The sequence below is a fragment of the Lemur catta genome, chromosome 3 (assembly GCF_020740605.2).
Source record: "Lemur catta isolate mLemCat1 chromosome 3, mLemCat1.pri, whole genome shotgun sequence".
Classification (NCBI taxonomy): Eukaryota; Metazoa; Chordata; class Mammalia; order Primates; family Lemuridae; genus Lemur; species Lemur catta.
Genome location: NC_059130.1, coordinates 104134285 through 104191110, shown reverse-complemented (window position 1 = coordinate 104191110; position 56826 = coordinate 104134285). Strand labels below are relative to the sequence as shown.

At 58.2% G+C, this 56826-nt stretch overlaps 1 protein-coding gene across 1 annotated transcript; it reads right to left on the bottom strand.

Moving 5' to 3' along the window:
- Positions 1-2750: 2750 nt before the first annotated feature.
- Positions 2751-51702, bottom strand: COL16A1 (collagen type XVI alpha 1 chain). Its single transcript, XM_045548430.1, has 72 exons — positions 51618-51702; positions 49964-50070; positions 47959-48033; positions 47734-47851; positions 46749-46872; positions 46181-46447; positions 45495-45575; positions 45217-45342; positions 44378-44431; positions 44082-44108; positions 43532-43567; positions 42465-42491; positions 41460-41522; positions 41146-41187; positions 40977-41021; positions 40843-40878; positions 40438-40500; positions 40074-40118; positions 39895-39990; positions 39694-39732; positions 39061-39105; positions 38890-38916; positions 38271-38381; positions 37842-37877; positions 37557-37592; positions 37369-37479; positions 36966-37010; positions 35190-35225; positions 35004-35048; positions 34557-34688; positions 33839-33874; positions 33536-33643; positions 33140-33262; positions 32981-33034; positions 32745-32786; positions 32399-32434; positions 32260-32313; positions 31998-32066; positions 30068-30121; positions 29950-29976; positions 29124-29183; positions 28883-28930; positions 28698-28751; positions 25431-25484; positions 25193-25225; positions 22917-23033; positions 22776-22817; positions 22597-22683; positions 21872-21916; positions 20879-20923; positions 19113-19166; positions 18557-18610; positions 18012-18065; positions 16460-16504; positions 16296-16349; positions 16025-16060; positions 15611-15673; positions 13131-13202; positions 12874-12927; positions 12178-12222; positions 11938-11982; positions 11582-11635; positions 11095-11148; positions 8999-9049; positions 8555-8644; positions 7059-7094; positions 6444-6488; positions 5359-5547; positions 4940-5006; positions 4048-4224; positions 3808-3885; positions 2751-3095 (listed from the first exon to the last, which is right to left on the bottom strand). The coding sequence occupies exons 2-72, from the start codon at positions 50034-50036 to the stop codon at positions 2893-2895; spliced, it is 4869 nt and encodes a 1622-aa protein (XP_045404386.1). The 5' UTR covers positions 50037-50070; positions 51618-51702; the 3' UTR covers positions 2751-2892.
- Positions 51703-56826: the final 5124 nt, after the last annotated feature.

Here is a 56826-nt window from a genome sequence, read left to right as displayed (position 1 = left end):
CACTACTCAGGACAGCCACAAAAAAGATCTAGTCTTGTAAGGGCTTAACAGACCCTATGTGAAGTCTAATTAGATTCTGTTGACAAAGGAAAACATTATGACAAAAGGAAGATTTAAATTCCAGAAGAATCAAATTTGGGATTTTTCCTTGCAGAATAAATATGCAGCAGCCTTTTCTCCATCTTACAGAGCAGAGAGTTTCTCAAATTAAGGGCCCTCCAGTCCATTCTTCACACTGCCATCAGTGAACTCCCCATTAGGCAAACCGGACACGACATACCTTTGCGTGAAACCTGTCAGTGACTTCCCGCCGTGTCTCCCCTGCGCGTGCTCTGCAGTCCAGCCACACTGACCTGTCTCCCGTCACTCAGCTTGCTACACCCAGTCATCGCTGGACCTTGGCACGTGCTGTTCCCTCTGCCTGCTCCATCTCTCTTTGCCTAGACACGGTTAGGTCCTCCGGTTGTGCAGTCCCCAGCACCTGGTCCTGCCCTGTCCTCCCCCTTCATTGCAATTGTGTAACTGTCTGCTCTCCCCACAGACACTGTGGGGGTAGGGACCGTATCTGTCTAGCTCGACTCGGGATCCACATAGTCCAGTACAGTTCCTGGCACAAAGTAGGAAGAGGAAATGGACTCAAGTTAGACTTTGGCAATCTGATCTGTGTGTTGCCTTAAAAGCCTGGAATAGACTAAGAACTGAAGACAGAAGAGTAACAGGGCTGGAATATGAAAAAGCTGCCTGGGAGGAATGGAAGGCATGTGCCCCTCCCTTCTTTCTCTTCAGCCTACCCAGCTCCTGAACGGATGAGGGAAAGCCGTGGATTTTTTGCTGACCACAGTAGCAGAAGAGACTATAAAATTCAGCTTTCCATCTGGTTCTTCATGGTCCAGGAAAATACAGCAATTTCAAACTCCAGGGAGACAGGCATTCAAATGATGAAAGCTTAAACCTAGCCTGTCGTAGAATCCCCTAAGAGTGGTGTGAATTTGACTCAGGAAGAAAAGTGAAGAAAGTGTCATTTACTCTGTAAGGACTGATTCTCTGGGGACCCTTATAGGGGATGAGTTTGATGTTTCCTCATGGCAGTTTTCCCCTCTGGCCCTCAAAGCCAATCCTGCTCAATTCCACAGCTGGTCCTTGCTTCTCTTTCTCTCTACTTGCGCCAACAAGCCCCTGGTCGTGAAGCCCATCATCGGTTAGTGCTCACAGGCTGGCCCGAAAGCGGGAGCTGGCCCTCCGACGGGAGCGCTTTAACATCTGTCCTCAGCCCCTGTCCAAAACCTGGCTGCTACTTCAATGCAGAGATGATGCATTTGCTTTTTAATGTTTTGTGTTAGCACCAGGGTTAACTGAGAATAGCTGGTGCGGGATGAAAAAGGAATAGACCCCTCCTTTATCTAAAACATCATGTGAGACACTCGGGCGCGCTCAGGAGCCTGCCTGATTCCATTCCTCTGGCCGCCAGCACACCTCTGCTCCTGGCAGGAAAAAAATAGGGCAAAGGTTCTGAAAAACCATCAATAGGCTGATCTCCTGGTATTTGGGGCCCAACCAGAGAAGGGAATTTTCAGAAATGTGCTGGAATGCCAGCTCAGAAGAGATTTGACAGCCGGTTTGAAGGCTTCAGGCAGTTTGGATAAGCATCTAGACTTTGGGTGCATTTCTGAGCCTGCTCTGTGATCCTTTGAAGTTTGTCCAACTTGAATAAACCTTCCAGAAAGCTGGGGCCAGTAAAAAGGCTTTCTTTGGAATTCCCCCTGGAAGTGCCCTGTTGCTCTCTCACAGGGCAGCCAGCCCATAAGGACAGGCGATCTGAAAAGTGGAGAAAGAAGCTTGAGACAGAATGGTTTTATAATGTTCAATTGGCTGCCTTTTTTTTAAATGTCTAGCCTTTATACATAGAAAGAAGGAGACAGCAGATAGATCACCAAACTCCCAGTGGACTTTAAGGACCATGAACTTAGATCTGATCTTGGTTTGCCTGCGACCCCTTTGCACTGATACGACCTGGCTGTTTCTGAAGGCCTAGGCTAGGATGTACAGGAAAAGTGCCATATACATTAGAATAACAAAGAATCACAGAGGATGCCATCTGCAATCCACAAAGTCATTACCCAAAGCACTTACGGAGAGCTGGTGACAGGGCCACACATTGGTACAGGCGGGAGGTTCCATCTCATTTCCCAGAGAAGCATTCCCTGGTCGCCTAGGCCAGGAGCCGGAGCCTATCTTTTCTCCTGTTTGCACAGGTTTTCTAATCACAGAATTACTGGAGCATCAACGTGAGCCTGCATGCTTGGAGGGGCTTCCAGGCAGATGAACACACCTCAGCACTGAGTGGCATTTCCCAAGGTGCAGCCTGGGTTGGCTTTGGGTCACACTCACGAAGTGAAGCAGGTGGGCAACAGGTGGGCAGGGTACCTAACACCGGTTTTTTAAGGGAAGCAAATAGGCAGGGGCCTTTATAACCGGAAAGTAGGGACTTCAAACCTGAGCAATGCCCCTTCTCTAGCTCAAGAGAAGCGTGCGTGAAGGACAGGCACAAGGTGCAGAGGACCACAGGATGAATCACGAGCACCAGGAGAGGAGCACTCCCTGCACAGCAGCACCCCACAGCTGCACTGGCTGGCCAACAGGCCGTGAGGGAAATGCCCTTTTTTGATCCTGGGACCAGTTGAGAAAAGGAGGATGACAGGGAGCTGGAGCTGCAGCACCAGAGGAGCCCCGCTGGAAGGGGAATGGCAGCGAGTTTTGTTTCCTTATTTTATTATTTAAAAAATATTAACAGCAATTAAAAACAACGAAAACATTCACAACCTGTCACAGAGTCCTGTGAGCTTTGGCCATTTATTCCCAATGGAGTCCTTCATCCGGTGGCAGGTGGGGATTTCAGCCGAAAGGCCCCTTCATGTTTTTCATGGGCGGGTACTGCTGCTCCATGGGCATGGCCCCGAAGCAGTCAGAGGGGGTACAGTGGCCAGCCTTGCCTGGCTGGCCCATGGGGCCCGGGGGGCCAGGGATGCCAGGGATGCCCTGCTGGCCCATGGGTCCCGTTGCTCCCATCTTGCCATACCCTGGAGGGCCTTGAGGACCTAGGGAGGGAAGAGCCACAGAAGGGAAATCAGGAGACCCAGATCATAAGAAAAAAAGCAGTAACAGGCATGGTAAACACTACCTGACATATGATGAGTAGTTCCCACGTCACCTCATGTTCTCATGAGGACCTGATCTGATCTTCAGGTTGATTTAACAATTACGATACCACTGGCTAACTTTACTGAGAGATTCTGGCACGGGGCTGAGTGCCTCTGATGTGCTATTCGTTGAATCTGCACAACAGTTCCCTGAGAAAGGAGCTATTATCTAATTTTGCAGATGAGGACACAGGCTCAGAGAGGTTGCACATCTGGTAAGTAGAGCAGCTGGGGCTCAGAGCCGGAACATCAGGCTTTGGCCATTCTCTTGCAGGCTCTCCAGCCAAGCATGCATCTTAGAGAGTGACTCCAAGGGCATAAATGACCTCTTCAAGGTTACACAGCAGATAAGATGCCGAGCAGGACTTGAACTCGAGTTCCCTGGCCCTGACCACGGGCAGCTTCCTCCCACTGCGTCACACTAGCCCAGCCTAGGACGCAGGAACAGGCACTGAGTCCTCCACTCCCCAACCCCCACCGTGGCATTACTATAAAAGGTGGTTGATTAGCCTATAGTCACTTGGAGTTCGACACAACTGTGTCACAGAAGGAACAGAAAGGGGGTGTCTGCTGCTCTGGCTTTGTGTTCTCGCATGCTGCTTTTTCTTACCTGGAGGGCCGGGAAGACCATTTTCTCCTGCAACACCGACACCAATGTCTCCCTTTTCACCTTTGGTACCAGGCAATCCTGGAACAAAACAAATAAAATAAGAAGTCCTATCCCTGAGTGGAAAAATGACACAGCCAGTTGGATTACTTGAAATACACAAATCCCACATTCACAACATGGAATGGTCAGGCCTGCCCCAGAGAGCTACGTGTGTCCCTGGGAACCAGAAGGCAGAGCTACCTCTCATTCCAGGCAAGCCCTGCCGTCCTTCTCTGCCAATCTGACCAGGGAGGCCAGGGGACCCCGGAGCGCCTGGCCGGCCCGGAGCACCGTCCTTTCCCGGAGGCCCTGGTCGTCCCGGGGCTGCTGCCATTTCCACGGGGAACTGCATCCTGGAGGTATAGTAAGCCATCCTCTCTGCAAGACAGGAAAAGGACGGGTCACAGGGCGCCCCAGGGACTCAGAATGACTGCAGATGCTGCAGCCAGGTTGCCAGCATGGAATCCAAAGCATCCTTTCTTCAGAGGGACATTTGGGCAAGGAATATGGGGATTGGTCCCCTAAGTGGGGTCCCATGCCCTGGCCTCCACAGAGACCCTTCTGAAGCACAGTTCTGACCATGGCATCTCTGCTCCATCACCCTTCGTGGGTTCACCACCGGCTTCAGAATAAAGTCCAGACTCCTTGCCTGGCGTTCAAGGTCTGCTTCCCAAGCAAGAAGTCCAGCCCCTTCCGGAAACTGGGTCTGTGTTTTCCCCAGTCCCTGGCACATCAATGTTGGATGAACAAATGAAAAGAAAAAAAGCTTCAAATAAACCCACACCACCCTCTTCCAGTGGCCGCTTGCCCCTCTATTTAGAGCTCACTTCATGCAGACTCGTTTGATATCAATTTTCTTGTCTGTCTCCTTTGCTCAAGTGGGGGCTCGGGGAGGGCAGGAGGGAACCATTTCATCTCTGAACAGAGCAGGTGACAAGGAAGGTCTGACGGATAATTGGACATGTGCCTGTCAACCCCAGGCCCAGAAGTGTGCGGGGGTGAGAGCAGGAGGACGCAGAGCTTTAAGGAAAAGGAGGCCAAGGCAGGGTGGAGAAGTGGCGAGGAAGGGCGAGTGGCACCCACTGCCAGTTACCATCAAACATTTTAATGATCTCTTGTCTGATGAACCTCTTGATTTCATCATAATTCACCATGTCTCCCTGAGGAAAGAGAAGAAAATGTGCCTCAATTATACTTCTAAGCCTGGTGCTTTCCCTCTGGGAGAGACTTTATGGGAATAAAGAGTGGGGAGGAGGGCAAAGGTCCCAGGAGCTTCCCACGGAGTCTTCATCCAAAGTCCTAAGCACCCCGAAATGGTACAAGACATTTTGTGCCTAAGTGCATTTTTCTGGGGAGAGGACCCCGTAAACACCCCCACAGTTAAGAACCACCTATATGGGAGTCATGCTGTCTCCCGTAGAATGTCAGCAGAAGCTTCTAACACGACCCATGCTCCACCCCACATGCCTGCTCTGTGGGACAGTGCCCACGGCCACCAGCCTCCCCGCTTACCATGGAGCCAGGAACACCGGGCAATCCAGGGCTCCCCGCGGGGCCCGGAGATCCAGGGTGGCCTCGCTCTCCTGCAGGACCTGGTGGCCCAACAGGCCCCATGGAGCCACTCTTGCCCGGCCCGCCAGGCATGCCGGATCTCCCCTTCTCTCCTGCCTGGCCCTTCTGTCCTGGAGATCCCGGATCCCCCTACAAGGACAGGACACCAAGTGCTGTCAGATCTGCGTCATGATGTCTCAGCAATCTGCCCCTTCCTCTCACCCTCCCCCAGGCCCTGGATCACCCTCGGGACTGTGGTCATAGCATCCTGACAGGTCATTCTGCCTCACTGCCCCCAGGGTGGTCCTTCTAGAAGACAGTTCTCATGGTGTCACTCCCTGCTTAGAGGTTCTGATGGCTCCCGACTCCCCTCAGGATAAAGTCCTAATTCTTAGGTCAGGCATTCAGGGCCCTTCACGCTGCGGTCCTGATCATCCCTTCCTTAGCCTCCTCTCCCTGTCCTCACCTCCTGGCAGCCCTCGCTGGTTATAATCCTCTGATTCGGCCATGCTGTCTTGGTCCTCCCTGCCTGCAATGCCCTCCCCTCATCCCTACCCAGCGCACGCCTCCTCCTCCTCCAGTAAATGTTCCAGTTCTTTTTGCAGCCTCCCTGGCACCCTGGGCCAACGGGGGTGCTCCCTTCCTCTGGCCCCACAGTGCTGTGTCTAATCTTCTTCTGTAAAAGTTGCTGCACGCTAGCGTGAATGTGACTAGACTACTGCCAGCATCTATTGTTCAGAGACCTCTGTTTACCCAAAGCCAGGACAGAGGGCCTGGAACACGAGCAAGTGGATGTTTGTGGAATGAAAAAAATGAATTAATCCATCGATCAACAAGCGAATGAACTGGAGATTTCCATTCCCTCAACCACAGTTAAGCCCCACAGGAGAAGTCTTCAGACACGAGGTTGCACCAAGTTCTGCCCACTTTTTTCCTGCCCACTGGCCTTCCCAAGTCTCCTCTCTGTGGCTAAAGTTGTAACTTGGAGCTGGGCTCAAACTGCTCATGAGCTTCTCCTCTTGAGCCCAGCCAGTGCCCACTCTCACCTTGAGACCAGGAGGCCCGTAGAGTCCCTGCTTCCCAGGGGGTCCCTAGAGGAAAGCGAAAGTGGGGGGTCAAGTCTGGGCAGCATCTTTGTAGTGTCCTGGGTGGGGGGAGGTGCCGTGAAAGACCACCTTAGCACCAGCTGCATCCAGCTGGGCTCTGTGTGAGGATGGACGACAGCTTCCCTGCCCACAGGGGCTGACAGCTGGCAGGGAGAATGATGTCCCCTGGGGCATGGCCTTGTTTGATCATATTGGCTGTCCCGGATCACAGATGAAGGGTGAGAAGAAATCAGAATGGGAGGGCCAGTCTGTGGCACATTGTAAGCCTGGCAAGAGCTGATGCCCAGGAAACGTTTGTTTGGAGTTTATTAATATTATTGTCTCTTTTTGACCAGGTACAGGGTAAAAAAAAAAAAAAGCAAAACAAGTCTCACTCCCATTCTTGTCCCCCAGTCTCCAGTTTCTCGCCCAGAGTGATTGTTAACAGTTTCCTGTCTATCTGCCCAGAGACAGTCTGGACAAACAGGGAAAGTAGCCGAGTGAAGGGAGAGGAGTCAGGGCAAGGGGAGGGCTAGAAGTGTCCCCAAGGAACAGGAGAAGAGCAGCACCATGTACCTCTTTGCCGGCTGCGCCATCTGCACCAGGCTCCCCCTGGGGAGTAGAGAACAGTGGAGACGTGATGAGCTCCAGCCCAGTTTGGGGTCACACGCCTCACTTTGGCTACTGGCTTCTGCCAAGAAGCCACGATCCTCCAGCCCTCACCCTCTGACACTCTGGGCACAGGCTGTGGAAACTCAGACCCCAGCCCATGCTGCAGCCTAGTCCCAGAGCCCCATCCTGACGGCTCCGGGCTGCACCCCTACTGAGCTCTCCAAGGGAAGGACAGACCGAGCCTGCCTTGCTCTGCGCTTGGGATCTAGCACCTTGCACACTCCCTGGCTCTGAGTACATGTTGCTGTTTGCTGAGTGAACACATGCACGCCAGTGGGGTCCCAGAGATTGACTGGGGCCGGCCTGAGCTGCTCCCTCCCCACGACAGGAGAGGCCGCCTCCTTGGGCCAGCCCCCATCTAAGGGATGCTGAGGAAGAGGAATCTGCAAGGCAAGGGGTAGACTTTTTCAGGGTCCCTGGAGGCTCCTGAGACTGCAGGCAGGGAGGGAGGCGGGGTCCTTGGCAGGAGGCAGAGTTAGCCCACATGGTGAGACCAGGCCCTCCTGGCAGATGGGCAGACTGGAGTCACAAACCCCCCGCCCCCCCAGCCCCCCGCTGGCCCACTGCAGGCCACAGGTCTGGGTCATCGCTCCTGCTCCCAGGAAAAAAGTCTGCCGTGACAAGGCTAGGAGACCTGGGTCCCTGAGGTTTTCCACAGGATTTTTCATCCCTGAGTCCGGCAAACCAGTTCCACCCGATGTCTGGAACTTTTGAAAGGGGTAGTTTTGCAGAGTGGCTAAGGACACAAGTTCTGGAATGGGGCAGGCTAGGGACCAAGTCCCAGCTCTCACTAGCTGTGGGACTCTGAGCAACCTCCTTAACCTTGCCAACCCTCGGCGTCCTCACCTGTGCAACGGGGACAATCGTATCTACTAAACGGGGCTGCAGTGCAGATTGAGACTAAGTACGCGTCAGGCACTTAGTTCGCCATGCAGCACACGGTCGGGGATCAATACATCATCGCTCTTAGTGTTAAACATTAGCTGAGACTAAGTCGTGGTTTCTGAAGAGCTCAGAAAGTTACAGCAACAGCACCACGTTTCTGGTTCCTGACATTTACAAAGATTTTCTGTGGTTACGGACAAGCTCCCTGGGGCAGAGGCAGGGGCAGACAGGGACAAGTCTCCCCTGTCTGACACCAGACGAGGGGTCTGCACGAGGCTGATGCTGGTGCACGGTCAGAGGCAGTGACCTTGTGTGCCGCTGGCACAGCCCTGGCGTACAGGGCCTGTCTTTCCAAGTATGACGTGATCCTCAGGCGCACGTGTTCATGCCCTGCCTCCTGCCATGCTAACAGCCTCTCCTTCCTTGGAGACCCCAGATGCACAGTGCTGCGCTCCGCTGCCCTTCAGCCAACTGACCCCTTCCCTGCTGGCCGTGCCATAGATGTGGGGTCTTACCGGGGGGCCGGGGTGTCCAGGAGGGCCAGGCTGGCCTGGGAGGCCTGCAAGGCCCCTTTCTCCGGTGGCTCCTCGGTCTCCTTTCAGGCCCTGGAGAACAGGAAGGCCGATGGTGAGGGGGCGGGAGGGGGGTAAAGTGGACCCCACACAGCCAGAGGCAGATACCCCATCCTGTGCCAGGGACCGTGTCCCCCACCTCCCAGGCCCCAGAGGGGGAGGTGGTGCTGCCTGAACTTGCGGCAGGACCCTGGGACGGCCTCCAGCCCTCTCAGCAGCCCTTCACCACCTCCTGGAAGGGGAGATATCTGGAGACAGGAGAGGCTGATGCCAGGGAAGGAGGGGGTGGGGTACACCGTCCTCCATCCCTCCAGCTTCCTCTGAAGGAGCCACCGCAGAGCAGGGGGAGCTCCTGGGAGGGAACAAGGAAGGGAGCGTGTCACTCACCATGGCTGAGATCCCAGCCGGTCCTGGCTGGCCTGGAGGCCCCGGGGGCCCCTAAAGAGAGAAGCATCAGTGGGATAGAAACTGGCTCTAATAACAAGCCCCAGAGGCGGAGGGCCTGGCAGCAGGAACAAGCCCTGAAGTCCAGCAGCTCTGTGCTCCTTCTGCCCTTCTGGCCCTAAACTTGGGCTCCTGCCAGAAGATTTGTGCCCAGAGCTGAGGCTGGGGACCCGCCTGCCTCCCCAGGCTGAGTGGTGCCATCTGGGGCTGTGCTGAGAGGGGCTGATGTGTGAGCCACCGCCAGAGGCCAAGTGCAGAGGGCAAAGGCCTGGGAGTTAACTGCCTGGCCTGGGGTGAGACCCCTTCTTCCCCAAAGGCAGCCCACTTCCTGCTGTTCTAGGGAGGAGGCAAGACCAGGCCTAGCAGGGTGAGGGCAGGGGCTCAGCACCCATCCCAACATCCACAGGGACAAGCTCCAGGGTGGCACTCGGGCCCACTGGCTTCCTGCTGCCACTGACACCAGAGAGCAGTGAGACTCCAACACGCGGCTGCTCCCTCCTGCCTGTGCTGTATCTAAAACACCCTCCCCGCCTTTAGGTTCACATCTTTGCCCCTGAGGCACAGCTCAAACCAGTCACCTCCCTGGCCAGAGTGACGCCTTCTCTGAATCCGGGGGCACTGGGGTTCTCTCTCAGAGCACTTCCCTCCACACTCGCAGACAGAAAGCTCCAGAGTGTACTCTATTGTACTCTATTGTACTCATCTCAGGTCTCCTGGGACAGAAATGCCCAGCACCAGGCCCATCACACAGCAGGGGGACCGGGCTGGACGGACAGAGGTGAGATGGGGAGGCCCGCACCCACCTCGTCCCCAGCCCCCACTGAGTCTGCAACGGGGCCACAACTCAGAGTATGCGACACTGTCTTTCATCCGTAGTGTGAGGGGGACCAGGACAGACCTGGTGTTCCCAATCCAGGGCTCTGGACCCCTTGAGATGCACGAAAATAGTATGGGGACATGAGAGTTCCTTTTTTTGGTCATGAACTATTTTTAACATTTCCAAAAGCCCCTGGAAGTTATACAGCCAGCCCCAACAGGGCTGCGACAACACACTAGCACATTTGCTTTCCTCAGAGCCTATCTGCTCGGTCTGTCACACTGATCAAAGGCACGCCTGGCAGTCGTCTGCGTTACTGATGAGGGAAGGAGATGGGAAATTCATTACTGCTTAATAAACATCCTCTCCAAGTCGCCCCATCTCAGTAAACACACCACCTACTCACCCAGTTGTCCAAGCCAAACGCAGCCGTCATCCCGATTCCCCTCTTTCTACCACTCTGCCGGCCCCCGACAGGTCATCGGCAAATCCTCAACCTCCAAACACATCCCAGCTCCGTCCACGCTGCCCCTCGCCCCCACAGCCACGTGGCCACTGCACCCACTGATGCACCCTCCCACACTCCTGGCCACGCCGCTGGGGGCCTCCCCCACCAGCACCAGGCCAGCTCTCCTTTCCCTCTCGCACCGTCCCCAAACCACACTCCAGCCACACTGACCTTCTTGGGGTTCCTCAAACACACCAAGCTCCTCCCGGCCTTAGGCCCCTTGTCCTAGCTGCCCCCTGCCTGGGAGCCCCCCATCCCATGGCTCACTAGCTGGCTCCTCCTTTTAGCCAGCTCAAGTGTCACTTCTCCAGTAAGGTTTCCTATGAAGTCCCCTCCCTGTCCCTCCCTATAACATCATATTAGTTTGCTTGTTGTGTCTGTCTGAAAGCCTTATTACATCAGGGGACCTTGTCTGTCTTGCTCACTGCTGTTGCCCAATGCTTGGAGCAGTGCCTGGTATGGGGCAGGTGCTCAGTAATTATTTGTTGACTAACTGAGTGACCTTCATCTGATACATGAACTTGAATGTGCCCAGAAAATAAGAAAATGGTGAAAAACCTGGGAATCAGGAACTGGGCGAGCCCAGGTCCCCTCCTGGCTCTCACAATTGGGGCAGCTCCTCGGGTCAGTGCTTTCAGGTCATCTCGGTCTGCCCCCCACCCCCAACGGAACCCCGACTCTCGCAGGGGCAGAGACAGAAACAGTTGAACTCACAACATGGCCGGGAGGGCCGGGTCTTCCCTGGGGTCCCATGGCACCAGGCTCACCCTGCAGGAGCCAGAAAAAGGAAGAGGTGACACGGAAATGGACTGACTTGTGCACGCGTGGCTGTGAGGTGGGAGAGGGCTGAGCAGGGCAGGTGGGAAGGCCAAGGGCTGGAGGAGCCGGGCCAAGTCCCAGCCTCCAGACCGGAGCCCTCCAGGGCTGGAGGGACCAGCCCTGCCCCGTGAGAACTGCTGGGTAGAGAAAGTGCAGCCCCCAGCCTGAGCAGGCCAGGCCCTGCCTTTTTAGGTTGGTGACCCAGCTAGGGAGCAGAACCAGTTACAACCCTTAAGAGAAAGCAGAAAGTTTAAGATGTGCAGGGGTGGGTGAAACCTCCCCCAGGGTGCCGAGCAGAGAAGGCAACCATGCTGCCAGTGAGCAGGAGACTCAGAAGAGTCCAAAGGCCAACCCAAGGCAATGTGAGGTCCCTGGATCTTACCTCCGCTCCGGGCCGGCCACTGCTGCCAGGGGGACCTGGTTTGCCACAGTCACCCTAGAAGAGAGAGGAGCAGCTGGAGCTCACCAGACCTTCACATGGCACCCCCACCCCAAGTCAGCCCCACAGCAGAGGGGCCCTGCCAGGGGCCATCTGATGCCCTCAGGCTGGTAGACAGCGAAGCCCTTGCCCAGTCTGCCAGGCACTGGTGGCCTCAGGAGGCTCCGATGTGGGGATGTCTTCTTAGCCAAGGGGCAGGTGGCACCTCCACCCCGACCCCTAGGCTGCCATGTCTGCCTGGGGTCAGGCCTTCAGGAGAACAGAGAAAAGCTGTGTGGCGGAGGCCACCAGACCCTTACCTTAGGTCCTGGGAGGCCGGGATGTCCTGTCTTCCCCTTAAAGCCCTGGAAGAAAAAGCAGGGAGCCCTCATGCCCCTCGCCAGGGGCCTCTTCCCACTCCTCCTCCCTCAGGTTAAACAAATCAAACCAATCCAACGTGAATACGTGGCCCACCAAGGACCTGGATTGGAGATGCCACATCCCGCCAGGCAGAGGCTGCAACTGCTCAGCTCCCAACTCCTTCCTGCAGCTCCACTTACCGGGGGTCCCATGAGTCCAGGGGGGCCAGCGGGACCAGGGTCCCCCTAGGGAAAGAGACCAGGGGTATGAGAAAAGAGCTTTGTACAGCTGGTACCCAAGTCCTTTGCCACATTCTGCCTCCCCCCCATGCCCTCCCCAGCTGTCCCAGGACAGAGGGATTGTCACATGCGGCAGAGGGAAGAACTCGAGCCTGGCCCGGCCTCTGACTGCCTGTGTGTCCTCAGCGAACCCCAGCCCCTCCCCAGGCCTTACTCTTCCTTCTTTTGGGTACAGAAGGGGGTTGACCTTGATGTTCTGCCCTTTGCCGTGGCCCCATCCCTTTCGGATTCCCCAGCAAACGAGACCCAAGGAGCCAGGGCTTGCTCAAGTCCCTCCATGTCTGCAGCCTGATTCTTCCTGAAACCCAGCCGAGCTCCCTCGGGTGCCTGAGCTTCTGGATATAAATTTATTCCCGTCACTTCTGCCTTTGATGAGGCCCAGCTCATCTAGGCTGGTTAAGGCCCCCAGGACGACTGGGAAACTGAGGGGCTCTGGTGCCATCGGGAGGTGGGTGCAGTGGGAGACAGGCCAAGAGAAGGCAGGGCCGCCCCTGACAAGGAGGGGACGCTCCAGTTCCTTTCTTCAGGGTTCCCTTGGCTGGCTCCTGGGGAAGGAGGGAGAGGAGGGGTGCCTGCCCTCCCGGCGCACCGTCTCACCCGCAGGCCGGGCTTGCCGTCCTTCCCATCCAGACCGTCCAGCCCGGCCGGGCCCTGCAAACAGGAAAAGGGCATTTCTGCATGCCTGTGCAGGAGCCTGGGAGACAGGAGACCTGACCAAGCCCCGCAACTCTCTCCACCCCCCACCAACTCCCACCCCTCCCACACAAACACTCATGTGCACACACACACATACATGTGCACACATGAACACACCCCCCCCACATGCCTGCCAGGCTAAGAGGGCACACACTCACCTGAATCCCAGGAGGTCCTGGTGGTCCAGGGGAACCAGGTACGCCTGCCGGGCCTCGGATCCCTTCGCTGCCCTGGAAACCAGCCCCCACGACACAGTCAGCAGGGCCTTGCCCTGCCCTTGGAGACTAGGCCTGGGCCAGGGCTTCGGTGACTACTGGACACCAGGACAGCTGGCTTCTGACCCAGCTTGGTCCTGGTCTAACTGGATGTATTCTGCCCCACCTCCCCAAGAGGCTCTGTCTTCATCGGCAAAGCATCCCCGTTTCCTCACTGCTCCATCAGGAAGGGACAGAGCAGCTTCAGGGCGCACCCAGGGCAGCGCGGTGGCTGCTCAGTGGCGTGTGCTGAGCTGAAAGCACACGTTCGGTGGGCCCCAACAGCACGCCAAGAGCCATGTGGGCTCTGATTCCCCAAGATGAAAAAAGTGGGTGACCCCTGTCCCCAAGGAGAACACAGTCCAGTGAGGGTCACAGGCCTGCCACAATCCAAGGCAAAGCAACAGTCCATGTGCTGTGTGTGGAAGGGCGGGGGGAGTTCAGAAGAGGGGGCAGCTCATTCTGGCGGGGGGTCAGGGAAAGTGCCACAGAGAGTCACCAGACGCTAGACTCTGAAGGACATTTGGGATTGGGCAGGTGGAGGAGAAAAGCGCATGCCAGAGGGAATCTAAGAAAAGGATAGAGATTTGGAAGTGGTCACATGCCTGGCCTGGCCAGGGTGTCTGGGGGAGCCTGGGGGCTGGGTGGGCAGGAGAAGAGAGTGGAGAAGTCCAAGCCTGGTTGGTGAGGGCCCTGAATGCTGTGCTCAACTTTATCACACAGCCCAGTCAGTGGTTTTCAAACTGTACTTCTCAGAGCCCTGGGGGCTCCTGGGGAGCCTCAAAGCTGGGGCCATGAAGTGGGGACCCAGAGGGTGGACTCCAGGACCCCTACCCGTGTTTTAGCTAGAGCAACTCCACTTGTATCTATTTTATAGATTGAGGCTTTGTATGAGCTTTTGTGTGATAAAAAGGCTCAAGGACTTTAAAATAAAGTCTGAGAACAACTGCTACAGGCACTAGGGAGCCATCGAAGGTTCAAAGCAGGGGAGTGATGAGAACAGATGCATGAATTGGAATGTTTACCAGAAAAGGAGGGGAGGCAAGATGCTTCATCTGCTTGGGGCTGGGAGGCTGCTGTATGCCCAGTGGGGACAGGGTGGCTGCCTGGATCAGTGGCTGTGGGGTGGTCTAGGGGAAGGGATCCTGCTAGAGACCCAGCAAAGGGGAAAAAGAGCTCAGGGGGCAATGCAATGCCACCAGCTACCAGGAGGGGTCAGCACAGCCCCAGCCAAAGTCAGCCCCCACTGGGAGTCTGGATGGAGAACCACTGGCCAGGGGTTTGGGACCAGCCTAAGGAGAGCAGGGGCTGCCACCTAGGTCCTTCACAGGGGAGGAGAGGAAGGAAGGGAGCTGGCAACCACCATCGCCCCAACCATGGCTGATGGACACTGGCTCCGAGGAGGTAGTGAGGGACCCAGGCCCTCCTGGAGCTGGGAGGGAAGTTAGCTCTGCTGCTAACACACTGTGTGCCCCTGGGCTGCCCCCAGCCTTGGAGACAGCCTCGCACTCTATTGCCCCAGGCTAGAGTGCAGCAGTAGGATCATAGCTCACTGCAACCTCAAACTCCTGGGCTCAAGCGATCCTCCTGCCTCAGTCTCCCCAGTAGCTGGGAATACAGGTGAGCATCACAATGCCCAGCTGATCTTTCTATTTTTAGTGGAGTCAGGGTCTTGCTCTTGCTCAGGCTGGTCATGAACTTATGAGCTCAGCCTCCCAGGGTGCTAGGATGACAGGCGTTAGCCACTGTGCCCGGCCTTTTGGACCTCAGTTTCCTCACCTGCACAGTGAGAAGTTATTGTGTGTGCTCTCAGAGGAAAGAGCCCCTCCCTCTGGGCCCCGATCCCTCCACCCCAAGCTCAGAAGTTAATCTTGGGGCCTTGTATACCACTACCCAGCACATACAGAGAGCCCAGAAGTTGGGCCAAGACAGGGACTTCAGCCCCCTCCACCAAGGCAGAGCTGCGTCTCTAGAGTTGGTCAAGCCAAACTCAAGGCAGCACGTGTGGGGGCTCCCCTGCCGTCTCTGGGCCCTTGGGAACAGCCTGAGCATGGCTGCCTGGGAGGGAGGCCACTCTCCCTCCAGGTTGGCGTCCTCCCTTGGGGGTTCCCAGTCTCAGCAGTGCTTCCCCGTTCCCTGAGCTCCCTGCTGCCCCGGGCTGCTAGGCATCCTGGGCCCAGCGGCTGTCCCCAGGAGCCCACTGGTCTGCCGCAGCCCCTGCTGCCATCCAGCAGTCACCGAGCACATCTAGAGGCCTCGTTCCCCAGCCCTGATGCAGCTGGGTCAGTCTTGGAATTTCCTGAAGGTCTGATGCTGGAGGGGTGCGGGGCATGGAGCTGCGTGGCTCAGATCCATGACGTGGGCCGACTTAGGGTCCTGCTCACCTTCTCTGCTTGGGGGCCAGGTGGGCCAGGTGCTCCAGCTTTGCCTGGGAATCCGGGGGGACCCTACACCAACAAAGAAGCAAGTGGGAATAAAAGCGGGGCTGGAGGAGGAGCTCCCCTTCCTCCTTCCTCCTTCCTCCTGTGCGTGTTGCACTGTTGTTGCAGTGATTCGTTTTGACTTCCTAGAAACACCACCCAGGAGCATTACGTCTGCCTGACCCGCTGGGCTGGGGCCCACGCAGGAGGCCCTGCTCTCCAGGTCGGGCTCCTGGAACCAGGCCTGGCCACCCAGGCTGTTCCTCCCCTGCCTCTTCCCCCTCCTCGCCAAGACCGTCCTCCCCCGGCCTGGCCTGGTCAGGCCACTGCTCCTGATGGGACCACATCACACAGAGGCGGCGTTGTGCCTTCACTCACCGGCGGGCCCGGAAAGCCTGGCTGGCCTTGAAATCCCTATAGGGGAAGAAGCAAGGGACAGAGCTCTGTGCCACCCCCTCTTTCCTGCCTGGCTGCCTAGGTGGAAAGAGTGACGGGGAGGCAGCCTCAAGCCCACGGGCCTTGCCCTCCGGTCTGCCTGAGACAGCCGGCAGGTGAGGCTCTGGGCACCAGGGGCGAGGTCACAACTCAAGGGGACACTAGAGCTGTCCCTTCCCTGCCTCCCCTCAGCCAGGTCCCAATTGTCACTTACCTGGTCGCCCTTCTCACCCGAGTTCCCTTGGGGTCCTCGCTCTCCTCGGGGACCCTGTCACCCAAAGAGAACAATGCAGCTGGAACCCAATCTTCCTGTCCTCAGAGCCCAGGGCAGGACCCAGGGGTCCATGTTTACATCTCCCTACCCCCTCCCTCACTCACCGCTGGGCCTGTGGGACCTGGGAGGCCTTCGGATCCTGGGGGCCCCTGGGGACACAAAGGAGCAGAATCAGTCACACTGCCTAGGGGAGAAGGGGGCAGGGGACGAGGCACAGAGCAGAGGCAGGGCATGCGGCGGGGGCTGCCTAAGCTGGCAAGAGTCCTCTGCCTGTTCCTTCGGGCTTCCCCTCTAGTGCCTGAGCTACTAGACCAGCCTCCTAACTAGTCCTGCCACCTCCTGGCTCACTCCAAGCCAGCCAGCGAAGGGCTGCCATCTTCTCTCTTCAAGCACAGCTCTGATGTGTCACTCTCTTGCTCAAACACCTTCCGTGGCTCCCTCTGCCAATTGAATGAGGTGCACACTTTCCACCAATGCTGGTCTTTGAGGCAGCCCGTGATCTGGCACCAGCCACCCTTTCCCACTTCATTCCCTGTCCCCTTCCTCTCTTCCGTCTTGCTCAGTGAGACCACCGTCCCCTGAACGTGCGCAGCCCCGGGCCTTTGCACGGCTGTCCTCTTTACCTGGGATGCCCTCCCTTCCCGACCCCTTCAAGGTGTCCTGGCTCCCGGCTGGTGCTGCAGTGCACACACCCTCCCACCCCCGGCCTCCCCCCCCGAGATTCCCCAGTGCAGACCACCACAGGGCCCCCTGCCTCCTGCCGTTCAGATCTCAGCTCAAAGGCCACCCCCTCCGAGTGGCCTTCCCTGATCTTCTGTCTAAAGGGCACCCTGCACCCCCCTCCAGCCTCTGACCCTGCCCTGCCTCCTCCATGGGTCCCCTCATTCACAGGTACTGGTTCATTCGTCTGCTGTCCACCTCCCCCACTGCAGGGCAAGGGGCGCATCTGCCTTCTCTGGTCGCCGCTGTCCTCAGGAGCCCGGCACCCACAGGCCCGGGACAAAGCGCACTTATTGAATAAACACGTGACCTGTCTGCTGCATCCCACTGAGGCCTCGCTGCACTTGGTGAATTTGTGAGACTCCAGTCCCAGTCTGGCTGATCCCAGGCCTGGGGTTTGTGAGGTTGGTCACCAGGACAGACCTGGGTTCAAGCCCAGGTTCTACCACTAACTCGCTAACTAGCTGGGGGCCCTAGGTGAGTCACGTCACTTCATCATTTTGTGGGGTTCAGAATCCTCTGGTAATAGCCCAGCTCCTGTGCTCAGCCTGGGGCCTGGCACACCCTGGCTCTGCGGAGAGTGGCTCTGCTGGGGACAGAGGCCATTGGTGGGGCTGGGGCTAGAGTCCCAGGCCCTCCTTTGCAGGAGGAGGAGGAGTTTTGCCAGCTGACTCCTGGCCCCTTCCCCCACAAACCACTGGGATTCTCCTCCTGCGGCCGCCTCCGCAGTGACCAGCCCCACCAGCCACGCTGGCTGCCGCAGACGCAGCTGGAGCGACTAGGCTGGCTCATGGGCAGGGGTAGCAGGGGTCACGTCTCCTCCTTCGCAGGCTGCTAGGAAATCTCCAGCCCACAGTGGTGGTGGCAGTGGCCGCGGCAGGCAGAGGCGGCTCTGTTTGAAGCCCTTCCTCCCGCCCCCGCAGAGCTGCGACTCACCGATTCCCCCTTCTCTCCCGCTGGCCCCGCGTAGCCGCGCTCCCCCTTGATGCCCTGACAAGCCGCAAAGAGAGAGCAGAATTAGCCCCGTGGCCAGCCAGTCACGGCGCTAATGCGAGGGGTGGAGACTGCAGCTGGCACCCACACTGGCTCTGAGGCAGATGGCACCGAGGAGGACGGCTGGGGAGGGGAGGCCTCCCACCCACCACGCCCCCACCGTGGCCCTCCGTGAAAAGTGGGGACATGCCCACCCAGCGGGCTCCTGTGGGGGGTGGCGCCTCCCCGCTGTCTCCCCAGCTGTCCCAACCCCCTAAGGAGACAGATCTCAGTTCGTGCCTGCGTGGGACTCGCAGGGTGCTCTGAGAGTCTGGCCGCCCTGAAGGCAGAGTCGTGGGGCCAAGCCGTGCTACCCAGGGGGCCTACAGTGCGGGCAGCACGGACTGCCGGCAGAGGCCAAGGCCGAAATGCCGGGGACGGGGAGCCTGCTGAGGGCCACCCAGCCCAGCCCTGTCCGGTGCCCCTAAAGCCAGGGACCCTTTACTCACAGGTAGTCCTGGGGGACCCATGGCACCTGGGTAACCAGGTTGCCCTGGAGGACCCTGCAAAGAAAGGCAGACATGGTAGACCATCCCCCGACATTTCTGTTCCCCCTCCCTGGGTGACATCTGGACCTGCCATCCAGCAGGCACCGGCCCCCCAGCACAGCCACCCTGGGCCATTTCCCCCAGCCCCAGGCTCCCTCCTCCCTCCTGTGGCCGTGACCACCGCCACAGACCTGGGACTGGAGAACGAGCCCCCTCGTGACCAGGACCCCGGGAGCTGAGCCGGTGGGGCCCAGGGAGGAGGGGGGAGGGGCATGCCCAGTGCTGTGGGCAGAGGGAAGAGGAGACCCCAGGGGTGCTGGTGAGGACGGAAGTCAGGACACGGATCGGCTCCTCTGATCCCGAGGGCGTGTGAAGACCCCACACTGAGGGAGTCAGGGCAGAGGGGCAGAGCGTTCCCAAAGGATCCACCTCCCAACCTCCACTGGGCAACTGCCCCTCGGGGCCCAGCCTCTGGCTCCCTGGGCTCTTCCTCTCCCTCCCCACCTCCTCCTCTTACCGGTTCCCCCTTGTCTCCCGTCAGGCCCGTGGGGCCTCGCTCTCCTTGAAGGCCCTTGGGAAGAACAATCATGAGAAACCGCCTGGGAGGGTAATCCCCACCCAGCCCCGACTCCCCCCTCCCACCTCCGGCCCTCTGTCCCCATTCTGGGCAAAGGGGGAGGTCACTAGTGACTCCCCTGGTGTCCCTAGCAAAGTGGCCATAGGGGGTGTGCTCCAAAGGGTGGCTGTGAGAGGTGGAAACCCCCACTATGCGTGCTTTGCAGGAGTGTACCCTCCAAGATAGGTAATTGCAGGTATACGCCCCCCAGGCAGGTGACTCTGAGAGGGGACCTGTCATCGGTGTCCCCTACCCTGGTAACTGTCTGGGTGCTGCTTTAGGAGGGTGACAGATGAGATGTGTGTCCTTTCTGAGGGGCAACTGTCAGGAGAGGTGCCCCAGCGTGATGTCCCCCACCAGAGTGTATCACCCGACACCCAACACTTACCTGTCCAAGTCCCCCCACCCCCAAGCCAAAAATCACCTTCTTTTCGGGATGCAGAGAGAGACACGAGAAGGCTCCCTCCAGAGCAGTCCCTGTCACTTTGTAGGGTGAAAGGGGATATCACTTGCAATCAGAGCCGGAGCCCCCACCCCTCACTGCTCACCCTGGCCTTCGAAGATGCATCACACCATAAGGACACCTCTTCTGCCCCTTCTCCCGCATGCCCTCAAGAGACGGCGCCCAAACCTTTCCACAACACAAGACAGATGGCTAGACGGACAGATGGCCCCTTCACCCAAGCAAGCAGAAACAGACAAGGCCCGGCCAGAGAGGAGGATGTGGGGGCAGATGGAGCTGCGACAAGGAGGGGCCCTGCTCCCTGAGCCTCCATCACCAGGCCTGGGAGGAGAGGAGCCGGGACCCGGGAACATGACATCTGACAAACAGGAGGTTAGTTTCTGTGACCCACGAGGGAGCAACAGTGAGGATGGGGGTGATTTAAACACACCTGTGACTATGACGAAGGCAGAGCAATTAACGACACCTGGCAGAAGGAGCAGGCCACGGTGCCAGGCACAGAGGGGCAGTGCCCCCCGACACCCAGAAACCCAACTGGCTGGTATCACATGCCAGCCCCAGAGCAGGCTGGGACTGGAGCCAGGGAAGAGGAAGGGGAGAGGAGGAAGTGGACAGTTCCCTCCAGCACGGTGGACAAGGTGTGGGCAGGGCTGCCTTTAAATCCCTGGGTGCCCCTCGACAGCCCTGCCAAGTAGCAGGGCAGCAAACCTGCAATGTGAAGCCCTAAAGCGTTGGCATCTCTGCCGGGCTCTGAGCCAGGTGCCTGGCAGGGCCCCAAGAACTACTTTCAGCGAATCTTTAGTCAACACCAAAGGTGGTGAGAAGCAGGAGGCAGAGTGAGAAGAGAGGAAAAAGGGGCCCTAGAGGCACAGCCTGACATAAGAAGGTACGAGAGCCCGATGGCTCCGGAGGACCTGGGGGTGGCGTGGACGGTGGGAGGAAAGGAACAGGAAGACGGGGGAGTGAGAGAGAAGACGAGAGAAAGAGAGGAGAGGAGAGAGAGGGGAATGGAAAAAGTCAGAGGCTGGGAGGATGTCCAAGCTGCCTGGACCTCAGGGAACCTGTGTCGTTAGCTACCGAGCCTGAAGGGGGACAACAAACACGGAGGACGGAGGTGAGGGCACGATGACGGAAGGGACACAAGCAAAAGCCACAGAGACCTGGCTGGCGGGGGAGGGGAGGTCGAGCAGCGCTAGGTTCTTACAGGCAATCCGGGGGAGCCAACAGCACCAGGAAAACCTGGGGGGCCCTGGGGGGAGAAACAGGCAGGTCACATCTCACAAACACGGTAACCCTGGGGCAGCCTGGGGGGCACAGTCCAGGCCCGGGGGGCCGTGGGGAGAGGAGGTCATGTGAGTATTGTCAAGGCAGCTAGAAGAGAGACTCATTGACAGTCTTGGCCCAGAAGACAACTGCCCCTGCCCTCGCTCCAGGAAGAAGGGCTCCTCCGCCGGCAGAGACGCAAAACAGCCCCCAGAGTCAGCGTCCTCCCCGAGTCTTCCGGCGTCTAACCGAGTGCCCGTGCTGGAGTGGAAGCCCCCTTCTTCCTGCTGGCCCATCACACCTGCCACCTGGTCTCCGTACACCCTCCGAGTGGCAGCTCCCTGTCTCTAAGGTGGCTTCCACCAGCCAGTTTTCCTCCAAAAAAGCCCTTTCAGTTCTTCCAGTCTTTCCTAGTCACGTCTATTTTCCTGCCGTAGCAACACCACAGAGGACTCCAGGACGGATGTCCCTGGCCTGGACTTTGTAGACTTGCCCAGAGATGGGCAATAGAGCAAGGGAGGGCAGCTCCACCATAGCCCCTGGCCCTTGTAGGGGCATGGAGAGATGTGGCCAGGATGCCCCACGCCACCCTGCCTGCCCAGACTGTGAGCCCCCTGCTTGGCCCCCTGCTCTGAGCGTCCAGGGTCACCGGAGTAAAATGCAGCAGGGAGGGGCACAGGGAAGCAAAGCTGCGCCCCTGAGGGCCGCCCCTAAGCAGGACCTCGGGCTGTGGGGCAGAGCAGGGCAGTTCCGGGATTCGGTGCTGGGACACCACAGTCCCCGCAGATGCCCTGCTGAGGGGCTGGGGAGGACACTGGAACTTCGTTCTTTCTGCCTTGCCCAGCTTCTTGGGGACAAGGCAGCCGAATGGTGTATGAGTGTCATGACCCCTTTGAGAGCTTTTCAAGCCGGCTGGGGAGGTACAGATACTTACAATAGGGCCAGGAGGACCCGGAGAGCCCCTCATGCCGGGTGGACCCTGCAAAGGAAGCCAAGGAACGAGGATGAAGAGCTCGGGCCCCACAAAGCCCAGGACCTCGGTGGCCTTCCTCCTGGCTGGCCACAGCCAGGGTCACCATTTAGCTGAGGTTAAAACCACCTTTCATTTGGTTCATTTGGTCATGCAACACACATTTATTGAGCAATTATTATGTACCAGGCACTGATCCAAGGGCTGGGAACACAGAATAAAGCAAACAGATAAAAATGCCTGCCTCACAGCACTTACGTTCTAGGGGGGGATGGACACAGTAACAAATAGAGCAGGGCTGGCACGTACTTGGTGCTTGACCAATTATGTGGAATGTTCCTGAATGAAGTAAGTACCCGGTATGTTGGAGGGTGATGAGTGGGATGCAGGCAAGCGGGGTGGAGGCCCTGAGGCTGGTGTGGGGGCTCAGTTATAAAGAGGGTGGTGAGGGGAAGTCTCACTGAGAAGGTGACATTTGAGCAGAGCTGCAGCAGTGCAGGAATGAGCCCTGGAGAAGGGTGTTGCAGGAGGAGGATGTGGCTGGGCCTGGGGCAGGGGAACATGTCCCGTGTACCCCAGAGGAGCCTGTGCTCCGGGAGTACAGATGAGGCCAGAGCAGCAAAGGGCTCCAGTCACGTGGGGCCTCGGAGGGTCCTGACAGACCTCAAAGGCAGACGGGGAGCTCTCACCTCTTCTCCTCTCTGGCCCGGCAGTCCCGGAGGACCAGGCAGGCCGGGGCTCCCAGGACAGTCGGGATCTCCGTCGATGTTGTCTCCCTAGGGAGCGATGGAGACGGTGAGAGTGAGCGGCCAGGGTCCTCCCTCCCCGTGGGTCATGGGCTGGGCTGAGGAGAGCGGGCCCCACTCACCCGGGCCTCCTCGGCTCTCGGGCGCTCCCGCTCTGAGAAGCACTGTGAAGGGAAGGGCAAGGAGAGGTCAGGCATCAGGCGAGGTGGACGGGGAGCCCCCCTTCCGCCCCCCACACCAGCTGCCCCGAGCCCAGTCCCTACCCGGGCACAGCTGTCGAGGCCTGGCACACCAGGGATGCCCTGGTCTCCCTTTTCGCCTTTCTGCAGGAGGGACGCTGGGTGGGCCATCTGCCCCTGGGCACAGTCCCCGCAGATGCTCTGAGGAGGGAACAGGGAGAGCAGTGGGGCATGGAGCAGAGACAGCGAGTGGGGCAGCCCCACTCAGAGCCCACAGCCGGGGCCCCTGCCCAGCAGCCCTCTGCCCACATTCTCTCCCTCCCCAGCCACGGCCCTGCTGCAACTTTGCTCCATCCCTGGTGGACCCACTCCCAACAATTGGCTTTGAGTTTCCTCCAGGAAGAAGCTCGGGTAGGGCTAAGCCAAAGCCACTTTCCAGACAGGCGTGTGGGAGGAGGCGGAGGGGCCCACGGAGGGACCATCTGTCCCGGCTGTTCCTGCAACCTGCACCCACTGCGAGGACAAGCCACGAGGAGTTAGGCTGAAGAGGCTGGCTCCAAACGCCAGCCTCTCTGCCCAGGGGAGCCAGGGCCCAGCTGCGGGAGGAGCCAGGCCCTTCACAGACACCCTCTGGGACGGGCCTGCCCTCCTTCCCCAGAGCAGGCCCGACTGCCCACGGGTTTCCCACGTCACCGCGCCTGACCGGCCTTCCCCCCAGTAAGGTCTTCCTCTTACCCGGGGGCTTAACATTCTTTGGATCACAGATCCCTCTGAGAGTTTGACGGAAGCTATGGGTACTCTTTCCAGAAAAACACACCCGCCGGTAAAAGCCAGCCTGCAATTTCGGAGGCCCTGGGGAGCCGGAGCCTATGCATGGCCCTCTGCGGTGTCCGTGGACGCCCAGGCAGGCGCCTCCGCACCCACCTTCACTGCTCACTGCCAAGCCCAATGACAATGGCCGTCATTTACTCAGCACCCAGATGCCACGTATCAGGATAAGCCTGTGCACATTATCACATCCAGTCCTGACGGTGCAGCGGGGCCAGTCATCTCATGCATTGTGGGGAGGAGGAAGCTGACACGCAGCGGCAGTGCAACTTGTCTAAGCTAAGTGCAAGCCCTGGGCCAGAGCCAGCGCTCCCTCCGCAGGCCCTCCCTCCTCTGTGCTGTGGCTGCGTGTGGTGGCCCGGCCTCCTGGTCAGCGCCCCCTGAGGTGCCATCTGGCCCCTTCTCCAGGCTCAGCTCCTACTTGGGCCCTCGGCGGAGCACTTGCTTACGAAGCCAACAGAGGAAACGTTATGGGGGAAATGGCGAGCCCCACAATCACGGCAGGACCTGGGGCCCCCAGGCTGACAAGCTTAGGGGAGAAGAGCTGGGGGTTTCATTGCCACAATCCCTCTGTGGCCCAACGTGTCACTGCTGCCAGGAGGTTCCCCTGCCCTCCTCTGGCTGCTTGCAGAGACATCTGCCGTTCAGAGCAAGGACAGGGCAGACAGGGCCCGCTGGGCAGTGTGGTGTCCAGGGCACTGACTAGCCCACGCCAGAAGAGCGTGGCTAGGACTGCAGGGAGGGGGGCTCTGGAAGCCAAGGCATGGGAGGGACCCCTGAGGACACTGAGCTGGAGGAGAATAAAGTCCAGCAACATGAGGGCCACCTTCAGAAACCTAAAGGCAGCCCAAGGAATTACTGCGCTTTTATCTCTAAGGTGACTGAGCAAGGAAGGGCTGTGTGACCCTTGGTTCCCCCCGGGGAAGCTCCGCCCAGCTTGGGTAAGCCAGGCCCGGCCACAGCCCTCTGGTGGGGTCTTCAGGCTGTTTGCAGGCCCTCTCTGACCAGGCCCCAGGCGCCCTTTCTCTCACCACTAGAGCAGCTTCTCAAACCCCATCTCCCCCCGGAATTCTTTCTAGATTGACCAGAGAACGGCTGAAGCCTTCTTCCAGGCCCCGCCCAGTCCCATTGGAGAACTTGACCTGCACGGCCCCTTCCCACTGCCCTTCACCCCCTCCGCTCTGCTCTGGAAGCTGCTGGGCCCTGCCCTGGTGTGACCTGGGTGCCACCTGGGTGCCACCGGGCCTCATCGCCAGCTGCTGCGGGCAGGCTTCGGGGCTGGGTTCTGCCGACAGCATGTGCCATGTGGGTGCCTTCACGGGACTCCTTTAAGCACTCATTCAGCAAATGCTGCCTGGGGGTCTGTCACAAGCCAGGCACCAGCTAGGCCCTCTTCGACAGATGCTTGGAACGCACGTTCCCTGCAAACTGCTGCTCTCTCTGTGAGGTGCCACGCAGCTGAGCACTCACTAAGGGAATCTCCTTAGGAGACGCCCCCGCCTGCTCCTGCTCCCCTCCCTGGTACCTCTTACCTTAAGGAGGTGCTGTTCAATCGGCAAGGAGCCCTGCAAGAGACAGATGTGTGGGCTCAGGAGGCTCAGGGAAGGGATGGAGACTTACAGGGTCGTGCCATGCTGTCTGGGCTTCTCCCAGCCTCAGCAGGGAAGTGAAGAGGGCCCCCCACTGCAGCCAGAGGGCCAGCTGCATGGCCCGCTCGGCCCTGGGAGAAGGCAGGGAGGGGATGGACAGCGAGCCCCGGCCAGTACCCACCAGCTCTGCAGTCAGCCCGGGCTGTCCCGGCAGACCGTTGTTTCCAGGCACTCCCTGCAGCCAAGAGGAGACACGGGTGAGTGGACGCCTTCTCTAGCCCGCTGGTCAGCCCGCTTCCTTCTCGTCATCCCTCCCGCCTCTTCCCCTCATCCTGTAGAGCTGAGAGACCTGGCTGGCATGAGGCTGACATCTATTCTTAGCTTGGAAGCCTGCAGACCCTTTGTAGGGAAGCTGAGTGGGCCCAGAGGAAGGACCCCCAAAACCAGTCCGACAGGGAGTGTTTCCCCCCACATCAGGGGAAGCTCAGAAATCGGGCAGAAGGTCTTCCTTAAGTAATTGCTGTTTCTTTCTGTGCTAAGTAGTTTTTCTATATTTTCTCATTTCATCATCACAGTTATCTTGGTGATCTAGGTATTATCTCCATCTTAAAAATAGCACAAAAAACTCAGAGGGGGTAAGTAACTTCCCAAAGGTCACAAGTTGAGCAAGGCACCCAGCTGACATTCAGAGTGAGGAATCTATCCAACCCCTCTCTTAACCACTATTTCAGTGCCATTTCTCAAAAGATATCCCCAAAACATTCATGTACACAGCAAGGGTGGATTCTTGCCAATCAGACTCATCTAGCTACAAATCCTGAATACCTGTATAACTTTAGCAGGTTACTTAGGAAAAAAAAAAATCAGTGCCTCAGTTTCCCTATCTGTAAAACAGGGATAGTTTACGGTGAGGCTTCGAGGAGACAATGGCTGTCAGGATGTTCGCGTTAAATGTGTGCCACCCAGACTCCGTTCCCCTTGCAGACTCACAAGGCACATTTGCATATTAAACACTCCATGGCGGCAGGGCGTGTGCTCCGTGTTAAATTCCCAGAGCCCGACACGGAGGAGGTAAGTACGTGTCCAGTGAATGCACCGCTGCTCGGCCTGTTCCTCCCTGTGCAGGATTTCCTTGGCTCGCTCTGCAATCCGGCCTCCCTTCCAGTCCCAGCTCCAGCAATGGGACACATCACCTGCCACCGAGCAGCCAGGGCAGACCCTACCAGGCCTAGATCACACCTGAGTCACCCAGCCCCCCCCCAGCACCCCCATCGGGCTTACAGCAGTGCCCGGCACAGGGAAAATGCCCTAATTATGAGGCCCCTAAATTGTTATCCACCCCCTGCCCCTGTCTCGATGGCCAATGTGGCAGTTCAAGGCTGACACTCTGCGACTGTCTTCCTGCCCTCCCAGGTCTAAGCCTTCCACCTGCTGTTCTACCACAGGAGTGGAGAGTGCAGCCCGAGTTTAAACCGAGGCTCAACGGCCCACTAGCTACACAGACTCAGGCACATTTCTTAACCTCTGTGCCTCAGTTTCCTCATCTGAGAGAAGGATCAGGACGAAATGAGATAACCGAGCATTGGGACGATGCAGCCTTGGGTGAGTAAGTGCCGTGCGTCTCTGAGCCTGATTCTGTCCCTGAAGAGACGGGGAGGTGCCTGCTAGCGGCAGCCTCGGCTCGGTCTCAGGCACTGGCACTAGATGAGGACTCTGGTGCCTGGGACCAGACTCATAAGTCACTCTTTCTGCCTCAGTCCCCCTCGCATGTCTTGGCAGGGTTTGTACTACATCACTCTCGCTCGTTAATGGGTCACTTTGAAATGACTCTCACGCTTCCCCAAGCAAAATTGCAAGCCCTCTGCAGACAGATTCCTGTTTCCCGGCAGTGTGGCAGGAAGCCTGGGACACTCGGCAAATGTGTGGCTGCGAATGTGTGGCGTGGGACTCAGCACTCCCGACCGGGACAGGGGGAACTGGGATCACAGCGGAGACTCCCATCAGCAGTGGTGGCTCAACATGGCAGATTCCCAGCCCAGGGTGGCAGGCAAGGCATGCGGGGGGCAGGGAGGGGGGTTATAGAGACGAAATGTATCAAATCAATGGGGCAGGGAGGAGCAGCTTATAAAAAGCCTCCATGTGATTCTGCCCTGCTTCTTCGGGTAAGAATCACTCTTTCTGGAGCTGGGAGCCAGACACATGGGAGGCGCTATCTGTGTCTTCTAGAATCTCCAGAAAAGGTGGCCCGGTGTGCAAACCACTGGGGAGCTGACCTGAAAGGCAGGGAGCAAAAAGTGCTCTGCACAGGGAAGCCCCAGTCCAGCACTGCCAGTTCCTAGCTGGGTGACTTTGGACAAGACACTCTACCTCTCGGAGCTTCAGCTTGCCCAGCTGTGGCTTAGGAATAACAACTCCTTCCTTTTGGGAGTGATGTATGGCTCAAACGAAGAAAAGAATGGATGTAAAATAATAATAGTAGTCATTGTCATGCTAATAATGACAGCCAACGCCTTCCAAGCCTTTATTACGTGACAGGCCTGTTCTATACATTTCACATGCATTGATTTGTTTACTACTCACAAAAGCCCTATTGGGCAGGTGCATGTAACAGATGAAGGCAGAGAGACACAGAGAGGTTGCGGAACTCGCCCAGCACCACACAGCTAGCACATGGCAGAGCTGGGATTCAAGTTCAGGCTACTGGGTCTGGAACGCACTCTCTAATCACAAATGCCACACAGACTCAAATCCTGATGCTCTCACTCCCTGTGGCCTCCTTGCTGTTCCCCAAACACGCCAGGCATGTTCCTACCTCTGGGCCTTTGCACCTGCTGCTTTCTCTGCCAGGAAGGCTCTCCCTCGTTCCTTGTTTCTTTTAAGTTTTGATTCAAATGTCACCTTCTTTATAGCACATTTTGCAAATATCTTTCCCACCTCCTTCAATTTTCTATCTCCACTCCCTGCTCTATCTTTCTCCTGAGTATCACTTTCTAACATACTGTATTTTATCTTGTGTATTGTTTGTCTCTCCAACTAGAATGCAAGCTTCAAAAGGGATAGATTTTTATTTTTGTGCCTTGCTATATCCCTAGCACCTAAAACAGTACCTGGAAAATAGCAGATGTGCAAAAATACGTGTTGCATGAATGAACGTTGAATGCTGCTCCCAAACGGCGGGGCTCTATACCAGTGTAAAGGATTTTTATCTGACCCAGATTCTGAGTTCCTGGCAGCTGATACAACAGGGCATTCCTCGAAAAATGGCTGGGAGTGCACGCAGCCTGGCCTGAGGGACCAGCGGGCCCTGCATGCCATGCTGGGAAGCAGATGCATAGAGAAGTGAGAAATGACACATGTATGTGGTTGGGGCCAGGGAGCAGCATCCTTGGGGTCAAGCATGGAGCATGAGCCCTGCCACCCAAACTCCTCATTCTCTCCTCCCCCTTACCTGCAACCCAGGTACTCCGGGGGGGCCTGGTGGTCCAGGAACACCTGGGGGACCCTGAGGGAGAAAAGAAGGAATCAGAGCCAGAAGGGTGCTCTGCCCCGTGGCTGGGGGCAGCAGATTAGGGTGGGCAAGCCGTGGGGTGCTGGCAGACAAGACGAGAGATGGAGGGGACAAGCAACACACACCTGCGGGCCCGGCTGCCAGGAGTTGCCCATCCACAGTCCCGGAGCACCCTGGGTGGGAGTGGGGGTCGCAAAAGAAGGGACGAGGTTATAGGCAACGTCCACACCAAGCGCAGGGCTGCATGAGGAGGCGGCTGGCTGGGGCGCAAAGCCCTGCAGGGCCCTTTTGCACGTTGGGCACCAGCTGAGGCTGGAAGCGGGGCCTCTCCCCGGGGCTGGGGAGAAGGCTCTCAGCACCACTTACCGGCATGCCAGAGAAGATGGGGTCTCCTCGAGAGGGGCAGGAGCACTCCCCGGGCTCGCCCTGAAAAGACAAGAGCCTCTGTGAGAGGCAGGCAGGACAGAGGGCCCTCTGGAAACCGACATCCTGGAGATGGCACGGGCTCTGGAGATGGAGGGGCCAGGGTTTAAATTCAGGACCTGCCGCTTAAGATTGTGCCATTTGCAACCTGTGTAACCTCTCTGCATCTCAGCCTCCTCGTCTGTAAAACAGGGATAATTCCAAACGCATAGGCTGTCTGGAGGATGGAATGGATTGCTGTGCACTGGGGTCCTGCTGCACGGCCAGTATTCAGCAAGTGGCGGCTACTGCTGTTAAAGTCGTCACTCAGTTACATCATTGTCTGCTGCTGCTCAGGGATTCTCGCCTCCAGGATGGTCACAGTTCGACCCGCTATAGCCCCGCTCCTCTGGGCCCAGTCTGGCTTCTGTGCCCTTCTCCTGGGGCCCCCAACTCTCTGCCCACTCCCCACTAGTCCCTCCCAGCTCACTTCCTGCCCCAGCCTCTCACTCAGCCCCCATCTGAAAATGCAGCTGCCCACTGAGGGGGCCTTGGAGGTCCCCGGTCTCCTGTGATGGTGCGTGAGTCCTGGGCCAGCAACCAGGTGAAGTTGGGAGTATCTGGGGCCCCTGGAATCAGAGAGCTGGGGGGTAGCAAGGAGACCAGGATGTCTCCTCTGTCCCTGTCCTCCAATCCAAGGAAGCTACCATGTGCACAGGTTCCCCTGGGTGGGGGGCGGGAGGGGCTGCTAATTCCCCCCGAGTATTGGTCACAGGTCCTCGGGACTTACCTTTTCTCCTTGCGATCCCTTTTCACCCTGCAGAGAAGCAACACAGGAAGGTGAGTAGACAGGGGTGTGGAGGCAGGGCCAGCCGTGGTGTCCTGCTGCCCCGGGACACGGTACTCACTGGCATCCCTCTGGCTCCTGGAAGTCCACTCTGTCCTTGTTGCCCATCACGGCCCTGAAGGGAGAGAGCCCAGAGTCAGCCACCTGGCCACCTGCAGAGAAGGGCAGTGGGACAAACAGAAGCAGCGCCAGCTCCCCTGGGGCCCAGGTCCCAGTGCCCATGTTCTAGAGGAGGAGACGGAGCCACAGGAGGTGAGGTGGGGAGGTGGGAGACCGGCATTTCCTGAGCACCTCTGGACACCTCTGAGCACCTGAGCACCTCTTGTCCCAGACACCAGGCCAAGCACTTGTCCGAGAACATTGACTGGAACCCCACTTCCAGCCCAGCAGGATGGTATCGTTGTGTTTTTTAGGTGAGGAAATTGAGGCTTGAAGAAATTTCATAACAGACCCAACAGCACAACTGCGCCCAGGTCTGTCCGGCCCGAAGTCCCTGTTCTTCCCTCTCTCCCTTTCGTGCTTGAGACACACTCTCTCTTGCACAAAGTTACCTCTGTTGACGTCACCGGGAGAAAGGCATTTCAGCCCCGATTTTATCCACCAGGGACTGGAGACTCTGGGAAGCTGTCATTTGCCTAAGGTCACACAACTAGCAAGTGTGGGGCTGGGATTAGGAAACCTCCTGGATGGGATTCAGCTTGAGGGGAGGTCTGGAGAGTTCTGGAAAGGAAGGCAGCTTGGGCAGAGGCATGGGATCTGCTCAGGCCAGGAGAGGCCAGCCTGGCCACTCAGAGGGTGTCCTCGTGGCTGCTGTCCTAGGGGACCCGCCACCTTCACACGTGGGACTCGAAGCTCCCTGAGGACCAGCCCCACGTCTGTGCTCTGACCCTGGGGCTCCCCGGGACAGTCGCCCCTGACTGCAGCTGTGCTGGACAATACGGCCTGGCTGCGTCAGACGCTCAGGCAAGTCCCCGTCCCCTCTGGACACCGGTGCCCTCCCGATCCAGCAGCGCTTCCCAAACTGGAACTAGAATTTCTCTAGGGATCCGCAAAGATAGAAAAGAATACAATTCACTGGGCTATTTTCAACATTATCAAAAGCCCAAGAAAAATTATACATTTGCCCACCACCTGGCACGGCAGAGGCGGGCTGGAAGGCAGCATTTCTTTGATTCAGACCAAAATTATATCATCTTGTAAAATCCTAGTGGGTTCATGTGGAGTAGAAGCTGACTATTACACAGGTCTTTGATGACTAAAAATGAGAAAATGCACTTAGGATTACTTAATCTATGTAATTTGCTCAATAGGCACATCTTTTAAAACACGGGAGTCACTGGGGGAACAGTGGCGGAGGGGAGGTCTTTGAGGGTAATGACACTGGACGTAGCAGGTCCAGGTCTGTGCTCTCCCCTGCGGTCGCCAATAGCCACACGTGGCTATTTAAATATAAATTAATTACAATAAAAAGAAACTTAAAATTGAGCTGCTCAGTCACACCAGCCACATTTCAGGTGCTCAGTTGCCACATGTGGCTCCTGTCTTGGGCAGTGCAGATAGAACATCCCATTGTCACCGACGGCTCTGCCGGGCAGCGCCCCTAACGACTCCAGGGTTCGCAGCTGGGGACGGGCGTTAGGTCAGACAGACTGGGGTCAAGTCCATGGCTCTGCCTCCTCACTCTCTGGCCTTCACTATGAAATGGGACCATGACAGCAGCACCCCTGCTGGGCTGCTGTGAGGATTAAGTGAACTTCTTTGTGTGTAGAACTTAGCACAGGGCCTCAGCATCCTCGCTGCTCAAAAAACAGTGGTGACCACTATTGTGTTTATTCAGTCACTCCCCCAACAGTGCAGTCGTCCCTCTCTGAGGCTGGGCGGGCTGAGGCCTCTCTCCTCCCATCCCCAAGGCTGCTGGGACAGGCATGGTCCCAGCAGCAACGTCCTTGGTCCCAGCAGCGCCCTCGGCATGGAAGGCAGAGAAGACTCACCGGAGACCCGGAGACACCAGCACCAGGAGGTCCCACAGGTCCCGTGGCTCCTTTCACCCCTGGAGGTCCCTGTGTGAGAGAGGGTAGGGCAAAGGTTGCGGGGCAGAATTGGAAGCTAGCTATGATCCAGCAGGCAAGACGCATCAGACCAGGTCTCGGGCAGCAGTCTGATGGGCCTCCCTCGGCCCCCACGTCCCCTGGGCCCACTGTCAGGGAGCTCTGCAGCACTGCAGGCCCGATGCCCATGCAGGCAGAGGCTCACCTGGGCACCCTTCTCTCCAGTGGGGCCAGGTGGTCCCCGAGGTCCCGGAAGTCCCTACATATGGAAACACAATTAGTTACCCCTTACCTGCAGTGGTCCCTTCCCCTGCCAGCCTCCTCCAGGTCCAAGGCAGACGTACCTGAGTGCCAGGCAAACCCTGGGCTCCAGGCTCCCCCTGCAAGTCAGAAAGGGCCATGGGGCACAGCAGCCTGCACCAAACTGCCCCACTGGCCCTGCCCTGCTGACAGACCTGTCTGGATGAGGCATCTGCCCCCACCAACCTCAGGGGAGCTCCCAAGGAGACCCTGAGAGTCAGAGAGGTGGGGGTCGAAGCCAAGTCCCCGACAGAAGCAACAGCAGGCCAGGGCGGAGGCCTGAGCCCTGGTCCCAAAGCTGTGCCCTTGAGCATTTGGGGGCGGGTGGGAGTGGCAACTCGCTAATGAGGGTGTGGGGCGGGGCAGGCTAAGGTAAGGCTGGAGACTCACCTGGGGCCCCTGCGCTCCCCTTCCTGGAGGCCCTGGCTCTCCCTGGAGAGGCAGAAGGACAATCCCTGGTTCAAGGTTACCCATTCCCCCTTCACCCTTCTCCCAGCCCCTTCTGCCCCACCTTCTCCCTGCTTTTACCCCGCCTCCATTCGCCACTGCAGCCCCCGCCCCATGTGTCTCCCCTCGCCCCCTTGCCCCCACACAGCTGCAGCCAAGGCCTCCAGACTCAGACGCACCTGTACGCCCTTCAGTCCTGGGGGCCCTTGAACTCCCGGTAGACCAGGCTGGCCCTAAAAGGTACAAGGTGGCCCATGGAGTCCCCATGGGGGAAGGGGGACAGGAGGAAGAGAAGGCGAAGCCCCGGCAGGGAGGGGCCAGGGGGCAAGGCAACTCACGGGTTTACCAGGTTGGCCCACGCCTTCGGGGCCCTGATCTCCTTTGGGGCCCGGCTTCCCAGGCAGTCCCGCCATGTTGGTCAGCGCCCCTTGCAGGCTGGGGCAGGGAGTGCAGCCATCACCCTGGTCAGAGACAGGCACAGGCAGGAGCCTGTGAGCCAGGGCTGGCAGCCAGGAGGTAGCACAGAGGGGTCCTTGTGTCCCCTGAGAGCTCTGCCCCTTCGCTGCCCCCACCTCAGCCTGGGAAGTCGAGCAGGCCCTGCCGCTCCTGGCCTCCACCCAGTGGTCCCAGCACTACTGACATCTCCAGTGGACCCTGCAACCCATGCCTCACTGGTGTGCCACCTGGTTTCTTTTTGCTCGTGCAGTAAGCTGCACCCCCACCACCTGACTGACCTTTTCTCCTTTTGGCCCCGCAGGGCCCCGAACTCCAGGCTCTCCCGACAGTCCCGGCCGCCCCATGGTGCCCGGGGTTCCAGGGTCTCCAGGATTCCCAGCATCACCCTGTAAGGAGTGGGGTTCAAGGAGGGCAGGGAATGGGGCCCAGCTGGGGGCAGGTTGCCCTTCAGGATCCGCCGGGGCGGAGGGCCGGGGGCTGGGAGGGGAGCGGAGAGTGGGCACAGGCCACCAGGGAAAGGAGGTGGGAGGGCATCGGAGAGGAGGCGGTGCCCACCCACGTGCCCAGCGAGGTTCTCTCACCTTCTGCCCCTTCAGCCCACGCTCTCCAGCCTTGCCCTGAGGAGAAAGATGGCAGCACCACTCACTCACACTGGGCCTCCCTCAGCGCCAGCTGTGTCCGGCCAGGGGACACAGCAGCAGACAAAGCAGACGAAATCTCTGCTCCCGTGCCGTGAAGCAATCTCCCGAGGGTTAAGAGGAGAAGAGACTGTGCCAGACCCCGCCTGGGGGACCTGAGCAGGTGACCTCACCTATCTTTGTGCTTCAGGTTCCTCATCTGTCAAGGGGGGGCTGATAACAATATACAGAATATTTGGATCTGCTCGTGGGGCTAGACCAGCTGATATGTGCGAAGAAGCGTGTGGCACGTGGCAGCCACTGTGCCAGCGCCTGCTGCTACTGTTACAGCAGTGACAATACCGATAACCACGGTGGCAACTGCTGTTTCCCGAGTGACTATTATATGCTGCTCAGTGCTTCACGCACACCATTCCTACGCTTCACAACCACGCCATGCGGCGGAAGAAAGGTCCAGAAAGAAAAGCAACTTGCTCAAGTGAAAGATCTGGTAAGATGCAGAGCTGGGATTGGAGCCCAGTCTGGCTGGTCCTAGGCTGATGCTCTTTCTGGCCCATGCTGTGACCCCTCCGCATACTCCCTCCTACCCCCACCGCCCAGGAGGTCAAGAGACCCAGACAGGACTCCTCCCCTCCCGAGCCCTGCCTCCATCTGGCCTTACCTGTTTTCCTGGCAGGCCGAAGCCGGGAGGCCCAGGCTCCCCCTTTTCTCCTGCCGGGCCAGGCAAGGCCACCACACGGACGTCCCCATCCTGAGGGCTGGACAGGGCTGCGCATGGCTCACAAGGCTCCCCCTGCCGAGTGAGGATGCTGGGTCAGGGTGTCCCCAGGCCGGGTGCACTAGAGCCCGGCTTGGCATCTGGGCCCGGGGAATGCAGCTAGGCCTGACACAGCCCCTCTGCTAGGTGACAGGTATCTCAGGGGAGACTGAGGGAGATCAGGGGAGTGACAAGGGCAGCGCCAAGTCTTCAGGGGTATCGACACTGTGCTGAAGAGTCAGGCTTTGCCCTCCAGGCAGTGAGGAGCTGCAGAAGGCTCAAGGTAGAGCAAGATCAGTGTGTGCTTAGAAAGCTCACCCTAGCTGCATGTGGAGAATGCCCCAGACTTACCTTTGCCCCTTTGATGCCTGTTGGTCCCGCTGGCCCTGGTGGTCCCTACATGGTAAGAAGTCACACATGATGCCCAGCGTCTTCCTGGGCACTGCTGAGGCACAGCCCAGGCCTATCAGCTCCCCAGCAGAGGCGGTACCTCCCACCTGCCCTCCCCCGAGCCATTGCCATGTGAAACATACTTACCGGACCACCGGCTGGGCCTGCCGCCCCTAAATTACCCTGAGAGCAAAGCAGAGAATGTACAGTCAAAAGCGGCCCCCTGGGATATCTAGGCTACCCTCTCCTTTCCTGGCTAGGGAAACTGAGGCCCAGAGAGGGAAAGGGCTCTCCCGAGGATGCCTCAGGGAGTGTGTGGCCAGCAGGGCTAGAAGCCATATTTCCGCCCCCAGCCTCATGTCACAGCATCCCAGCCCCTCCCCCAGCCCTGACCCAGCACACAGAGATCATTTATTCATCTTTCCAGCAGCTATTCCCCGGACGCCTTTCCACATGGGGCTAGGTGCTGGGTACGCAGCAGTGACGCGTGCAGCTTACACACCTAGAACTTTCTGAATAGTGATTTTAAACAGCGCTGAGTGCTGTCGAGGATGTACACAAGGTGAGGAGGCAGAGGGAGGGGGGCGCCACTCTAGACAGGGTGGTCAGAGCAGTGTCACCAGTTACTGTCACAGAGATGAGGAAAAGGTCGGCGATGAACGGGGGGAGGGAGAGGACAAACGTTCCAGATGTTTCTAGTGGGAACCACAAGTACAAAGTCTGAGAGGTGGGAAGAGTCTTGATGTTCTGGAGCAAAAAGAGGGCCAATAAACCAGAGGAGGGAGAGAAGACGCAGATGAGTTTGGAAATAAAGGCAGGACAGGGCCGCCCAGGCTCCTGTGAGGCACGGGGGTGGGGGGGGGGTGCCTGTGGCACCTGGTCCAGCCCCAGAGGGACGCTAAGCAGGGGAAGAATGTAATGTGTCATCTGAGTTCTGCTACAAAGCCACAGTAGCTACCGGATGAAAAAGGAACCATTGAAGGGCTGCAGGGGCCACAGGCAGGCTGGACAGAGGCGGTGCCACCGTCCAGGTGAGAGGCGAGGGGGCCCCAGCCCATGGCAGTGGAAGTGAGAGAGGCAGAGGGGTTGAGGGAGGCGTCCCTGGCGGAACTGTCAGGACGTGCTGGTGGCTGGAGGGAGGGCTGATGTGGGGGGAAGGTGGAGAAGCAGGGAAGGGGCAGCAGGCAGTGGGGGTGGGGCACGGGGCAAAGGCTTCTCGTGAGAAATGACGAATGGGGTTGCCTGTTGGAGTCGAGTCTGCACACACCAAAGTGTTTCTCACACATGAGCACGCGTACACCCACAGAACCCCTCATCTGAGTAACACTGCGTTAGAAGTTCAAGGCTGTCATTTGTCGCCAACGCAACCGTAAATAGAAATATTAACAGAGGCGCTGAGATTGGGTGACCCAGCTGAGCAGTGAAGACCACAGGCTCTGGAGCCAGCCTGCCTGGGCTCAGTCCCAGGTCTGCAGCTAAATACCGGCCTGACCTTGGGTGATCTACTCAGCCTTTCTTTGCCTCCGTTTCCTCATCCACAGATGGGAATAATTCTGCCCCACAAGGTTTGGGAGGACAAAACAGGTTAATACACGTACAAGACTTGGAACAGTGCCCAGCACATAATAAGCGGTAAAGAAGTGCTAAATATTATTTTATTATAAGGTAGTCTTGAATGTGCTTAATAGTTTTAGATTATCATTATATTAAAAATAAAACACTAAGAAATTCTCTTGGAGAACATAGGGGCTCTCAGAAATAAGTTCTTTGACTCCAGTGTGCAAAACACTGATGAATTTATTTCACTGTGAATTGACGTCTGATCTCCTGTCTATACTGCCCCCATTCCCTACCCAGGGCCACCCCTCCCCTGCCACCCTGCCAAGAAGCCCTGGTATCCCTGACATCTAATCCAGGTCTCACCTTCTCTCCTTTCAGCCCTGTTAGCCCCGGAGCCCCGGGTTTCCCCTGAAAAACAACCAAGGCAGAGTCACAGCATCTCCCTATGCCCACCCCTCCAAGGTTCCCTGGGTCCCAGCATCCAGCCAGAAAGAGGAAGGCAAGATCGGAATTAGGAATCCCACAACCCTGGCTGGACAGTTTCCTCAATTAGACAGTCGGACACTCTGAAGTGCTAAGAGGAGGTCCCAGGGCAAGTAGCTTGGGCGGCACAGGGATGGAGGGAGGGACCAGGATGCAGGCCTGGGACAGCCGCCTCATGGCTTCTCTCCTGGTCCCTACCCTCAGACTTAGGACCGGGAAAGCCAGGGAGGTCACCAGCATGGCAAGGATGGGCTGGACCGGCTGGGGGAAAGCAGTCACTCACCGGGAGGCCAGGCAAACCAAAGCCTGGAGAGCCCACCTCTCCGCCGGCCCCTGCAGAGAGCTCAAGATGCTGCGCCCCTACAACTGTGCCGCAAGACAAGCAGGGCTCCCCCTGGGGAAGAAAGAGAAAGGTTCAGAAAGGCTCCCAGGTAGGCAGAGGAGGGCAGCAGGGGACCAGGGCTCCCTCACCTTCTCTCCTTTGATGCCTTGGATGCCTTGGATTCCCTGCAGGGAAAAAAGGTTTGTAAGCTGACACTGGGCACGTTGGGACGTCCCAAACTCCCTGGCCATATATAAGGACATCAATGTCACACACACACAGACCATCAAACACCCCACTGGGTGTTAATACATGTACACTGGTCTCATGGGGTTCAAGGCCAGCACCCCAGAAGCAGGGCTTATCAACCCATGTAACAAGCGGGAGAAATGAGGCCAGGCTAAACTACTCCGACAGGAAGTTCCCGCACATACCCGGTCACCTTTTTGTCCGACAGTTCTCAGGCGCTCCTGAAAGAGAGGGTCTGTGAGGACATGGGGTGGGGAGTCCAGGCCAGGACCCTAAGCCAGCCCTGCCCACTCCTCTCCTCCACCTCCAGCCAATACCCAATCCCAGGGCACAGCCTCACTCACAATAAGGGTGGGCTCCACCCCAGCTTGCCCAAAAGGCATCCTAGAGTCTCCTGGAGAGCCCTGGGAGGTTGCCATGGAGACCTGGGGTAGCACTCTAGCCCAGCCCCCAGCTCTGTGGGTCAGACCCCAGCCACCACTGTCACAGCTAGACCCTCTGCCCACAGTCTCTCTGTGGTCATGAGAAGTACCCAGTCCCTCTGCCCGATTCCTCTCTATGATCATGCCCCCAGGTTTCTTTGTGTGTGTTGCGGGGGTCCCTCAGGCACTCACCCTGGCTGGTGCAGGATCACCTGGTTCCCCCTTGGGCCCTGGCTTTCCAGGGAGCCCCACAAAGTTCTGGGAGCCTTCAGGCAGTGTTGGGCACACTTCACAGGGGTCACCCTAGCAGAAGGGAGAGACCGTGAGTGGAGAGGGTGGGGCTGAGATCCCGGGAGGAAAGGAGCCTGCCGTCCACACCAACTCTAGACATCAGGAAGGACAGCGCCCTACCCCCAGCATCAAAGTGGACAGCAGGAGCCCTGCAGAGACTTCCTGTTCAACTGACTCATTCGCTCAACCTAGGATTCTCAGACATCACAAAGCTACATCCTCCCAACAAGCTGTAAGAAATAACTGTGTCCCATTGACAGGTGAAAACTTGCGCTGAGAGAGAAGCTAATTGACTTGTGGCATTCATAATGTGTGTGTGTGGCAGAGGCAGGACTTGAACCCAGCTAACCCCCAAGCCAGGCTCTTTATGTACCAATCACACCTGCACACCACAGGAATAAAGAAGGGTGGGTGTCCCTGAGGAAGGTCCAGCAACCCGGGGCTGCTGATGCTCAGTGTCACCTGCAGAGCGGGGCTCCCATTCCCACCCTGACCTGGGGCAACCAGGCCTGGGACTCACCTTCTCTCCCTTCATCCCCGGCTTCCCCTGTTGGAGAAGAGGCAGCGGGCATCAGCCCAGGGCAGAGGGCTGGTGTGCCCACAGAGGGCCCGAGGACCCAGCCCCTCCCCCTGGAGGCCTTGGAAGAGCATGTGGCCATGACACCCTCCCCTCCAGACCAGGGTCACTCACGGGTTTCCCACCAGGGCCTTCCTTTCCTGGAATCCCAGAGCTGCCCTGTGGTCAGAAGAAAGGTTAAGGGGGACCCTCCTGGCCGATGTGACCTCAGCCCATTCCCCTTCCCCATCGGGTCCCCTCTCTGGGTGGCAGGACAATCTCTGCCAACTCTCCCATCTCCATTTGGTCCATTTGGTCAGTAAACCCTCCTTCTTGGTGACAGTCCTTCTTCACATCTAACCCAACCCCTTCTGGGTTGCAAAAGAAGGAAGAGTATGGGCTCTTGTGCAGCAAGTTAGAAGGTGATCTGAGTGACCCCGGAGGAACCACAGCAGTCAGACAGACAGACAACAGACATTTCAAGGCTTTCTGCTCATCAAGGCACAAGGCCCTAAAATGAGCTTGGGCCCTCTGGTTAAGGCCACTCTGGTCATTACTAGACTAGACCCACCCACCCCGTGCCTGGAACGCAGGCAGGCTCCCGCCCCAGCAGGCGCAGGGGAGGACACTCCCCCAGCTAGGGGCACGGCCTCCTCAGCCACGTGCCCAGCCTCCTCCCGGGGACATGCTTGCTGCCCCGACCCGCTCTCCTCTCCCCTCCTGCCATGCATCAAGTCCCCCATGGGCCGCACTCCTGCCTCTGCTTACCTTGTCACCCTTAGGGCCTGGTGGGCCACCTGGATCCCCCTGAGGGCAGAAACAGGGTTAGGTGGAAGTCTCCCAGGGGCCTCTCCCTCACCCCTTCCTCCACCCAGGACCCTGAGAAACACCTTAACTCCTGCGCCCCTGGCCAGGGCGGGAGAGAGGTCCCTGAGAAACGGACAGCAGGAGAGGCCAGGGGGTACTCACCGGGGTCCCAGGCAGTCCTATCCCAGGGGGCCCAGGGCGGCCGGGGGGCCCGGGCTCTCCTGCCAGCCCCTCAGGCCCAACAAAGCCAGGATCTCCCTGGCACAGACATAGGTGCACGTGAGACAGCGGCCGCCTCAACCCTGCCACCTCCTCTCCACCCCACGGACGCCCACACTCACCTTCTGCCCTTTGGGCCCAATGACACAGATCTCTCCCGGCCGGCCCTGTGGGGAAGGGGCAGGGTGTGAGAACCGCTGAGCTCCTCCCACCCCGGGGCAGGTAAATACCCATCTGTCCCACCTCCCTGCCTCTCCGCAAGCCAGAGCCCACCCCAGTGCCCCAATGTCATCACATGTCAACCCCAGGGCCTTAGAGGTCAGGGCTCAGAGGCTGGGAGCCAGGAGACACCGAGCTCCCACCCCCACACACCCCACCCTGTTCTCCTGTCTGACCCAGGAGAGGGGCATAGGGCCATGGGTCAATCCCAGCACTCCGCCATCCCGCGCTGGGGTCATGGTGGGGGAAGGGCCCTGAGCTCCGTACATCTCGGCCTGGCTTTCCCGGCAGGCCCGTCGTGCCTCCATCGCCCTTCTCGCCTTTCTGCCCCTGGTGGAAGGAAGAGGCAAAGTGACCAGGGTTGAGAGAAGGGACTGGAACAACCAGGACAGCTCTACTGGGGAAGGGACAACTGCCTTCTAGACCCCTGGTGTCTGCCTCCCCGGAGGAGAATGGCTTCAGTCACCACAAGAGGATAGACAACAGGAAGAACTTCCAGACCAGCCAGGCCACTCTCTGGGACTGGCGGGTATTTGGACAAGGCAGGAAGGGCTGGGTCCTGCCAACTCTGCGCACTGACAGCACCGCTAGGAGGACGTTGGGCTCCTCCTTCCTGTGTTTGTGGGGCCCGCAGACCTCCCGACACCCACTCCGCCAGTCCAGGCCTGTTACCTTCTGGCCTGTGGAACCCGGGAGTCCTGAGGGTCCCTGAGATGAAGGGGGGACACAAAAGAAGGGGTGAGGAAGGGAGGGTGAGGCTGGCCCAGGCCCCCCACCCCACGCCCTACCCCTGGCCCCACACTCACCAAAGCTCCTGACTCCCCCTTTTCTCCCTTCGGGCCTTCTGCACACTGAACAGGGAGACAAGGTGTTGAGAGGGGCCCAGGGTCACCCAGTGGGCTGCCAGGGATGCAGCCCTCTCCCCAGGGGCTGCCCCATAGTGGCCCGGAAGCAGGCCTCACCTCCAGGTCTTACCTGAAGCGGGGCGTCCGGGGAGATTCGAACACAGTCATTGCCCTGGGGGTAGGGAACAAGGGATCAGGGGGCCTCCTGGGTGGGGTCGCCCTAGACCTGTTGTGAGGAGGACAGGCCCAGGAATCCCACATCCCACAGTCCCAAATGTCCCTAGAAAATAGAAGCTTCCACACACTAACCCCTAGAACGCCCCTGGCCCTCAGCCCCAATTTGGGCCAGGCTGCGGGCTTTGGGCCGAGATAATGGCTCATGGCTCCCCTGCCCCAGGGCACAGCTGGGAAGGGTCCTGCTGTGGGCACAGCCGGGGCACTTACCCGTGCTCCCTTCTCTCCCTTGGGGCCTGATGGGCCAGGCGGGCCCTGCTCACCTTTCCCTCCCTGTGGGTGAAACCAGAATGGAGGCTGGGGACACACCGGAACCTCAAGGAAGCGGCCCTCACCCCTGGTCTCCTCCAGCCATCCAGCACACACGGGTGTGCAAACATGCACATGCACAGGCAGTGCCCAGCCCACCCCAACCCCCAACACGCACACGGCATCCATCCACATGCCCCAACCCAAGAGGCTGCATGTGGCAAATCTACAGTGGCAAGCAGAGGGCACACCTTCCTCTACACCCATGCCCAGGCACACCGCCCACACGCCGCACATCTAGAGGCATGTGGACTCGTGCGCATGGACAGACATGTGTAGAGTGGCAGAAACCCACCATGGCTGAGTGTCGGGCTGCCTGAGGTCAAATCTTGTGCCTGCTAGCGTGTGAGTCAGGGCAAGTCATGTCACCTCTGTGAGCCTCCACTTCCTCATCAATAAAATGGGGTTCCCAAGCACATACTCCCTCCCCATCACATACAAGCTCTGTAGTCCCATTAGGCTGACAGGTATATGAGTTCAACCCAGCCCCATTGGGCCATGTGCATGAAAACATGCGTCCTAGAGATGTCTGTAGCCACACCCACGCGCTATCACTCTGACACACCCAATCACACACACGTGGGCACAGCTTGGCCTCAGTTTCCCCTGAAGTAAAATGATAGCTCTCGCCCCAAAGGATGAGAATCAAGGGGCCTCAGGAAGGTAACAGATGTGCACAGGTGTGGCCCAGGGCCTGGTGCACAGTAGGACCTTAGGAAAGGGCAGCTCTTAACATGTGTACACACACAACCCCCACTCTCTCCAACACACATACACCTAATCACCCCACACATGTAAGGCTCCAGTAGTCCAGATATAAACACACAGCCACAGGGTCACGTGCTGTGGAATGAGCTGGGACCACCAAAGAGGACAGCAGTGTCCCTGTTCTCTACTAGGACTCACCTTAGGGCCAGAGGGACCAAGTGTGACCTGAGGGGACAGAGGAGAGAGCATTACATCTCAGGGAGGGAGAGAAATCCAGGGGCCCAGAGAGGGTATGCAATTTAGCCAGGGTCACACAGCATGGTGGCAGGATCAACAGCCTGAATCCCAGCCCCTGCTCTGCCTCCCAGGTCAGTCCACATGCTGACTCTATTTCCTGAGGCTGTAAAACTTGCAGAGGATCTAATCTGCCTTCTCTAACTTGCCTGGCTTTGGCTAGCCCCGTCCCTCAGTTGCTAGGATAACATGGCTGCTCAGTTGCCATGGTTACCCCTGCACATCTGTGGACCGTCAGCCTTACCAGATTTCATGGGGGGCTGGATTGAAAGAGGGGCAGGAAACAGAGGGGTACTTCCTGGTATCTCCCAAAGTTGGGGGGCTTGGAGCTGAGGGGAGCTGGGGTTGTACCCTGGAGGCACCAATGTGGCACATCAATTCAGAATGGCAGGTCATGGGAAACTGGGGACTCATGCTACCCATGGAAGAGGCACAGGTGGGTACCAGCTGGGCTCACACTAAGCTCCTCTCCCTCATCCTTCTAGACCCCCAGAGGGAGGCTGGGCCAGGGCCAGCTAGGGAGGCGTATGGGGCCCCGAGCCAACATGTGGCTTTTGGGATGTAACCCAAAGTTACAGTGCGGGGCTGTGTAACCCTGAGCAGCCCTTCCCCTTCTCCAGGCCCCCGAGAGGATGTGTGAAGCCTCCAGACAGAGCAGGCCTGAGACTGCGGGGACTGCAAAGCTGCGATCAGCAGCCACGGCCCTGATCCCACCACTTCCACCCTATGCCCACTCCACCCTGGACCCAGCGCACGGCCAGATCACAGAGGAGGGGGCGCGCTCCCAGGCAGCCCTGGCTTGGTGGGGCCAGGGCTGGGGTTCAAGCCCGGCTCTGGGAGACAGGCGGGGAGGGAGTGAGAAAGTGCACAAAGACCCCCTTGTCCTCAACCAGGAAGCTGCCACACCAGCTCTGGGCAACACCCATTCCCAGCCCTCGCCCACTGCACCCGCACCCCCGCCATTCACTCACATTGCGTTCCTGGGCACCAGCAACACAGGGTGGGCACTGAAAGGGAAGATGCAGCCGGGAGGTCAATTCTGAGCCCTCCTCCCGCCCTCACTGTCTACCACCACCAAGCCCACGGGACATCACAGGGATCTTGGGTGGAATTGAGGGTGGCATGAAGACAGCAATCCTAGAAAACAAGCCTCATGCCTCACTTTCCACCAACCCAGACCCACAGCCATTTTTCAGATGAGTAAACTGAAGCCCAGAGAGGAACAGCAGTGGGCCCCAGGTCACATAGCATGTAGGGACAGAGTGAGGCTCCCAATCCAGGGATACCGTGGCTGGGGGCAGGGCTCTCCCTGTGATGGCTGTGGCCATTTGCTGTCAGCTCGGCAGGAGTGTCCTCCAGGGCTAGGCCACCAACCCCAGCACTGGGCCCCCACGCAGTGCTGGGAGCTGTGCAGTCATCCTGCACGCCATGCCCAGGCCCCGAGCCCAAAGCCCGGCCCAAAGGATTATGCTGACACCTCCTCAACCGTGCCCGTCGTGCCAGAGCCGATGGGAGGCTCACCTCAGCGCCTGCCGCCTCCCGATGGGCCTGGGAAGAGAGGGGACGTGGGAATGGGCAGGGAGCTTGGGGGATCAGGCACTGCTGCCAACACCCCCACCCGAGAACCAGCAAGGGTGGGCACTCTAGTGAGTGCCAAGCCCTGCGCCTGTCTCACCCTGTCTGTCTGTGCTTCTCAGAGCTGGCACCTACACATCCTAAGCTCTGTCCAGGAGTGGGGGCAGGTGGGAAGAGAGTGGGGGTGGAGTGCCTTATCCAAGGGGGTTACAGAGGGCCCCTCCCCCACCCTCCGCATCTACCTTTGCTCCCCTTTCTGCCTTCTGGCTGGTTCTTCCCGTCAGCTGGGCATCCACCTGGGCAGACAGGCAAAGGGGAACCCTTCAGGAGGGGGAAATTCTGGGGTTCACACTGGAAAGGAACACCCAGGCAGGGGCAGGGACCCCAGGGACTCTTCAGCCTGGGATCTGGCACCTCCAGGTTATCAAGGGCCTGCTCAGGCCCCTGAGGCCACCCCCACAGCCCCCCTTTCTTCTCCCACCCATGTGATGTCGGAGAAAACAAGGCCGTGAATCAATAGGGTCCTGTGTTCCTGCAGCCGAAGGCCGGGCAGGATGCCTGGTGGGCAGGGAGGCTGCCCAGCCAGGGGGCGGGCTGAGGGAGGAACTGGGCTTCCCTGCCACCTCCAGAGAGCCTGGGCTGGGCAGGGCAGCTGGCCATGGTGCTGGGCATAGAACCCATTGAGCATTGGCCAGTGCTGGGCCCAGGACAGTGAGCCAGCCCTGGGGAAGTGGTGACACCCGGCCTTCAACCCCAGGTGTCTCTGTCCTGAAGAAACTGCCTTTGGGGTCGAGCCTGGTCCTGCCCTCATCAAATGGGTCTGGGTGGCATCAGTGAGGGGCTGGGCAGTGCCAGAACTGGATGGGCAAGCTCTCAATGCCAACAGGTAGGCAGGCACAGGGTTACCCAGTGGGCTGTCTCTCTGCCTCCCTGAATCCTGTAGGGGCAGTATGCAAGTAGGTAGGGCTTCCAGTTGGGCACATGGCCAACTGACCCTGGTGGCAGATCTCAGTCAGGTCAGGGGAGGGGTAGTCCCACTTGTGCCAGCCTGTGGCCATGTCTGCCTGCCCTGCCCACCTACCTTGCTGTTTTGAGGCTCTTCCAGGCAGAAGCAGCGGGTGTAGACCTTGCCCTCAGTTTGTGGATTGATCTCGATGAGCTCATTGTTCTGGGTGTCCCGGCGGGCCTTGGAGGTCTCTGGGGGGCACTGCTCGATGTGGGGGAAGGGCTGGTGTCAGTACAGAGGCAGACTCATGCTAAGACCTCCAGGCACCCCCTTCCAGACCCCCATCTCTAGCACACTGTGTCCCTGGGCAGTGCCCCAACCTTCACCAGCTACGCCAAGGCCGAGCCACTCACCCCTCCCGGTAAAATCTCACAGCAGCCCTCTTCCAGCACGAGCTCCGGGTCACAGTAGATGTGCGCCTGCTGAAGGTCAAACTGCAGGGGACACGTATGTCAATTTCACTTCATTGTATCAAACAACTCTGTGTCCTGGCCCCCAGTGAGGCACAGAGATGTCTCTGCCCCAGGATTTGACCTCAGGGTGTTTCTGCTCTGCCCTGGGAGACATCAAAAATACGGTTGTCACCAAAAACAGAACAAAACTGCACGTGCAGGAGAGTGGGAGAGGCAGCCGAGAGGAACAAGGGAGGAGGAGGTTCCCTTCACGCTGGGCTTTGAAGTGCCAGTAGACATTCAGCAGATGAGAGCGCAGGGAAAGGCATTCCAGGCAGAGGTAACAGCACAGGCAAAGGCATGGAGGCATGAAAGAACTAGGTGAGCTGGATGACTAGGATGGAAGTGACCAGAGCCGAGCTACACAGAGAGATATAAAGGAAGACGATGCTGCAGGCATTTATAAGGTCCAGATCGTGAAGGGCCTTGAATGCCAGGTTAATATGTTCAGGCTGCATCTGGAGGCCAATGGGGAGCCACGGGAGGATTCTGAGCAAGGGAAAGCCCTGTTCAGTTACAGACTCTGGGATGCTCACTCAGGCTCCTAGAAGGCAGAATGGGAGGTTGGGGCCCGACCCAGCACTCACCGAGACGGGCTTGCCCTGCTCAGCATCCAAGCCCAGAAACACATGGCCCACGGGCTTTGTGGGTCGCCGGGGCCCTAGAGGCTGGGAGGAGGCTGAGATGCAGTCCACATGCACAGAGGCCACGCGTCCAGCCACGCTCAGCATCAGCTTATGCCAACGGAGGTCGAAGAGCTGGGGCACCAGGAAGATGCAGGACACAAAGTCGCCATCCTGGCCCCGGGCCCGGAGCTCCAGGCTCTGCTCTTGGCTGTTGACTTCCAGGGAAATCTGTGTGGTGTTGGGAAAAGGGGCAGGACAGATTCAGAGATCCAGAGCTGTAGCACGACAAAGCCAGGGGCCTTCAAGCTCATTTCACAAGAGGGGAAACTGAGGCCCAGGAAGGGAAGAAAGCTGGCAGGGGTCAGGGAACAGTACATCCTAAAAGGAGACAGGTCCTGGTGGGCTGGGGGTCGCCTTGGCGGTGTGCGCTGGATGGAGCAGGAAGACCCTAGAAATCACAAGCTGGGACAGAAGGTGGGCGGGACTGGTGCTACCCAATGCCTCAAGAATAAGCAGGGTGGGGGTTCACCTGTGGATACCCATCGCCATCGGTCACTTGAAAGAGATACCACGTATTCCGGTGGGTGTGTTTCTTCAGCAGCAGCGTGAGCACCAGGGCAAACTCCTCGGGGAGGCCCCGAGGGAACACTCGTCTGCAGGGGGAACAGGGAGGGTGCCCTGAGGCTTGGCGGAGGGCCCAACAGTGCCTACCCTGGGCCCTCGGGACTGGTGGGCCTCCCTCGGACGCACACAGGGACACGCTCCAAGCGTCATATACACACTCATTCATCCTCCACACCTTTATCGGGTGCCTTCCACGTGCCCGTGCGGGGCTGGCCACTGGGCGTAACAGTGGTTAGGTACAGAGAGGTGCCTGCCCTCACGCAGCCCTCAAGTCTGATGGGGTTGGGAGGACTTAGACCGACAATCCCCAGAATGACTATTTCACTACTGCATGCAACTTTGGTTAAGTACTTCCAAGGAATCCAGGATGCCCTGGGGTGAATACCTGGGGTGGAAGAAGAGAGGCCCCAAAGCAAAAAAAGATGGAAAGGGTTCAGAATGACTACAGCAGCAAGAAAGAAAGGAAGGAACACTTTGGGAGTTGATGTCAGAGAGGACAGACCACCCAGGGACCTGTGGGAGTTCGGACTTCACACGTATGGGTGCACACACACACGTGCACACACACACACGTGCACACACACACATGCACACACACACGTGCACACACACCACTCTTGCCAGCTTCACACTCATGTCCTGTGTTCTCACAGTGCCCATAGGATGCAGACCTGTTCCCACCTACCGCTAGCTAGAGACAGGGGAGGGACAGAGGGGATGTCTCCCAGGCACCCCCTTTCAGACCCCCTGCAAGCCCTAGAGGTGGAGACCAGGTTGACCCCTGGCAGGGGCGGGATGAAATGACCCACAGAGGGGCCCCACACCCGGAGTTGCCGGGGAGTGTGGCTGAGGTCAGTGTTGATTCCCGGCCGTCACACTACTGCCTTTACCGTGTGGGCTGGGTCAGCGGGGCGGCCCCCAGCCGCAGGATGAGTGGCCCCTTGGGGTTGCGGATCTTCTTGATGGCAGATGTCTTCAAGAGGCTGAGTCTACGGATGAGGTTGAAGCCTTGCGGGGAGACACCAGGTGAAGAGCTCAGCCAGGCGGGGGGGAGGGGTACAGACCACTCCCCAGAAGAGGGTAGAGGGGGACAGTGGGATGAAACGGGCACTCACCAGTCACATTGGCTGATAAACCGCTACTGTGTTCCAGCTTGAGTCCTTCCTGCTGAGAAGGTGGGCACTGCTCACCTGGAAGGGAATTGGCAGTGGAGCGTTAGCTGGGCTCGGGCGAGGCAGCTTCACAGCAGGGCTCCTGGGAACCTGGGAAGGAAAAGTGATAGCCCCCCCCCACCTGGAGCCTGCTTTTACCGCTTGCCTTCTGGCCCTGGCTACGCAGGCAGCCAGGAGGGCCCCCAGCAAGCAGTTGGGAAGACTGAGGCCCAGAGATGAAGCCTGGCCCAAGGCCACTAAGTGAGTCAACAGCAGAGCAGGACCAGACTCCAGGAACCCAAATCTTCCAACTACAAGTCAGGGGCCAGGCCAGCAAGGGAGAGAACAAAAGAAACTCTGTGCAGCCTCAGTGCACAGATGGAGGGGGGAGCTATGTATGTACGGGCGCCCTCGCCACGATGTACACCCAGGTAGGGGATGAGGAGCACTTCAGGGGTAAGGAAATGTCAGGTTCATGTACCCTGTGTTATGTACAATTGCATATGTGTGAGTTGGGGATGCCCGTGCCACTGGGGATGACATGTGCAGCTGGTACACATGTTCTCAGCAAAGCATGAGGTCAAACTTCTTGCATCCAAAGCAGACAAGCATGCTAGACTCAAGTTTGAGCCAACAGTCTTTTTACCTGAATAACTAACTGTCCTGTGAAACAGTGAGAGGAGACTAAGGATCTGAGGAGACCACAAGCTCCAGGCAGGATATATTAAGAGGGTAAGGGCCCCTGGAGAAGGGGATAGCTTAACTCAGGTCTCCAAAGCCCCGAAAGGACAGGTGGGCAGCCATGAGCCTCCCTCTTCCTGGGGCTGACTGAGTAAAAGTATTGGGGGAGGAACTACAACCAGACATAGAGAAGCCAGGATCAAAAAGGCCTTCCCATCAACGCAGAGGGAGGACAAGACAGTGAAGACAGCTCCTGGAAGCTGGCATTGGACTCCCTGGCTAGCCTTGTCGGAAGAAGGAATCCTGGGTCCCTGGGCCCAGTGACCCCACTGGAGTCTCCCTCCCCCAGGTCCGGCCAGAAAGACCATCACTGTCTTCAGCATCACAGCAGCAATGGGTGACTCACCCCTTGGCAATGGGCCCAGATTCCTTACACATGTTGAAATTCTCTGCCCCATCCCCCCAGGGGACCTGGTGAGGGAGAGGAGAGCAAAGCTCATGCACACACATGAAGAAACACGTACATGCACACACACATGCAGCACACGCAACCGGCAGGCGGTCACACACCAGTGCACAAGCCCTCTCGCTTTAGCACCTTGGTTTTTCTGCCTCTTTTAGCTGGATATGGGGTCTGGGAGTTCTGTTCCTGCTTGGCGAGGTGGCTGGGCTACCGAGCCCAGAGGGCACCCAGCAGGGCTGGGCGAGTTGCCCGGTTAACTTCCCCTGGCTTTGGGCCCTGGAAAGCTGCACCCTCTGTCTCATCCAGAGTCTGGGCCTTGGGGCGGGCCCTTTATTGGAGATCCAGGGCCAGCCCTGGAGGAGGAAGAGCACGTGAGCTGGAGGATGGACTCTCCAGCATGAAGAGGATCAGAGGGGGTCGGGCCTCTTTGGGGATGCAGTTTCTTTCTGCAAGGAAAGCTCACTGCCTGCTCCCACCACCCTGCTGGCCCTACCAGCGATGTGAGCACAGAATAGGTTTATATGTTGGGGAAGGGGGCTGTTCTCTCCCACACAGAGACACAGGAATTCATACAAATGACTCTGAAATGCAAGCACAGAGCTGCCCAGAGACATAAACATATGCAGAAATACACACACACTCTCCAGCTCACCTTGCACAGACTCCAGTGTGCAAACACCTCAGGCCACCCTGAGCCCAGCCCCTAGACTCTCCCCTAAATGGCTGCATGACTGCACATACATGGTCATATATGTGCAAAGACCCCAGCACACCAGGGAGCCAGCCACAGGGCTGTGGCACTCTAACCCTCCTGTGTCATCTCACCTGCATTTGCCCCATGGCTGAAGGTAGCCCAGAGACCGAGCAGCCACAGGCCAGGAGCCCAAGATACCCACATCCTGGTCCAAAGAGGTCAGCTACAGCCACAGCACCTGAAAACCACAGAGACCGGGAAGAGGGATTCCTGAGTTCACATAGCACACCTCCACACCTGGGCCAGTAGCGGCCAGCCCATGAGGCCCAGGCACTAGTCTTGGGGTGGCAGGAAGTCTGGCCAACCACAGGCCTTGGGCTAGGATTCGGGCAGGGGTGATATTCAAAATATTTAACCACCGGTATGGCACAGACAGCGACCAGGCAGGGCAGAATTCTGGCCGGAGCACTGAAACAAGGTCCAGGCAGCATCTGGCTGTGCCAGTGCATAGTTGCTGGATTGAGAAGAGGTCTAGAAGGTCCTAGAAGGCCAGGGAAATTGGGATAGTGAGAGGGCTTCAGGCAGAGGCTATTCATTAAGACACTTGGAATATTTTAACAGCTTGGGCCCTGTGCTGGTATATGCCAGCCTAGTGCCTGGCTAGCTGCACCCAGCTCAGCCCAGGCAGCCCTGCCAGGCACCCCCAAGGGCAGGGGCTGATGACAGGGCTGAGTCTCCTGGCAGGTATCCTAGGGCTGTGAATGGGCCAAGGAATCTTCCCCCATGGGTACTGTGGGTGGGAGAGCAGGTCGCCAGGGCTCAGGACCTCATTGCCAAGCCCCCTGCTGATGGATGCTCGTCTTTTAGTTTTATTAAACCCTGATGGATGGCCGCAGATAAATCGATGCAGGCTCAGCAAGCGGCCAGCAGGGCCATACATCATCTGTGCTCCCCCAGGACAGGCAGCTCACACGCACTAACACAGAGCGATGCATGCGTCAGCGTAACATACTCAGATGCACAGGTACACATACATGCAGACACATACGTGGCACCAGCGTGCATACAAACATACCTGCACACAGGCATGCTCACAGACATATCCAGACACACCAGCTTGTACATACACACATGCACACAGCCAGCCCATGACCACCCCTCCAGCAGGCCTTCTTCTTGGGAAGTTCTTTAAGCAAGTCTGACCTCATTCTTTCTGACTGTAAAGGAATCTACTGCCCCTCCCTCAGTTGTGGATAGGGAACGAGAACAGAAAGGACCCCTCACCCCAATATATTTGGAGATATATTGGACTCCAGCCCCTTTCTCCCTAGCATAGAACCATGCCCCACCCTACTCATCCCCCATCCTCGTGGTACATACATCCTACCTCTCAAGCCCCATCCCGGCCTTCCCCTCCCGCCAGCCAATGGAAGGGCTGCCAACTGCGGGAGGCATGTGGGTACATGTGGAGGCGTGAACATGGATGTGCTCGGGTCCCCTTCCGGCTCCCAATCTCTGGCCTCCACTCCCCAGGTCCCAGCCAGAGTGGAGAGCTACAGGGATAGAGAGAGAGAAGCTTCCAAGGAGATGTCCCACCCCAAGACAGAGGCATAGATTTGGGGGCAGGAAGAGTCAGAACCAAGATGGAATTTAGAGCTCATCCTGCTATAAAGTGACTGAGGCCCAGAGAGGGGATGCCACTTGCCCCAGGTCACACAGCAAGTCTGGGGCAGAAAGGGCCCATCAGTCCAGAGCCCTGAGGCAGCCCACTGCGTCTCCACTTACCGGTGGCCTGGGATCCCCTCAACTCACTGAGCAATCCAGGAAGCCCCGGCAGCCATCCAGGGGAAGCAGGGCCAGGGTTCCTCAGGCCCTCCGGGGGTCCTCCATCTCTCCCTGACGGCCACTGGTCCCCAGCTTCCTGGCCCTGGATCTCTCCCGGCTGAGTGCTGCCCGGCGCACGCCTGCCGGGACTGCCGGCCACTCCGGGTGGGGGAAGAGGGGCGGTTCCAGGGGGCTGGGGGCCTGCCAGGGCCGCTAATGGAACACAGCTGGACCAGCCGCCAGGCAGGGGAGGAGGAGGGCCGGGAGGGGGCTCGGGAGGCAGAGGCAGCCGGGCTGCAGGGCGCACAGCCCCGCCCCTGGCCTGGCCCGGCTCCCAGGCCCGCCTCTCCCACTTCCCCGCCAGGTGAGCGAGCAGGAGCTAGGCAGGACCCTGCGTGCCCGGAGCTGCCCTGGAAGGGGGCACCTGCGGGCCCTTTAAGAACCAGGCCTGGGGTTTGAAGTGCCCCCCCCTTCCACTTCCCTGGCTGGGCCCCCAGAAGCCTGCGGGGGAGGGGGGTAGGGACCCTCCTCCCAAGTTCCGTGGCACCCATGACGTGGCTGACGCCCAAGCCTCGGTGGTCAGCTTTTTCCAGTTCCCAGGCCTGACATTCCCAGTCAGTCTGTCCCTCGGTCTGTCTGCACCGGGGGTGGGAGGGATGGGGGCGGTTTGCTAAATTAACCCCTTCTGGCCTGACTCCCAGAGAAGTAGGACCGAGGGAGCCTGTATATTCCTTCTTGTTCCGTGAGGTTAGACGGGAGCAAATCCCTGGCCCCTGCTCTAGCTTCGTGGCTTGGAATTCAGTATTAATATTTAACCATAACTTCATCTTCTCATCTGTAAGACGGGATCGTAATCCTATTGCCTCATAGACCTGTGTGGTGAGAGGAAACAAGTTAAAGTCTGTCAAGTGCTTAGCACGTGGTCGGGCACCCAGGAGGAGCTCCCTGAGCATTTGCCGCTATTGTCATCATCACTGTGATCCCTGGCAGGGGTGGGGGTGGGAGGGGGTTGCTTCATATTCAGGGTCCCGGGAAGCAAGCGGAATTGAGGTCGGATGAAAGATTGGACTTCTGAGGAGGAAAAAGCAGGTAATGTTTCCAGTTCTAGCCAGAAGCAGGGGGGCTGATCATGGTGACCCCCCAGCCAAGGGTCTCCCCTGGAGGCTGCAAACAAATTGCTTGGCACCAAGGCCGAGGACCCATGGAGAAAGAGGCCCTTGAGCTGTGGGCGTTGAAGGGGGAGCAACCGAAGTCCCCTGATGGGGCTTCCTGTGGAAGCGACATGCTGTGGCCCAGTGGCCCCGTCTAACCCGGGCATCGGGCATGGAGGGAAGGCGGGCCTGGGATTTCCCGCCTCCAGACCCAGAGCCGCTGAGTCAGTGGAAACCCCAACCAGCCACGGAGGCGCCCCACTGTGGTCCCTGCGAGCAGCGGGCCCAGATGTGGCGGTGGCAGCGGTGGTGGCTGGGCCTGGGAAGCGCTGAGTCAGCAGGCAGGAAGTGGAGGGGTGGGGCTCCCCGAGCTGTGGACGGAGGGGTGGCAGGCACAGCTGCCTGCCCATAAGGGTGCTGCCTCCGTGGTGGGCACTTGGGAAAAATAGGAAACACACATAGATCAGGCTCTGTTCTAAGAGCTTCACATGTGCTAACTAACTCCTTTAATCTTTACAATAATGCTAAGAGACAGGATTCTATTCTTGTCCCCATCTTACCCATGGGGAAACATGGAACACAGGAACGACACAGCGAGCCCAGGATCACACAGCTAGTGGGTGCAGAGTGGGCATCACACCCAGCTGGCCTGGACTCTTCACCATGTGCCGTCCTGGCAACTCCCACCCTCCCCCTACTTGTGCCCCAGGCAGGGGGGGATGGCTGGGCCAGATCAGCCCAAGGCAGGGACGGAGGAACCTGAGGAGGGAGGGTCCAGATGCCCTCCCATGGCACCTAAGGGTGCTCACAAGAACAGCCAAGCGTGGGATACACCCTACTCCTGGATACACTGTCATAGACACAGTCTAGAAAAGCGCTCACGGCCCTTCCTCCATCTGCCCGGTAAGTGCGCACATCCAGAAACATGCAGTCAGGTGTGTTCCCTCACGCCGCTCAGGTATGCAGACAGCACACTCCTATATACTCATGTTCACACTGAAACACACTGACCCTAAACACATTTACACACAGATGCATGTACATACATGATATACCGCCACATAAACAGGTACACAAAGACATGTATATGATCCCAGATGATCCCACAGAAATATACCCCTGGACATACCCAAACACAGACAGGTGCATGATTTTCAGAATGCACACATACAGTGCTGCATGTATTTGAAGGTGCACGTGCAAGCACATGCATGTACAGGCATGGCCAGACAAGCATATGCATAGAAGCACAGACATGTACCCACAGGCATATTACTCCTATGCAAGCAGGGAAGCCTGCAGTTCTGCAGCACATACATGTGTGCACACAGACACATGTGGCCACACAGACATGCACACACTAACACACATACACAACATGTAGCTGTTTACATGTTCTGGGGCATTCAGCCCCAGAAAGCCCTGCATGCCAGCAAGCTGGGTATCCCGTGGGGCTGGGCTCAGTGCCCTCACCCCAGATGGCAGCGCTGCAAGGTAATCAATGCTGCTAATCGCCACCAGCTGCCCCAGAGCCTGCCTGCCGCTGCCGGGTGGGGCTACCAAGGCCGCCTGGGGTAGTATGCCCAGATGTTGACAGCGCCTGAGGGGCCTCCCACTACCCCAGCTGAACACAGGGGATCCCCATCTGGCAGGGGCAGCCCCAGGGGCTGCGGGAGGGTGAAGAGCCAATGCAGGGCCTTGTCCCAGGACAGGCCCAGGAGCCCCCATGCATCCAAGCAGAGGTGATCTGAATGTCTTAGGCTTGCCCAGCAGACTGGAACCCCCACATGCACACATGCACACGGGTGCATGCACACACACATGCACACACACGGACATACCACACATGATTGATTACTCTTCACAGATCTGTACCTCCTTGTTCCTCATCCTGGTAAATGCCACCATCATTCATTCAGATTCTCAGGCCAAAAACCTAAGCTTGGCTACTTCCTTTCCTCTACCACCCCCCTCTCACCCTGTCAATTCTACCCCCAAAATACAGCCCACATCCATCCACTTCTCTCCACCTCCGCTGCGACCCCCCTTGTGCGAGCCACGTCATCTTCTGCCTGCACCGTGGCAAGAGCCTCCCAGTTGATGCGCCTGCCGCCTTGGGGTCCACCACCCTTAGTTCCCGCCGGGCTGCCAAGGAGACCTTTCCCAACCTGTGTCAGTTGGTTTCGCTCTCTTGCTTCCATCCTCTAGCTCTCTGTAAAACCCAGAGTCTTTTCCTTTGGCCTTGCCCAGTCTTTCGTGGTCTGGCCTCTGCCGTTCTGTCCAGCCACCTGACCCCAAAAGCCGTGGCTCCCTCAAGTCCTTTCTCAGCCCTGAATGCTCCAAGTTGGTTTTCCTCCTGAGGCATGTACACCAACTCTTCCCTCTGCAGGGAAGGGTTTGTCCCTAGTCTCTGCCAGGCTCGCTCTGTGATACCCAGGTGTCACCTCCTAAGCCAGTTCCTCAGACTGGCTTTCCCTGACCACTAGATTAAAGGAGTTCCCAATCGCTCACACGACCCTGTTTTAAATCTCTGCATAGCTCGGGCATTTGTTTGTTGTCTTTCTCCACTAATAAGCATGAAGGCTCCATGAGTGACCTGTCCATTCCATTGTCACTACTGCCCCACAGCAGAGCCTGGCACCCCCAGGCACCCACGAGTGAATGAGTGGGTACATGCACACGAGCCCTGTCCAAGCTCTCAAACACAGACGTGCACGTGCAGGAGGTGCGCCATCAGCACACACATGAACGTGCACGGGTGCAGACACACCCTGCTGCTTCTGGGTCATACAGGAGAAACCGAGACCAGAGGACCAGGGTCTCTCCGTATGATGCGCAGCTGTCTCACTGTCTCTGTCTTTTCCTCTGCGTCCGTGTAAAGCCTCTCTGGTTCTCTTTCCTCCTCCACGCCCCTGTTCGACCCTCTCTCCAGCTCTGTCTCACCTGTGTCTCTGGTTCCCCCTGTTTTTGCTTCTGGGTCTCTAACTCTGCATCTCTGTCTCTTTGTGTCTTGGTCTCATCTTTGTCTTTTTCTCACATTTTCTGCGTCTTTATGTTCCTGTCTCCTGTCTCTCTTTATCTCTGACTTCACTGTCACTCTCTTTCTCTGCTTCTGTGTTTATCTCTCCTCTCCCTGTCTCTATCTCTCTGTCTTTATCTCTGTCTGTCCATGTCTCTTGTTTCTGGATCTGGTCTCCATCTCCCTGACTCTGTGTCTCTGTCTTTCACTCTCCCCCGCTCTCTCCCTTGCCCAAATCAGCCGTGCCACCACATCTCCACGTCTCCACGGCTGTCCATGTCCCTGTGCCAGGGAGACCCATCTTTCACCTCTGGCTGGCAGCTTTATGGTCCTAGCGGGAGGTCCAGTGCTCCTCTCTGCTAACACCCCCCACCTCCCCTGCAGGGCCATGGTGAGCTCCTCTAGGACACCCCGGGCCCTGGCAACTTTCACCAGCCACCCAGCCCAGGCAAGGTGTCATACTTCAAGCAGTTCAGGTTGCCAGGCTCCTGCTGGGTTTGACCACCCTGGAGTTTCTGGATAGGTGAGCCCAGACCATGATGGGAACTGCTGTGGACGTGGCAATGGCCAGGGCAGGTGAACCTTGCAGGAAGGAGACGCTCCAGGTATCCTGGGGCCCCTGCTTACCTGTTCTGAGGGACTCACAGAGTGGTGGTGAGCACGAAGCCCTGGATTCCCGTCTTCCCTCTGCCCACTGTGGGACCTGGGCCCCGGCCCCCACTGCACCATGACGTAAACAGTGGGACCCCAGCTTAACCCTCCTAGCCCGGTGTGTTAAACATCTAAAAGAATGGGCTGGGCACGGTGGCTCACACCCGTAGTCCTAACACTCTGGGAGGCCGAGGCAGGAGGATCGCTTGAGCTCAGGAGTTCAAGACCAGCCCAAGCAAGAGAAAGACCCATCTCTACTAAAAATAAAAAAATTAGCCAGGCACAGTGGCACACGCCTCTGATCCCAGCTATTCAGGAGGCTGAGGCGGGAGGATCGCTTGATCCCAGG

What these genes read in the sequence shown, in the direction of transcription:
- COL16A1 (XM_045548430.1), bottom strand. Translation starts at nt 50,036, where the DNA reads ATGTGGGTATCTTGGGCTCCTGGCCTGTGGCTGCTCGGTCTCTGGGCT. An exon ending in AGGGAGAGAAGGGAGCACGG is followed by an intron (nt 41,188 to 41,459) that starts GTAAGTGCCCCG and finishes CCCTACCCCCAG; the next exon opens with GGCAATGACTGTGTTCGAAT. An exon ending in CGAGAGCCGAGGAGGCCCGG is followed by an intron (nt 22,684 to 22,775) that starts GTGAGTGGGGCC and finishes ATCGCTCCCTAG; the next exon opens with GGAGACAACATCGACGGAGA.